At 41.3% G+C, this 71574-nt stretch overlaps 5 protein-coding genes across 7 annotated transcripts in view; 2 read left to right on the forward strand and 3 right to left on the reverse strand.

Annotated features, from left to right (window-relative positions):
* Positions 1–5319: 5319 nt before the first annotated feature.
* LOC138967121 (ran-binding protein 3-like) lies at positions 5320–34049 on the reverse strand. Of its 2 annotated transcripts, XM_070339602.1 has the most exons (19): positions 34011–34049; positions 33352–33410; positions 30570–30606; positions 26658–26789; positions 25489–25521; positions 24656–24742; positions 23182–23250; positions 22607–22657; positions 21064–21162; positions 19485–19550; positions 18860–19034; positions 18335–18413; positions 17801–17975; positions 15496–15626; positions 14994–15120; positions 14068–14207; positions 10726–10895; positions 10355–10431; positions 5320–9292 (listed from the first exon to the last, which is right to left on the reverse strand). In XM_070339602.1, the coding sequence occupies exons 1-19, from the start codon at positions 34024–34026 to the stop codon at positions 9240–9242; spliced, it is 1776 nt and encodes a 591-aa protein (XP_070195703.1). In that variant the 5' UTR covers positions 34027–34049; the 3' UTR covers positions 5320–9239. The 2 variants fall into 2 exon arrangements, with proteins under 2 accessions (XP_070195703.1, XP_070195704.1); XM_070339603.1 differs by lacking the exon at positions 22607–22657.
* A 2896-nt stretch (positions 34050–36945) lies between these two features.
* LOC138967111 (G-patch domain and KOW motifs-containing protein-like) lies at positions 36946–41034 on the reverse strand. Its single transcript, XM_070339591.1, has one exon. The coding sequence runs from the start codon at positions 41023–41025 to the stop codon at positions 39523–39525; it is 1503 nt and encodes a 500-aa protein (XP_070195692.1). The 5' UTR covers positions 41026–41034; the 3' UTR covers positions 36946–39522.
* Positions 41035–50332: 9298 nt separating this feature from the next.
* On the forward strand, positions 50333–57720 carry LOC138967112 (chromosome partition protein Smc-like). The gene is made up of 7 exons (XM_070339592.1): positions 50333–51039; positions 51747–51777; positions 53506–53688; positions 54089–54214; positions 54468–54665; positions 56160–56423; positions 57031–57720. The coding sequence occupies exons 2-7, from the start codon at positions 51754–51756 to the stop codon at positions 57244–57246; spliced, it is 1011 nt and encodes a 336-aa protein (XP_070195693.1). The 5' UTR covers positions 50333–51039; positions 51747–51753; the 3' UTR covers positions 57247–57720.
* A 2412-nt stretch (positions 57721–60132) lies between these two features.
* Positions 60133–66258, reverse strand: LOC138967113 (PAT complex subunit Asterix-like). The gene is made up of 4 exons (XM_070339594.1): positions 66101–66258; positions 65655–65754; positions 62241–62338; positions 60133–60695 (listed from the first exon to the last, which is right to left on the reverse strand). Exons 1-4 carry the CDS (start codon positions 66160–66162, stop codon positions 60629–60631), a joined length of 327 nt encoding a protein of 108 aa, XP_070195695.1. The 5' UTR covers positions 66163–66258; the 3' UTR covers positions 60133–60628.
* A 151-nt stretch (positions 66259–66409) lies between these two features.
* LOC138967119 (radial spoke head 10 homolog B-like) overlaps positions 66410–71574 on the forward strand; it is a 54514-nt gene continuing 49349 nt past the window's right edge. For both annotated transcript variants that reach the window (XM_070339599.1, XM_070339601.1), the window contains exons 1-5: positions 66410–66656; positions 68203–68278; positions 69005–69073; positions 69678–69736; positions 70714–70828. In XM_070339599.1, the coding sequence (XP_070195700.1) occupies positions 66448–66656; positions 68203–68278; positions 69005–69073; positions 69678–69736; positions 70714–70828 (528 nt within the window). In that variant the 5' untranslated portion in view covers positions 66410–66447. The remainder of the gene's footprint in view (positions 66657–68202; positions 68279–69004; positions 69074–69677; positions 69737–70713; positions 70829–71574) is intronic.

Here is a 71574-nt window from a genome sequence, read left to right on the forward strand (position 1 = left end):
GAGAGGGAAGAAGACGGGAGGAGGGGGGGTCTAGGGGAGGATAGGACAGGGGAGAAGGCAAAAAGGCCGCAAGAACGACAGCAAAGGGAAGCTTTGAAATTGACTCTCTTTTTCTTTTTGTCTCGCTCCTTCCGGCCAAAAAGCTATTGCAGGCTTCTTATTAGGGTGCCGATGAGGCCCTGTGGGCATAATGAGGGGCTGGTGATGAGGGCCGGAATGTAATATGTTCCCTGATATGCCCCCCAGTCACACTCTCCGCTCACAAGACAGAAGACCACCGGCCTTGGCCGCTATGAGCACCAGCAGCCTTGTGGTCGTTATCCTGCTGTTGCTTCCATATTGCGTCTTATAGGCTTCATTTTATTCTGCTAGGGTGATTTTTTGTGGGTTTTTTCTTCTTCTTTCTTTTCGTGATTGTTGTACCATTTGCTAAGCCAAAGAAATGTTTGATATTTTACCAAGAACAGAAGGTATATTTTACACAGTGCTTTCGTCTCTCTGTCTGTCTGCCTATCTGTCTGTCTGCCTATCTGTCTGTCTGCCTATCTGTCTGTCTGTGTCAGTGTCGGTCTGTCTTAGTATCTGTCTGCGTGTCCGCCTGTCTATCTATCTCTATGCCTGCCTGTTGCTCTTTTCACTTCATAATCATGTATACAAATTAAAGGATATTAAGACTTTTCAAGTTCTACAAGAGAAAACATTTTTTTGCTTTTGTTGTTTTCTTTCTCTTGTACTTCATTCCCTCTTGATCAAACGCCTCTTTGCTTTCTTCCTTTTTCTTTTATGTTTGTTTCGGTCTTTCTTATTTTCACGGAGATAAGTTAATGAACAAACGAATACTGACGTTATTACACAAGAACAGTATAAGACCAGAGCATCGACAGAAACAAGTCGCGTAAGGCGAAAATACAATATTTAGTCAAGTAGCTGTCGAACTCACAGAATGAAACTGAACGCAATGCCATTTTACTCGTAGCATCGTCAGGCCACCGCTCATGGCAAAGGCAGTGAAATTGACAAGAAGAGCGGGGTAGTAGTTGCGCTAAGAAGGATAGCACGCTTTTCTGTATCTCTCTTTGTTTTAACTTTCTGAGCGTGTTTTTAATCCAAACATATCATATCTATATGTTTTTGGAATCAGGAACCGACAAGGAATAAGATGAACGTGTTTTTAAATTGATTTGGACAATTTAATTTTGATAATAATTTTTATATATTTAATTTTCAGAGCTTGTTTTTAATCCGAATATAACATATTTATATGTTTTTGGAATCAGAAAATGATGGAGAATAAGATAAACGTAAATTTGGATCGTTTTATAAATTTTTAATTTTTTTTACAATTTTCAGATTTTTAATGACCAAAGTCATTAATTAATTTTTAAGCCACCACGCTGAAATGCAATACCGAAGTCCGGGCTTCGTCGAAGATTACTTGACCAAAATTTGAACCAATTTGGTTGAAAAATGAGGGCGTGACAGTGCCGCCTCAACTTTCACGAAAAGCCGGATATGACGTCATCAAAGACATTTATCAAAAAAATGAAAAAAACGTTCGGGGATTTCATACCCAGGAACTCTCATGTCAAATTTCATAAAGATCGGTCCAGTAGTTTAGTCTGAATCGCTCTACACACACACACACACGCACACACGCACACACGCACATACACCACGACCCTCGTTTCGATTCCCCCTCGATGTTAAAATATTTAGTCAAAACTTGACTAAATATAAACAAGTCGCGTAAGGCGAAAATACAATATTTAGTCAAGTAGCTGCCCTTTTTCAGCAAGACCGTATACTCGTAGCATCGTCAGTCCACCGCTCATGGCAAAGGCAGTGAAATTGACAAGAAGAGCGGGGTAGTAGTTGCGCTAAGAAGGATAGCACGCTTTTCTGTACCTCTCTTTGTTTTAACTTTCTGAGCGTGTTTTTAATCCAAACATATCATATCTATATGTTTTTGGAATCAGGAACCGACAAGGAATAAGATGAAAGTGTTTTTAAATTGATTTCGAAAAAAAAATTTTGATAATAATTTTTATATATTTAATTTTCAGAGCTTGTTTTTAATCCGAATATAACATATTTATATGTTTTTGGAATCAGCAAATGATGGAGAATAAGATAAACGTAAATTTGGATCGTTTTATAAATTTTTATTTTTTTTTACAATTTTCCGATTTTTAATGACCAAAGTCATAAATTAATTTTTAAGCCACCAAGCTGAAATGCAATACCGAACCCCGGGCTTCGTCGAAGATTACTTGACCAAAATTTCAACCAATTTGGTTGAAAAATGAGGGCGTGACAGTGCCGCCTCAACTTTCACGAAAAGCCGGATATGACGTCATCAAAGACATTTATCAAAAAAATGAAAAAAACGTTCGGGGATTTCATACCCAGGAACTCTCATGTCAAATTTCATAAAGATCGGTCCAGTAGTTTAGTCTGAATCGCTCTACACACACACACAGACACACACACAGACACACACACAGACACACGCACATACACCATACCCTCGTTTCGATTCCCCCTCGATGTTAAAATATTTAGTCAAAACTTGACTAAATATAAAAACGGGGGTGGAAGATTGTTCCCTCAACCGCCCACCCCCCTTCCAAGGAAAACAAAATAACTTCGATGGGGAGGGGGTAGTAGGGGGGAATGTTGTTGGGAGAAGGGGGGGGGGGGGGATTGGAGCACAATGTCATATGTTCCCTAGCTACTCTGCCCAAAAGGTAAAAAGCTTTGCCCGCAAAACCTTTGACGCATAATCTGGGGTGTTGCTTCCGTATTGCGTCTCACCGCTCGGTGTCAATAGCGACGGTCATATCGATGGATTACTCTCTGTCTGTCTCTGTCTCTGTCTCTGTCTCTCTCTCTGAGAACACTGAGTTCTGGCTGGCTGGCTGGCTGTCAGTCTGTCTGTCTTTCCGACTGTGCGTCTGTCCGTCTCTCTCAGTCTCTGTCTCTCTTACACACACACACACACACACACACACTTTTGCTATCTTTTGTTTCCATAACGTGATTTCTTGGTGTAGATACTTGGGGCCGGTGTGGGAAGGGGAGGACGGAGCAGGAGGAAGTTTCGGGAGCCAAACAGTTTGTAGAGTTAACAGTCTCTTTCTAAAGTGGCCCGGTGTAACACGAGAAAATTACTCCCACGAGATTTTTACTCCGGAGTAAAAATTTCGTACAAAAATGTTACTTACTCCCTTTACAAAAAAAAAGTACTCCCCCATAACACGAGAAAATTGCTCCCCACGACAGGTGTGTTCCGAGTCAACATTTCGAACGAAAATGTTACTCCCCTGACGAATAAAATTAATAAGGAATGAATTACTCCACCCTAACACGAGCAATTTACTGCCCACGCCAGGTGTACGTAACTTTTACTCCCTTGTCCCCTGTTAGTCCTGGTGGTAGAAGGGGCGGAGGGAGGGGTAGCGCGACATTCGTTTGTGCGAGATCACATACTATTGGCATTATGATTATGAGACCTGGGAACACCTGTTTGCACTTCACTTGGAGTATTCTCAAACAAACTTGGTGTATTTCCAGAAAAATTAGCGTACTCCACACAGCATTTGAACATCCATGATTTAAACACGCCGGTTCACACGCGCCTGTCGCACCGTTTATTAAGTTTACCAAAACATTTAAAACAAATGTTTCTTTCAATGTTTTCTGACAAAAAACTGTAATCATGTGTCAAAGTATTGGATCGGCTTCGGGATGCGCTTGTGAAGACAAGTAGTCTAGGAATTTTTCTCGTCGTATTTTTTTCTCCACTCGGACCGTACTGATCGTATTCTAGACAATCATGCGTACAAAATACGGCGAAATCGTATGGGTTCCCAGGTCTGGATTATCCCTTCGCTCGCATCTCAATTTCGCGTACGAGATTTTTACTGGAAGTACAAATTTGGGGAGTACAAATTTCGTGGAGGGAGTAATTTTTTCGTTCTTTGGGGAGTTCTTTTCTTGTACGATGTGTTATACCGGCGCGCATGGACAGGATGAAAACAGTCGGTACATGGTCCAAGGGACACAACTCCTGGCAACTGTACCTATTTCGAAGGGAAGCCACTGTTGGAGATAAAGTGACCAGTAATAACGTGGATTACTGCCCTTATACTTTCATAGCAGCGATAGTCATCAGTCGACACCGTTATCCTGACATTTGACTGTAAAAGCAACGTGTTCGAATAATAAATTGTTTAACGATAAATTTATATTTGAGATACCAGGAAAGGCCTACTTTTACCCTTAAAAGCCTGATTTTTTGTTTTCTTCCGGGTGGCCCCCTGGCAGGGCGTTGCCCCTGCACCCCACCAGGGCCTGAGTGGCCCCTGGACCCCAGCCTCATTTTCCTTATTTTCATTTCTGATCAGTTTCACCCATGTATATATTCATGTATATAAGAGCTACACTTGAATATGTACTCCAGACTAGCCGGGATTTAACACACTGGTACATGTACCCATATCACCATGAGGCATATTTAATATTTTTATACCTTTCAATTGGCAATTAAGTGTTCATGAGCAACAAGGAAGTGCAAGGTTCTGAGGTACAATATTTCGAACTTTCTCAAATATAAATTTATCGTTAAACAATTTCCGGTCACTGTGTGAGGGAAAATACGGATCGGATCGCCTGCGGGGGAAAAAAAAAAAAAAAAAAATTTCATTTGGCGGATTTCCGCCCTGAGGCGGAAAAGTTTCACCCATGTATATATAAAATATCAGAAGTTGTGAAAGAAACAATTGCAAGTCAGCAGATTATATATATACACACATAATATATATAAACACCTAAATTTAAAAACAAACAAATATATATGAAAATGTAATGATCCCAGAATTTAGTTGAGCAAGTGACTAAAGACTTTTTGAAAGAAAAGACATTTTGAAATACTGAAAAGTACAAGAAAAGAGTGAACAAAAAGAACTAATCAGAGGGAGGGATATGGAACAGCCAAAACTGAGACAAATACTTTTGTAATTTCTTTACAGTAAATACAAAATGTCCAGAGAATTAGCAATATATCTAACATTGACCGACTGTGTGATGATAACTTCTGCTATTGGTCTGTTTCGACAGTGATATCAAAATCTCGACCTCCTGTCTCAATTTTGATATCACTGTCTCAACAGACCATAGCAGAAGATAATTATCATCACACAGTCCATCAATATTGGGTAATATATACAGTATGTATAATATTCTGATCTATGAGAATCACTTGAATGAATCCTGTTCTGACACACACACACACATACACACACCAAAAAGAGACTGGCATTGTAATGATTTTTTTAAATTTTCTTCATTCATGAACACATCTCTCAATTTTCTTTCTAACCAAACTCGCTGTCATGAAACAAACCCAACACACTACACCCCCCCATCCCCACCCCCCACCCCCAACCTAGCAACAAACAGCCTCACTTCTAAACACACAGGATACAAAACTTCATGCACTCAATGCATCTTTCAGAACCCAAACAGTGTACATGAGGTTCAATGGACAGCCCCTTTCCCACCCCCTTTGTTCTTTGCCATTTGCATACAGGGATACTTGTCAAAGTCCTCAAAAGGCAGGAAACTTTGTTCTTAAATCACAATTTTTACCAATTACTGTGTATTCTTCTTCTTCGTTCATGGGCTAAAACTCCCACGTTCAATCATGTTTTTGCACAAGTTCTTTTTTTTTTTTAACCTGTCTGACCGTTTTAACTTTCAGCCATATGCCGCTTTTGGGGGAAGCATGCTGGGTATTTTCATGTTTCTGTAACCCAACAAACTCTGACATGGATAACAGGATCTTTTCTGTGCGCAATTGGTCTTATGCTTTAGTGTACACACGAAGGGGGATAAGGCACTAGCAGGTCTGCACACAAGTCGACCTGGGAGATCAGAAAAATCTCCACCCTTAACCCACCAGGCGGCGGCGGCAGGGATTTGAACTCACGACCTTCCGATTAAGAGGCTGATGTCTTATCCACTAGACCACTGCCCCCGACACAGTGTATTTAAAAACGTTGTAAAAATTGGTTGGTTTCATCTAAACTCAGTCCCACACATATCCCTGTATAAACAAAAGGTTTGGATTAAAAAAAATTTAAACAAAAAGTAAAGAGGCCATGCACAAAATGTAGGAAGAAACGGCCACCTTAAATGGCCAATCAACAATTATGACAAAATGACAATTTCAATGTACACAGAGAAATGATATGAAATGAACTGGAAATCAAAAAGAAATATGACAGCTCCCTACCTAATACGGAGTACACTGGAAAGGTGATGTATAGCCTATAGAGGATACCCCACAGGAGTTGAAAAGGCCAACACAACCCAACTACATGTACCAGAAAAACACAATAGAACCCTAACACACAAAAATACAGCCTTTCTCTAACTCACATCCTCACCCTATTACTGCAGCAACTCTGGACAAATTCTGTTCCAGAAGTGTTAAAGCCTATTTTTCCTCATGGACCACTCCTCTAGAAAGGTGTTGCTGTTTAACTTTACAGACTTACGGTTACCTATTCTCAGACTATGTACACCTGACTTTTGTTTGGCCGTTCGTCTCATAGGGTATGTTGCAGGGTTCAACTTGCCAGACAGATATTCTCCAGTGCTATCACGGGTTTCAACTCAGTAACAAAACCTAAGTAGTTCTAGTAGTTCCCTGGAATTGTTCTAAAACTGTACTGTTGAAGCTGACAAAAAATGATTTCACTTAGTTTACTTGCACCTTTGTGACCTTACTCGGGATAACCAAATCAGTCTGAACTAAAGCCACATTACGAAACCAACACAAATGCTCACTGCTTTCATTGCTTTTTCAATAGGGAGCAAAGTTTCTTTCTTTCTTTATTTGGTGTTTAACGTCGTTTTCAACCACGAAGGTTATATCGCGACGGGGAAAGGGGGGAGATGGGATAGAGCCACTTGTTAATTGGGAGGGGAGCAAAGGTGAAGGTTGCATTAGTGATGAGAACACTTAACAGTACTAACACACTTTTCAATACTGTATGAACAGGTGCCAACCCACAATACAGTTTCACGCAAATCGTTCATCCACAAAGCAAATTCACAATTTGATTTTCACCCTTGCAGTCACGTATTTCATCAACAAAGCCTACCACAATGTCATTGTTTTGCATACTCCAGACTCTCCACAACAACACTCACTGACACCCAAGCTTTCAGCAATAATTCTCACAAAACATAGAGAAATGTACAAATGTTCAGACAGTTGCTTTCCAAATCATGCTGTCCCTTGTTTGTAAACGCGAATGCACCTGGATTCTGTGTGCTGAATCCAGCTTGAAAAGTAGTAATATCATACACATGTACAAACAGTGCAGGCAAAATTAAAGAGGAGATATAACACGCACTGAACACAGTTTCCCCATGTTACCCATAGTACTGTCCTCCGTTCCACCCCTGTCAATGATCATGTAAACCAACACAGATCAATGTCCAGGCTATGATAGCATCTTTCAAACTGTACACATACCAAAAATCAACAGCCTGGCTGCTTCTTGTTCAGAAAGGGTGTTTCTTCCCCATTTTTTTTTTAGCAGACTGACAAAGGTGTCAGGTCAGAAATTCGTTCAGCAAAACATAAAACTCCCATTGTGCTCAGAAAGCAGTCCGACTGTAGATGTGTGGTACGAGTCTAAGTGCAAGTGTTGCTCCTATCCCAGGTAAAAGCCTAGACAGACCTATGATGCTGGACATGACCGTTCACATGAGAACGTAGGAACATCCGTTCTAGTAGCTATCCTACAACTAGAACTCTCAGCAACACTGTCAATCCTATATGTACAAGAGGTGCTGTGCAAGATGATGAATATGTTTTCAGCACCAATGGTTGCCATTTTGTTACATTAGTATTCTGACATAAACTGACTCTAGGATATCTTTCATAAAAGGGAACAAGTCGTCAAGGCGATGACATAGCATTTACTTTTTGAATCTGCCGGACTAAAAGATTGAAACTGAACATACTGGATACTATCATCCTAGGATACTATGTGACCGAGACTGGTTAGTATTAGACTGTCCGAAACCCTAGGACTGAAGCCAACTGAACCCAATTTGCATAAAACAGATTTTCTTAATTTCTGAGCACATTTTCCATTCAATCTCATTATAAATTGTGTGTATATTTTTGGGATGACAAAAAATGAAAATATCCCATGGCATCACTCTTGAATCATGTTTTACCCATTTCATTTGAAGCAGAATTGTAATTAACAAATAAGTTGATTAATTATTGAGCGTCCAAGCTAAAATGCAATTCCATAGTCTGGACCAGGGGCAAAGATTGTTTGACAAAAGTTTGATGATTTTGATTAGAAAATGAGGTAACCACAGTGCGGCCTCACCTTTATTTAAGGGGTAGATGTATAATCATCACAGACATTTATCAACAAAATTGGAAAAACGTCTGGGGATTTCTGGAAGAATTCATGAAGTTTCTTAAGCATATGTCCGGTAGTTTTGTGGGAATTGCCACACACACACACACACACACACACACACACACACACACACACGCGCGCGCACACACGCTCTGACCTCATCTTGATTCCAAGTCTACCGTAATACATTTAATCAAATACTGACTAAATGAGAAAAAAATTGGAGCTACGACATCCTTCCTGGAAAAGCAAAAGAATTAACTAATGGAAGGTGGGGGTTATTGGAAGATGGAAAGGGGGAAGGATACTCTTCAAATAATTCTATCGGAGTTCACAACTTGAAACTATCCCACAGCACAGCAGTAAGTGCAACCCGCTGGCTACTCTGAAACCAAAATGTGATGCACGGTATAATCAACGACAAGGCAAGGCATCAGTTGGTTTGAGATTACCGGAGAGTCAACCTACGTCAAGTTTGTCACACCTTCACGATGGCAGCTGGTGCCGAGCAGACAGACACTGGGAGGCTGTACACTAGAAGCATCACACAAGAAGTCTGACATTTTGCAACAGTAAGGCGACCTTCATTCCTCTGCACCAAGCACAAATGGAGGTGCTGATAGTGCAAACTCTACTGTTGGCATATTTGGCGTTCCTGTGTGAATGCAATATTGTTGACCTCAGTAAACTGTACAGCTTCATCCCAGCGTGGCCAGCAGTGGGTTCCTGTGATTGATGTGGGCAGGCTAGAGCATTATACTGTTGAACCACTTGTGTCCTCCCTCAGTCTGACTCGGACTTGACTGTCAGTGACGATGCTTGGCTCTCACACGATGCTGCAACACAAGAAACTCATCAAAAAACGCGGGTGTTAAAACCCAAAATCCCAAACCTTTCATCAGCAAAGCATAATATTCTAAAAGGACAAAAGAACGGGCTTTCTTTTGGTGTAATATTGCACGAGATGTTGAAGAAAAGAATTTGCTTCAAATACATTCATCAGTGATTATTTGGTTACAACTCTAAATTTTGTTTGAGTTGGTCATAAACAAACACACAAATACAGATAACTTTTCAACTAAATTAATATCTAGCCTGACAAATGTTTTGATTTGTTGTTGTTGTTTTTGTTGTTGTTATAAATAATAGTTGCATGTTCGAAAATGAGTTGCTCAAAGCACAAGGTTCTCTTTGTAATCAGAGTTGCGGGGAGGCATTTTGGGGTCTGGACAATAACCATGATAACAAGAAGGGCAAACGCTCGATCGAGTCACTTTCGCAGTTCTGAATATTATATGAGGCATCAGATGGACAGGAAGAAATTGCTATTCACAACACAATGAGTCACGTTCACATAAAATTTGAGCCCGGTCACTTTTATAGTTTCCGAGAAAAGCCCAACGTTAAGTTGTGTGTTGCCGAACAGAAAAGGCTAGTTATCTCCCTTGTTTTTCTGATAACGTTCGTAAAAGGCTACAGATGTAAATACTTTGATGTAAAGAATAATCCTACAAAAGTTTCAATCACATCCGATGAACTTTGTCAAAGATATAAAATGTCTAATTTTTCCTTTGACGCTGACCTGTGACCTTGAAAAAGGTCAAAGGTCAACGAAACCATCGTTAAAGTGTAGAGGTCATTGGAGGTCACGACTAAACAAAATATGAGCCCGATCGCTTTGATAGTTTCCGAGAAAAGTCCAACGTTAAGGTGGTGTCTACGGACGGCCGGCCGGACGGCCGGACGGCCGGCCGGACAGACTAACAGTGACCGATTACATAGAGTCACTTTTTCTCAAGTGACTCAAAACAGAAACACTAACAACATTCACATGGTACAGCCCTTGACAGTCAGACTACAGACAAAGCTTCTGAATGAACCATTTTTCAACCAAATACCTTCCGTTTCTGGGTCCTGCACGCTGCTGTCTGATTCCTCTTTACGTAGATTGCCAAGCACTCCAGCCTCCATTTTTCTGCAGAATAATTTGGATGGCTACAGTTTCAGCGAAAATTCAGATGACAGCCACAATGATGTCAAACTTATCAAGTTTTTGACTGGTATCAAGGTTACCTCTTTTTCACCTGCAGTAGTCTTCTGCATTGGTTTTATTTGCATCATTTAAACTATCAACACTCATTTTTCAATTGTTTCAGCTATTCAAATGAACATCAACAAAACATTTGCAAACAAAGAAGCAAGAAAAGGAAAGGCAAAATGTATTTCAGAAACAAAGTTAACAGAGACAATGAGAGAGATAGACACTAACTTGTGTTTGAAAGGGGCAGTAGGGGGTGGTGATTCAGCCTCCACGTCTGCCTTGCGCTTCTCGCCGTGTCGCAAGGGGTCGGGCACCTTCTCCCAGTCATCGTGGATCTTCAGCTGCTGGATGCGCCAGTCAATGGCTCGCAGCAAGTTCTCAAGGTCCTTGGGGTTAGTCTGTGTGGATCGAGAAAGAATCAAATACAGTGGGTCCTCTTGTTTTACGGCCTTGAAAAATCTGAAAAAATCAGGTCTTAACACTTTCGCGACGGGAGGTGACTAAATTAGTAACAGCGCTGACACGCCCATGGACGGGATGTGACTATTTGAGTAACAGACATACAAGGTACACGACTCGTGATTGCTTCCCGGTTTTTGAAGCTTGCAATAAATTGAGTTGTTTCCCTTGATACACGTGACTTTGCGTGGTTTTTTCGAACAAAAAAAATGAATCGAAGGCGAGCCTTGTCACGGGAGGAGATTCTCCGGATGTTGGATCTTGAGGATCCTGTAGATCATGATTCCGACGTGTTGTTTTCGCCTCAAGAAAGCGATAATAGCAGTGATATTGAGGAAGAAACAGTCCTGTTGTTGCTAGTATGAGTCGGCAAACTACACGTGGTAGGGTGGTACTGCATGGACCTTAGAATCGTGTAGTTTGCAAGGGGGTGTGGCAGCACTGATAACAATGGATGGCTGGAGCCTCCTAATCCTTTTGGAAATGTTCATAGGTGTACAGTTGGGACTTTGTTGTGAAAATGTGACTTATATTCAATATGGATTACCTAGACATCATTTGGTGAGTGTCACAGTTTTGTTTCATTTGAGTCAGGATGCTGTGAGTGAATGCGGGATTTGCTTGTTTTTTTCTTTGTACTGTCTCCTTATTTCTGTGTAGAATGTTAACAATATTTCAGCTAATTCATATGTTTTACACCTTGTTTGGTTATAACATTATTTATAATACTTTCTGTTAAAAAATAACTTTTAAACAAGAAGGGCAAAGCCCATACGACTCACATGCTTTACACATTTTTCCTACCAAAATACATGTGACCTTGACCCAAGGTCAAGGTCATCCAAGGTCATGCAACACAAAGCTGTTAATTCAAGACATAGGAAGTACAATGGTGCTTATTGGCTCTTTCTACCATGAGATATGGTCACTTTTAGTGGTTCACTACCTTATTTTGGTCACATTTCATAAGGGTCAAAGTGACCTTGACCTTGATCATATGTGACCGAATGTGTCTCATGATGAAAGCATAACATGTGCCCCACATAATTTTTAAGTTTGAAACAGTTATCTTCCATAGTTCAGGGTCAAGGTCACTTCAAAATATGTATACAATCCAACTTTGAAGAGCTCCTGTGACCTTGACCTTGAAGCAAGGTAAACCAAACTGGTATCAAAAGATGGGGCTTACTTTGCCCTATATATCATATATAGGTGAGGTATTGAATCTCAAAAACTTCAGAGAAAATGGGAAAAATATGAAAAATAGCTGTTTTTTAGGCAACATTTATGGCCCCTGCGACCTTGACCTTGAAGCAAGGTCAAGATGCTATGTATGTTTTTTGGGGCCTTGTCATCATACACCACCTTGCCAAATTTGGTACTGATAGACTGAATAGTGTCCAAGAAATATCCAACGTTAAAGTTTTCCGGACGGACGGACGGACGGACGACTCGGGTGAGTACATAGACTCACTTTTGCTTCGCATGTGAGTCAAAAAGCAGTGGAAAAGAAAACACACACAAAAAAACGTTAAAAAACACAAATTATCCCCCTTTCACCCCCCCTTTGCTAAAACAAATTGCGTGACAAACTTATAAATAGCACGACTGAACTGGGCATCCATTTTTTAATTAGTACACAAAATGTGGTGGTGATTGGACTTAATTCAAGCTTGCTAGACAGATTTCTTTACAGTTACTGTTTTTTGGGAAGTTTCTTGGTGGCAAGCTTGGGCAGGCAGGACGTTAACGCCGTGGCAATGCTAGTCACAATAGTGTTAAACAAGAATTGGCCTGAAATCTGAAATCTTCAAGGAACAAGAAGGGCAAAGCCCATACGACTCACATGCTTGACCTTGACCTTTACAAACAACTAAACCTAGCAATGACATACACTAAGAACTGCTTTACACATTTTTCCTACCAAAATACATGTGACCTTGACCCAAGGTCAAGGTCATCCAAGGTCATGCAACACAAAGCTGTTAATTCAAGACATAGGAAGTACAATGGTGCTTATTGGTTCTTTCTACCATGAGATATGGTCACTTTTAGTGGTTCACTACCTTATTTTGGTCACATTTCATAAGGGTCAAAGTGACCTTGACCTTGATCATATGTGACCAAATGTGTCTCATGATGAAAGCATAACATGTGCCCCACATAATTTTTAAGTTTGAAACAGTTATCTTCCATAGTTCAGGGTCAAGGTCACTTCAAAATATGTATACAATCCAACTTTGAAGAGCTCCTGTGACCTTGACCTTGAAGCAAAGTAAACCAAACTGGTATCAAAAGATGGGGCTTACTGTGCTCTATATATCATATATAGGTGAGGTATTCAATCTCAAAAACTTCAGAGAAAATGGGAAAAATGTGAAAAATAGCTGTTTTTTAGACAACATTTATGGCCCCTGCGACCTTGACCTTGAAGCAAGGTCAAGATGCTATGTATGTTTTTTGGGGCCTTGTCATCATACACCATCTTGCCAAATTTGGTACTGATAGACTGAATAGTGTCCAAGAAATATCCAACGTTAAAGTTTTCCGGACGGCCGGACGGACGGACGTCCGGACGGCCGGACGGACGGACGGACGACTCGGGTGAGTACATAGACTCACTTTTGCTTCGCATGTGAGTCAAAAATGAAATTGCACATGGTAGCTTAAACCAAACACCATCAAAAATCAATGAGTCAAATGCATCCATGTCAACATCATGCAAACATGAAGACTTGAAGGGCAAGCAGGCTAACTGGGATATGTAAAACAGTCTGAAACTGACCTATGAGAACAAAAAAACCAAAGAAATTCTGGATGAAGATGAAAGTTGCTTGTTCATTTCAATGCTTGTTATTCTCTCAGGTGCCAGGAGACTGGTTCCGAATAACTCTCACTTACTCTATTACACATGTTGTATGCATTTAGAGCGTTTACTTCTCTTTGTTTATCAGATTGATAAAAAAATTCTGGGCCTGAATCTCAAAATCTGCTCCATTAGCATACCCCCAAAATGTGATTTCAGCCAAAAGTGCGAGGGTTTTTATGTGTAAAATGCAATGGTTGTCATGTGTAAAATGCGAGGGTTGTCATGTGTAGAATAAAACTGACCATGATGAGGAAGACACGAACAGCCTGGTCAACGTCAGTGGCCGTGATGCGGATGGCCTTGGTGCTAGCTCGCTCTACGTTCATCCCAGGCCAGATCTTGGTGTTGAGGATCACACGCAGGCAGCCCTGTGTTCTCATCACTGCCAATGTCACAACACAACATATTCAAATACAAAACAAGCTTGGAGTCACTGCAGTTTAACATGTTTAGATCTAATTTGTTCTCATCACTGGCAATGTCACAACACAGCATATCAACATAAACAAGAAATTCCTTCGAGGTAGGAAAAACACCCCCGTTGGTCAAAGGGAAATAACCATTCTCACTGCACCCATTCTCACTGCCACCAACTGAGAAGGTTCTTTCCCTTTGACCATGAATATGTTTCTCTATAAGTCCTTGTAGAATCTTAATCCACCAATAACTCCCTAACCGTGTGTTTGACTGGTCCCAATTTTTGTAAGGACCGTCTCAGGAATGTATAGAACCTGTTCACAAAGTTTGGTGACGATCGGTCCGTTCATTCTTGAGATCTATATGCGAACACAAACACACAAACAAACACATCGACCGAAACCTATACACACCCCTATACCGGGGGTGTAAAAATAAGCTTGGAGTCACTGCAGCATGTTTAAATCTAATTTCCAAACACAAAAAAGGCTCCATTTGTATCCCTTTTTCCTAACAAAGTACATAGAGAAATACCAGCAGAGCCAACAGACATCCATTGCAGTGTCAGAAATTTCTATCAAACAAAATTACACTCATGCTTGACTTTCCATGCAGTATTCTGTTTTTGAAGTTGTAGATGAAGTCTTCAGACAACAAACATGTGTACATTGCGTCAGCTTCCAGCTCTCTGCATTTGTTTTTTTTGGTTTTTTTTCAAACTTTATTAATTTTAGATAAAAATGATACTGACCTAGTCTGGACTGGAAGGTGTTGGAGTTTGAGTTTTGTGGAGACATGTCATTGAGCCTGATGGTGCCACGCCCTCTCTCCGTCCATGTCTGTGTGTCACAATCAAACACAAACAGTTTCCCGTTGGCCTGCAACATACCACACTTACATTCATTGGACTACACAGCAAATCCCTTCATGATAATCATGAAGGTAACGTTACTAAATGGTAAAAACCTATGTAGCAGTTTCAACTCATCCAATCATCAAATATCACGTAGGGCATTGCTGTACAAGCATACGTATTTCATCAACCCCTACCCCTCTCTAATAACTTTGCACCTTCACTGAGCACAAAATCATCCTTTTTTTTCCAAAAGGGAATTCCCTGCTGTTCACACCTACAAGCTGTGGTGTACACAGCACACCCCATATTTTGTTTTTATGTGAAAGAGACAGGATCAGCTTTCACCAAGTGTTTCCACTTCCAGCTCTTAAATCTGTTGTCCTTTTCAAACACAAACCTGTAAAACATTGGACTCATCCTCCTCCCCTGTAATGACTTCTACTTCGTCCAGTTCCACCTTGTTGTCGTGTTTCGCTTGGTATTCTCTGGCGGACTCCTCCAGTGTCTGCCCCCCACGTGCTGCTGGCGCTGGAAATAAGTCTCAGAGTTCAATAATGTGCAATATGTTTATCTTTTTGACAGCATAAATCTTAAAGTGGCCTTAAACACCATGAAAAAACACTGACAACACACACACACCACTCCAACTCTAGTTTTCAGAAGTGCATTTCTCATTCAGCTAGGCCTTATTTGAGGGCCCTATATATGTCGCCAATGACCTGAATAGTTCATAATTTTCATGTTAACAAGAAGAGCAAACGCTCGATCGAGTCACTTTCGCAGTTCTGAATATTATATGAGGCATCAGATGGACAGGAAGAAATTGCTATTCACAACACAATGAGTCACGTTCACATAAAATTTGAGCCCGGTCACTTTTATAGTTTCCGAGAAAAGCCCAACGTTAAGTTGTGTGTTGCCGAACAGAAAAGGCTAGTTATCTCCCTTGTTTTTCTGATAACGTTCGTAAAAGGCTACAGATGTAAATACTTTGATGTAAAGAATAATCCTACAAAGTTTCAATCACATCCGATGAACTTTGTCAAAGATATAAAATGTCTAATTTTTCCTTTGACGCTGACCTGTGACCTTGAAAAAGGTCAAAGGTCAACGAAACCATCGTTAAAGTGTAGAGGTCATTGGAGGTCACGACTAAACAAAATATGAGCCCGATCGCTTTGATAGTTTCCGAGAAAAGTCCAACGTTAAGGTGGTGTCTACGGACGGCCGGCCGGCCGGACGGCCGGCCGGACAGACTAACACTGACCGATTACATAGAGTCACTTTTTCTCAAGTGACTCAAAAAGCCTTGCTCTAACTGTATCAGCCAATACAAGATAAGGTATGCTGTCTTATACTTCACAAGAGGAACCAGAGCTCAAATTTTTATTATAACTCTCAGAGCAACTTAAAATGTGATGGCAGAAGTAAACAAGTCGCGTAAGGCGAAAATACAATATTTAGTCAAGTAGCTGTCGAACTCACAGAATGAAACTGAACGCAATGCCATTTTACTCGTTGCATCGTCAGGCCACCGCTCATGGCAAAGGCAGTGAAATTGACAAGAAGAGCGGGGTAGTAGTTGCGCTAAGAAGGATAGCACGCTTTTCTGTACCTCTCTTTGTTTTAACTTTCTGAGCGTGTTTTTAATCCAAACATATCATATCTATATGTTTTTGGAATCAGGAACCGACAAGGAATAAGATGAAAGTGTTTTTAAATTGATTTGGACAATTTAATTTTGATAATAATTTTTATATATTTAATTTTCAGAGCTTGTTTTTAATCTGAATATAACATATTTATATGTTTTTGGAATCAGCAAATGATGGAGAATAAGATAAACGTAAATTTGGATCGTTTTATAAATGTTTTTTTTTTTTTTACAATTTTCCGATTTTTAATGACCAAAGTCATTAATTAATTTTTAAGCCACCAAGCTGAAATGCAATACCGAACCCCGGGCTTCGTCGAAGATTACTTGACCAAAATTTCAACCAATTTGGTTGAAAAATGAGGGCGTGACAGTGCCGCCTCAACTTTCACGAAAAGCCGGATATGACGTCATCAAAGACATTTATCAAAAAAATGAAAAAAACGTTCGGGGATTTCATACCCAGAAACTCTCATGTCAAATTTCATAAAGATCGGTCCAGTAGTTTAGTCTGAATCGCTCTACACACACACACACACACACACGCACGCACGCACACACGCACGCACATACACCACGACCCTCGTTTCGATTCCCCCTCGATGTTAAAATATTTAGTCAAAACTTGACTAAATATAAAAACCAGGCTACACAAACAGATCTCAAATGTCACACTGTCCTCAGGCATCGCATTAAAATCTCACATCAGGCAAGGAACAAAATGTTCCTAAGACCGATCTTTTTTTGCATACTGTCTTCAGCATGTCAGTACAACCTTGTGAAAAGGTTGCTTTCACTGCCAGGGATTCAATAATCAAAGAACAGCAGCCATGTAGTTGATATGCCTGAAAGCGAAGGGTATGCATTTTTCCATGCAGGATTTGCACTGGCAAAAAAAGAGGCATATTTTTCTTTGTGCGGATGCCATACAAATCGTGATGGAAAAATACAGCAATTCTGCAAGTTTTGTATCTGAGCTAAATACACAAAAAGCGTGCGTCTGAGGTTCTTTGAGGTGTTTCTAGAAGACCCAGTCACTGGAACTGACCTGCAGCCTGAGCCTCGTTATCTCCATTCTCCTCGTAACCATTGTCTGGCAGAGCGGCACTTGCACCATTGGTGAGCGCTGCTCGGCCTCCCAGGTTCTCTCCGAACACCAGGGGCTGGGATGTGGAGGATGCCTCTTCTGTTGCCCCCACTGAGGCCTCACCCTCTGCCACACCCTGTGACAGTGAGGTAACATTTTATTTATTTCATTTTGATAATCATTATTACTTTTTCTAAATAGGCGTAAGCACCGAAGCACATCATATAGAGCTATCAACAATCGGAGAAAAACGAGAAGCAAATGCCCTAAAAATGTGTACATCAAATGTTCATAAAAATCCGCTCGGTAGTCTTTGTGATATGCTTTGCACAAACAGACACAGACAAACCTCACCCACCGCCCTTGTTAAATCATTCAGTCAAGTATATTGACTGAATGTAAATAGGCATTTAGGCTTTACTAAGTCATAAAGACATTTCACAGTAAGAAAAGAACAGACCTGTTAATTCAAAATGTAAAGGTTATCAAACTTACTGTGACTCGCTGAGAGATATTCTGGCCAAAGACAAAACCAGAGGAACTGCTCACTGATGTTGTCACTGCTTCTTTCAACCTGGAACACAACCTAGGTTATTTCAAGACCATTATGTACAAGGCTATGCACCTGACACAGACTTCAAGACTAGCAAACAGTCATTTTTACACACAAACATTGACTCTCAGATTTTCCTGACATTACATCTGTGCCCACAAACTATAACCAGACGGTATAATATCTGATTCGTTTCGCCTGTTGAGAAAATGTTGAAAATGGTAACTATGACTAACCACTAGCCAAAATAATTAGTGATACCATCACAGAGTACATATATCACTGCGGACAATGCTTAGAAGTATGGTAAATCAATTATCCTGATCTCCTATCTGAGAATATTCCCAGTCTCATTTTTCAAAGTCCAAACCTTTCTTTAAATTGTTCTCAAATTTTCCAAAAACATTCTCATTGGAAAAAGATCCTGCTCACAGACCTCAAACAGGAAATGTACAGAAAATACTAACTGGTTGTTCTTGCTGAGTTCAGCAGCAAAATTCTCAGTGCCGCCACTGGCCCCAGCAGGGGGAGCAGACTCCGCGTCACGTTCTGTTGATGAAGTGACCTCCCCGGCCTCGGCTTGCGATGCAGCGCTAGAGCTGACCTTTGTGCTGTCCTTCTGCGAGGACTCTTTGGTGGGTTCTGCAACAAACCCAATCATCAACAGTGTCGTGTAACCTATTTTACTGCATACAAGGCGCACCCCACCCGGACTCCTGCAGCTTGTCTGCCACTAGCAGCTTATCCATGACAAAAAGGAAACATAACTCTCTCAAAACAACAGAAAGCACATGTACCGGTTAGGTGAACATATACTGTTGAAAAATGTCCGACAACAACTTACCCGTCATGTTTACCTGTTTATGTTAGAAGTAAAACAAGGTATGCTGACATTCACAAGTTTATTGTATAAAAGTCCAAAGAAAACTCTCTGTAATCACACCAGGAAAAGTTCATGCCATGTGTACTTTAACTTGAAGCATAACATCAGCAGTGATTTCAAACTTGGCCAATGGCAGTGATTCTTCACAACAAAAGCATTGTTCAGCTAACCATGAAAACAAAAACTTAAATCATAAAGAGAATACAAACCTTTCACATCTGCAGATGTGCGAGGATCTGGTAACTTTGCTGGACGCAATATTGATGACGACACAACTGAAACAGAGACAACCGACTATGAAAGACATATATATATATATATGTATAGGTTACAACACGAGTGGTTTTTTATATGGCTTGTATTTCAGTCAAGACCCAGCGGATGAATATCATCGGGAGACACGAGCCTCTGGCGAGTGGCTCTCGATTGATATTCCCGCTGGGTCTTGACTGAAATACAAGCCATATAAAAAACCACGAGTGTTGTAATCTGTATATCCCATTCTACCATCAAACACAAAGTGTAGACTACTAGCGGCACTGTTGCGATCTGTGCAGGGTAAAACTGTTGCCAGCGAGACTTAGCCCTTTTGCAACCTTAAACTAAGTGACCGTCGCTGAAAAAATAAAACGAATGAGTGCATCGATAAGTACGCGGTAACACTACTTTCAGACCATTTAAAAGCTTTAAGTAAAGGTTCATAAGTTGCAAGAAAGTGATGAAGTCGAATAGAAATTAATTTAGTTGAAGCGCACAATTCTTTTGTTTTGCGTTTCAGGTCGGCACGGCGAAACGGGTTTGGGCGGTACCCATTTGGCTTACTCGATTCAGAATCGATTCCACGTTGTTTTTCTCGAACGTGTGTAATTAGGCTTATTGACAGAGAAGCAAATTTTAGGGAACAAATATGTAGGTTTAGATTTAACCATTTGCTCCCTATTTGAAATGTATCTACGTGATAAACTGTTTTGCGAGTGTGTTTGCATGGATGAACTTAAACTGGTATGGGTGCGGTGAGGAAAACGCGACCGACACGTCTGTCACCGCCGATTGATTGCATTTTCAAGGAATATGACTGGATTACGGAAAAATATGTGGACTTACTGCAGAGCCAGGCAAAAGAGTAGACTTGCTCGCAAAACACGTGAAACAGCCGATGTTTGATAGCTGAAGGCGCACACCAAAACACACTACCGACAGATTCTCAAAAGTCGTCTGCTAACGATGCAAGGGGAGGGTACTCGTGTTTTTGTTTTGGTTCGCTAGCATCTGGTGATCTTGTAAGTTGAATGTTCGTTTTTTTCGACCTGCATTGCTTTCATAATGAAAGAAACTTTTGCTTATTGCATCTCATACATCAGATCAGTTCTGAGATTCATTTTTGCGTGCAACTGATATGGTTTTCTGAGCCGTGCAATACGATTTCATACAAATGTGTCACATTGTTCGGCGCGAGGTCAAAGGTCGGGAGGAAAGTAGTCCTTTGCCCAAATCGGAATCTGCACTATCATATATTTTTTGGAGTCCATGATGTATTTATTGAGCTATAAAAATACAACATATATACCCATACTGAAGTAACAGAGACAAAGAAGGGAGGTCATGGGATATATATATATATACAACATATAACAAAACTTAAGTGCACATTTAAAACTGTCTCTTGCTATCCTCTCCAAAACAATTCAATCATTTTCCAAACGTCAGCTACAGTAAAGTGCTTTTAAAAGACAAACCAGGTAAACTTTATGAACAGAATGTAAAAAACAACCTGCCCATTTTTTGTACCTGTGCTTCTGCTAGCACCAAAAGGAGAGCCGTCAGTGGGGCGCAAGGCTGAAGGTCTCATCTGAAACTTGGATGCAGACAGATCTTTGCCCCCAAAATCTGTAACAGAAGAATCTAGATTGTACTTTGCTGCTTGCATGCAGAGTTAGGGTAAGGTGAGGTCACCTTTTTACATTTAGTCAAGTTTTGACTAAATGTTTTAACATAGAGGGGGAATCGAGACGAGGGTCGTGGTGTGTGTGAGTGTGTGTGTGTGTGTGTGTGTGTGTGTGTGTGTGTGTGTGTGTGTGTGTGTGTGTGTGTGTGTGTGTGTGTGTGTGTGTGTGTGTGTGTGTGCATGCGTGCGTGCGTGCGTGCGTCCATGTGTGTGTGTGTCTGTTTGTCTGTCTGTGTGTGTGTAGAGCGATTCAGACTAAACTACTGGACCGATCTTTATGAAATTTGACATGAGAGTTCCTGGGAATGATATCCCCGGACATTTTTTTCATTTTATCGATAAATACCTTTGATGACGTCATATCCGGCTTTTTGTAAAAGTTGAGGCGGCACTGTCACACCCTCATTTTTCAAGTTGAGGCGGCACTGTCACACCCTCATTTTTCAATCAAATTGATTGAAATTTTGGCAAAGCAATCTTCAACGAAGGCCGGACTTTGGTATTGCATTTCAGCCTGGTGGCTTAAAAACTAATGAATGAGTTTGGTCATTAAAAATCAGAAACTTGTAATTAAAATTATCTTTTTTATTAAACGATCCAAAAACAATTTCATCTTATTCTTCGTCATTTTCTGATTCCAAAAACATATACATGTTATATTTGGATTACAAACAAGCTCTGAAAATTAAAAATATAAAAATTATGATTTTCCGAAATCGATTTAAAAACAATTTCATCTTATTCCTTGTCGGTTCCTGATTCAAAAAACATATAGATATGATATGTTTGGATTAAAAACAAACTCAGTAAGCTAAAAAGAATAGACATACAGAAAAGCGTGTTATCCTGCTCAGCGCGACCACTACCGCACTATTCTGCATGGCTTGTCGATTTCACTGCCTTTCACGTGATCTCTTTGGTTCAGCAAATCTGCTGAACTAGCCATACAAGTTTTGGCAATCTTCAGAAGTTTAAGACAGTTCTGGGCACTACCTTCAAAACCAAAACGCTGGGCATATTTGGCAATAGGAAAAAATGCTGGGCATATTTGGCAATTTGAAAATGTTGACGCTTGCCTACTGCCAATGCTTAATGATTGTGAACCGTGCTCCATTCTGTTGCTGTGACCGATAAAAAATAAAGAAAAAACTATTCCCGGAGCAGTTACGATCACATTGTAAGTGTTCAAGTTCTTTCTTTCTTCTTCATTTGATACATGTAATTGTAAAGGAAACTAAATGATCAATACTTTCTACAAATGTATGCTTTTTGAAAACTTTTGCAAATAAGGCGTTCTTCAAAGCAAAGGGGTCTGGGGGTAATGTCTGATATTTTATTTCCTGCAAGGTCACACCTGCAGATGCATAGTCTGGATAATATACTTACTAATTTTTGATGGAGCTAGAATTGACTTTTTAGATGCCTGTAGTTTGTCATCTGCAAAAGGTCAAAATTTAAGTTGTAAACACAGTTTGGGAGAATTTAGGGAGTGGACTGTACTTTTTGACATTCTAAAACAGACTTCAAACACACTGATGTTAAGATTAATATTAATAAGAATGCATGTTCTGACATTTCAAAAACAGATTACAAACTCACTGATGATCTGAAAGTCTTTCTCAAGCTCTTATAGTCAGAAATCCCCCCCAAAACTTGTCGACATTCAATCAGATACTGAGTAAGTGAGATGATCTGACATGAGGAAGAACTGCTCCAATCACTTGAAAACAGACCCCTTGCTTGTGAATAACTGTGATTTATTATGGCGAGTAACTCAAGCAGATTGCAAGTACATAGGATAACCTCAGTTTTGAATTCCTCATGACTTCTTAAAATGCACTCATACACTTACATTTGTGAAATCAAACAAAGAGTCAATTGACCAGCTCATAAAGGGTATCCACACATCTAAAGGCAAAGTGAACTCCTTAAAAATGTACTAAAGAGAAAAAACATCTCACCACCACTATCACATTCACTGTCACTGGACTTGGCTCCCAAAGGGTTAAGGCGGCTTGGGGCAATAATACCTGCAACAATACAACAAAGTTAAATACTAAGCACAGAAACTTTTGCAGCTGAACTCATTGTCTCCAAAGTACGGATATATCCGTATCCACTCATATGGCTCTATCTGACCAGGTACGGATATATCCACTCAGACTGTTAGCTTCAGTCGCTTCCTGTAACGTCCATCTAACGCCTGCATTCCAGCGTGTTGATACACAGTTACTACAATTCTGAGTGACCTGCTGCAGCACAGCTGGTCTGGGCTAAAAAAAAAACTTGGTCAAAATAGGTGGGGTAGAAAGTGTTAATCAATTCAAGTGCACTTGCCACATGGTCATAAAAAGTACAAAAATGCAAGACGTTTGGTTGTCTCATGAAGTGCTCAAAACAAACTACAGTGGAGTCCGGGTACAACGAATCTCAAGGGAGATACATTTTAGTTCGTTATATCAGTAATTCGCTGTAGAGTTTTCAACCCTAAATGGCCTTAAGACAAGTTTTCCCACTCACCTTCAAATGATCGTCCCATCGATCTTTCCTTGGAGAGTACAATCTCTGCATGTTTTCAACAGCTTCATAATATAATCCACAGAGGCGTAGTTCAAATGTTCACTTTACTGTCACAATTTTAGAAGTAAAATTTAAAAAGTCGTGTAAAAGCATGTACATTCTGATCAATCTCCGATTTCATGGTGTCCACCAGTTCTGGTGCATGTACTACCCTGGCCAAGTTTCCTCTCAAGACATCAAAGAGATCGCCCCATGAGTATCCATAGGTTATACTCTCACTGACCCAGGTGCAGGAAGTGTTTCCTCTCTCATATGAAAGGGGAACCACCTCTCATAGCTAAAACTGGGTCAATGACCCCTGGGAAGAAGGTCAGTGTCTATAAAGAAGGCCACCCAGCTATCACAATGGACCTGCCTTTGATCTCGCCTCACAGCAGATCGTTGTAGCCTTGTGACTTTTTAGAGCACAGTCATAGCTTAGCAGCTGATTGGAATAGTGAAAACACAGCGGCGGTGGCTGTTCCGTGCACCTCCCGCTGTTTGTTCAGAGTTCGCTCATCACGCGATGTGCACTTGTGTTTGTGTATTTTTGTCTTTGGAGACAATTATTGACATCAGTTCGTTGTAGCCTTGTGACTTTTAGAGACAAAACGGCTCTGGGGCGATGAAAACGTGTTTGTTATAAGAGGGGTTCGTTATGCAAATGAGTTCAAAAGGTTCGTTGTAGTCGGAAAGTAACAAGTAAGAAATAGAAGGCTGTCTGCCGGGAAATCAATGGCAGTTCGTTAAAAGCGGGATTTCGTTATACCCAGGTTCGTTATAACTGGACTCCACTGTACTTTAGGTACATAAAACTTAGATCAGATAAAGATGCGTGCACTGATGATGAGTTTTCGTGAAATCATGATTACTTACGATCTGATCTAGACTGAGTGTCTGCACTGGCAGTGGACACAACATCTGTTTTCAGAGGCATCCGCGGCAAGAATGGGTTGGAAAATGCTGGAAAACCACAAAAATTAAACAAGTTCAATTCATTTTCATCAACCTGTTCCATGTTCCGCTTTACAAGGACTTTGATATTTAAGTCTGAACTTGTTTGATTAATTTGATTACAGCTGATCTACTAGATTTAATCAAAATGTTGTGAAAGCTAGGTTCTAGAAGTAGAAGTAGCCATTTGTTGAAGAGACATGTAAAATAGAAATGACTAACTAAAATTTGACTCTCTCAACAACAAAGTAACTAAGTTAATAACAATAACTTAAATTTACTTTTAACAAATGTGAGCTGGCCTGTCTTCCCTCCCCAAAAGACAACAGATATGAAACAGGCATGGGAATTCCAAAACAGAAAAACATTCTGAAAATAGGCCAAGGTCCAGGGGCCGCCTGGGCCCCGGCGGAGTTCAGGTGCAGAGCCCCGTTGGGGGGACCAGGGGGGCTTTAGCCCCCCGGAAGGAAAACGAATTTTAGCATTTTAGACCAATATTTTGATAGTTCCTGTGTAAGCAAATAATGGATAGAGAGACAATAGTATACATATAATTTAATTGACCTTTTTTTTGCTGCGGACAATGTTTTTATTTTCGCTGAAACGTTATTTCCTTTTCGCGGAAATCCGCGATTTCGCGGATAATTCCCATGCCTGATGAATAAGACCCTTTCAGTCTTATTTACAGTAATGACTGTACTGTAGCATAAAAGCTGAGATTGTGAGGAGAAAAAACACATTAAAACACTACTTACTTGGTTGTGAGATGCCGCTTGCTCCTCCAAACACTGAAACAGACACAATATATATGTAACTAAAACACAGAGTTTGTGGAAAGTTCCACTAAAAGTATAACAGTTTAAGACTTTTGCTGTACTAAAACTACAACAACAAGAAGAGCAAACGCTCGATCGAGTCACTTTCGCAGTTCTGAATATTATATGAGGCATCAGATGGACAGGAAGAAATTGCTATTCACAACACAATGAGTCACGTTCACATAAAATTTGAGCCCGGTCACTTTTATAGTTTCCGAGAAAAGCCCAACGTTAAGTTGTGTGTTGCCGAACAGAAAAGGCTAGTTATCTCCCTTGTTTTTCTGATAACGTTCGTAAAAGGCTACAGATGTAAATACTTTGATGTAAAGAATAATCCTACAAAGTTTCAATCACATCCGATGAACTTTGTCAAAGATATAAAATGTCTAATTTTTCCTTTGACGCTGACCTGTGACCTTGAAAAAGGTCAAAGGTCAACGAAACCATCGTTAAAGTGTAGAGGTCATTGGAGGTCACGACTAAACAAAATATGAGCCCGATCGCTTTGATAGTTTCCGAGAAAAGTCCAACGTTAAGGTGGTGTCTACGGACGGCCGGCCGGACAGACTAACACTGACCGATTACATAGAGTCACTTTTTCTCAAGTGACTCAAAAAGGCAAACTGCCTGAAATACTTGCCTTCTCAATACACTTAGTAATTTACACCATTCAACAAGTTTGGCCCAAGTTAACTGTTTACAGCAGTAAGTGGGGATTTCACTGTAGCAGTGACCTTAAAATATGATAGAGAAGTCAGCCAAACTTTCTAAACAAAGAGGGATCATTAAAGGCTTCAAGTGAGCCCAGTCTGAGTGTTCTGGTTACAGATGCTCATGGGAAAAGTCAAAATGTTCAGCAAGAAAAGTCTGAACTGTCCATTTTCAAATGCAAAATGGCCCTGGTGAGACTTTGACACACTACAGAGGTCAATTTCATGTGTGAGGGTCATCAGAGGCTTAAAAGAAGTCAGTTTAATTCTCCAGCTACACAAACATCTTGTCAATGTCATCACAATCGTAACCAGCGCAAAACAGTAGTTGCCATGACGATTCACAAAAATCTGATCATACTCCCTCTTCAAGACGAAAAAAGAAATAACACCAACCTGCACCACCGCTGGAAATGAATCCACCGAGTTTTGGAGGATGCACCAATGGGGATGACCCATTTTTGTGAGGAGACATCGCGTCTGTTGTGCTGCTGGCAGGTTGTGACTGAGACACTTCATTTTTGTCACCTGCAATAATTGTAATTGGTCGGTGTTACGGGGCTGAATTAAACCAGAATTGCTTTCTATCGCGTTTGTTGCTACATGTATGTATTTGTGTGGATTCAAGGCCCAGATCAGGGGTGTGCAAATCCACTAACCCGTGACCCGGGGGGAGTTAAAAATTGGCCGGGTTAGCTGAGGTCTTTGAGTAGCATTCCCGTGGGTTAGCTAAACATTTCACAAACAAAACTCAAGATAGAGCTTCAAATGCCAACTCCTTACTAAAATGAATGGCCAAAATACATTTCCCCTTGTTTTTCACAATGAAAACAAAGCCCAAACCGAAGCCCAAACAGTAAGTACTGTTTCTAAGGCGCTTTTTCTGAAGTATTGATCGTGTTCGAAAATGTCGTCTGCTTCAACGATGTGAGTTACAGTAAAACCTGTCAAATAAGGACACCCTTGGGACCAGACAAAAGTGTCCTTATTCTGCAGGTGTCCTTATTAGACAGGTGCAAGTAAACGCGACAAAGTCAAGTTGAGAGAGAGAGAGAGAGAGTACTGCACATGTACATGTACATTTATAAGAAAAACAGAAGCTGTTTAGATTAAATAGAGAAACATTTAATATTGACTGTTGTAAAACAAGTTTAAAAGCTTTTTATCATATCAACTGTATAAATTTAAATTGTTAAAAAGTTACTGGATCTCATTCATACAACACATTCACATTCACTTCATTCTGCACTCATCAGCTTTTGAAAGAATTTGTCCAGCGTTGTCTGAGTGGACCATTGATGGCAATGTGATTCGCACGTTTGGTTGAAAACCACTCGAACACGGCGTCATTTAGCTCTTCGTATTCGGTTGTCTTCTTCGAAACCCATTTCTGGTCAGCACGTCCGTCTCCCGATTCCCACAACTTCATTATTTTTTCCCGATCGACGCTGATTTTCGAAATCTGCGTTCTCCCACACCCAAGCTCTTGTGCAATCGTTCGGCATGATTTCCCACTTTCCAGTTGTTTGACAACATTTATCCTTTGTTCTAAAGTCAGCGCATTTCTTCCTTTTCTTGAATTTGAATTTCTTGCTGCCATCTTGTTAAACACGAATCACTCTTTCGAAGAGAAGATACATTCACTCATACACTTTCACTTCCGTTCCGCCGAACACGTTCCACGCGTTGGATTGGCTGCCTTGGAACTCTAGCAGCCAATCAAATGCGTCGACTTAAAACACTCACCAAGAATAGACTCTATCGGTATTCCAAGCTCTCGTAATCTCTCGCAAACTTCAGAGCATAGCAAAGCATGCGGTACAGCGATCTCGTGCGAGCTGCACAAGCCAAGGTTCGAAGTTCTCGCGATGTTCAAAGCATAACAAATAGCGTGTCTCGCGAGAGCTGCTCAGATACCGAATAATATCAACTGATCGATTTATCGTCTTCTTCGTCGATCGAACTTCCCAGCTTGCTGTGGATGTCCGTATTTAGCAGGTATATGACTTATTATGGACCCAAAATACGTGTCCGCGTCCGTAATGCCGAGGTGGCCGTAACGTACAGGTGTTTTACAGTGTAAAGCAGTCCGTGCCGAGACTGACTGTCCGTATTCTGCGAGTGTCCGCTAAGTCCAGTGACCGTATTTGACAGTTTTCACTGTACATCCCTTAGTTTAGTTTTACATTTTGACCAATGAGAAAGCGCTCCCTAATTTGTTTCGGGCCACTGAAAAACAACCATGGCGTTGTTTAGTTCGGACAGACTGGTCTTCGGCAGATGCTACCTTTCAGTGACTTATAATCCAATGTTTCTGTGTGTGAAACTTCAAAGACAAAATAAGAAAAGTTGGAGTGGGTTACCTATTTTTTTCCCGGGTGAGCTGCAAATGAGATTCTACTAACCCGTGGGCGAGTTGTTTATTTTTAAATTTGCACACCCCTGCAGATATTACGGGAATTGTTTTGAATTTCACAGAGTCAATGTTCCCTGCAGACTAAAAGTGTCATGCTGTCGACATGTCAGGGTAAAAAGAGTGTGACATGCAAAACTTTGACCGTAAGGTGACCCTGACAGTAAAAAGCTGAGAAACTCAGTTCATTGATACCCACAGACAAATGGCAGTACCGTTATCTATCTGCCTTTAGCTTGTGACTACTACAAGAACACAGTCATAACCACTCTTAAACCTCACATCATGCAGGTGCAGAATGTCAAGCTAACTGTGATGGTTCTACAAACCATACTTGTCAGTAAAAACTGTTATTTTACAAATGATAATTGATATGTACCTTTTTTTTTACAGCAAACCCAAGTCAATTTTCAATGGCTCTATTCCGAGTGTTCACATTCTATAAAGATGAATTGATTTTGCTACAAAAGTCAGTAAACACCAAACACAGAAAGTTATAAATTCCCTTTAGTACCATGCAAATTGTTTGAGATCACAAATAAGCTTCTGGGCTAATATTTAACCAAACTCAAGTAGCTCAATTTTGTTCCCCCAATAGCCAAAATGCCTGCACACTTCTTCCTCAAGAGTAGCGCTTAGACTATAAACACCAGTAGAGGGCAGTATGTGTTTCCTCAGAAAAATGTGACCAAACGCCATTTGCAACTGAAACACAGTTCACTTAGTCCAGAAATGAGTGTCTCCTTGATTTGCCAAATTTTGCATAATCTGATATGAAAACCGCCTAAACACAAAGCATGATGTGGTGCCAGATTTGAACTTCAACTTCAAGACGGAACCCAAATTCAAAGAAACATACAGCCAGACTTTAATGTCAAAAGGTTCAATGCGTAAATTAAATTAATCATTACCCCTAGCCAAGGACTACTAAAGGGAAGGTCCCTTTAGTAGTCCTTGCCCCTAGCCAATCAGCGTTGACTGTGGAAAACGTAGCATTCTACTTCTAGTTCTAGTGTTCAAAGCAAAACTTTATGCAGCCACATACGCTGCCCACAGCCAATATTAAAGAACAGCTTTCAGCTCACCACCTTAACTGTTAGCAAGGAAACTGTCAGACATCAGAATGAAAAATGGACAAATAAGGAGAAAAAGGGTTTACAACTACAGTACAAGTTTCAAAACTAAAACACAAATGTCAAGGTTAGCTGAAACTTTCTTATCCCTGAATGAAGGGAAGTCAGGCAATGATTCATTGACGGACACATGACTAGAGTGGTGTTCACTGCTTCACGTTCACAAGGAACAAACTTGTCCAACAATTCATACCATGGCTGAGGTATATGAAATGGAACTGGGTGCCACCTACATGGGTTGTATGTATGCACACATCCGCAGATTAAAATTGGTTGAAACCGAGAATAGTTGTGATTTTAACCAATCACTGAATCAGACACAGCGGCTTGTTCCCCACTCACTTGGGTGGCATCCAGTTTCGCTTCGTGCACCTCAGCATAGGAGTTAAAAATGATGAATTCCTCCAAAAGGAGGAAGAATCTCATCTCTGAAGCTTGCATTTTGCCGCACAATCAATACTTCAATTTGGTGTAGTGAACTTACTTTTTTCGATGATAAACAAAGCATGCATTTTTTTGCCCACAAAAACATTAATCATGCATGCACACTCCAAAGGATACCCAATTGATTTTTTCATTTATGATGACAAACACATTTTCTGTTACTTCGAAGACTATTTCTGAATTGCTATGCAACTTCGATCATTTTTATGTTTGCAATATTGCCATTATTTTATAAGACAACAACAAAAACATGACAGCACACATTACCTAACTCACACACACACAAACTATAACTTCAGTAGGATCAATAAAATGTACCTTGTTCTGCCTCTTTTGTTGATGAGACAACTGGTGTCTGCAAAGGATTCAAAATAATTTCAGTAACACTCAACAAACAACAAGTATTCATCACTTTTACTACTAGTAGTATTACCCTCACTTCTGGCAAAGCAAATAATGTAGAATTATAAAGACCGCAAGTATGTATATTAACACACATTACTTTCATTCCCAGCCTTAATACTTATCTACTAAACAAATGATTAAAACGATATTAAAAAAAAAAGGGCTAGTTTCTTAAATTTTAATTCATTTAATATTTATGAAGATTTAAAAAGGATATTTGCTTCAGTGTCTTAGTTATGTCATGCCTTTGCGAAACATGCTACCAGTATCCTACAATTTGGTTAACCACACATCTGCTTCTAACTCAAAGCATGGACTTACGCCCTGCACAGATTAGGTTTTTATCATATTATTATTAAAGTGATGTCTCCTGTTTGAACCAGCCTATCAGTATCACACTTTTTTTGGTGCAATATAAAACTTGATTTATTTATAGTTAGTGAGGCTGCTCTTTCATTTTAATTTTCAGTGATTGCACCAAGCTATGACATCCTGAACTCAGGTAAAATAAGTTCCTTCCCTTCGAGTCTCATCTATCCCTGACTCTCCCTGTGGAGAATAAATCGACCTTTTTACCTATTCAGAGCTTTTCGTAATGTGTTATTGATATAAGCAGATTCGCGATCGTCGATAATGATTTTTTATGGTGTTGTGTAATTTTTAAATTATAAAGGAATTGTTATGTAAGACAGTTTCAAGCGAGCTATATTTCGCGGATGTATTTACTGTGCAAACAACTCTAAATATGGCAAAAATGTCACGTGATAATCAACTTTGTCACGTGATCATAACAAAATAGCTACGGAGCGGACACTGGTTAAAAAAGATGTGTCCTTTGTGACAATGAAAAGACTGAGTCCAGCCATAATTATACTGTTGTAGGCAAAGTTGGGTGGAAAAATGAACAGCTTGGTGAAATGGTTGAGTCTCCCAGTGGAGAATCTGTTCGTCGAGAGATGGAAGAATCGGCCATTCTGCAATCACTTTCGTCTTTTCTCAGAAACATTAGCAAAAATGGGAGATAACTCTGTACTCTTGTTTTGATAGATTTCGGCTTTTAGCTCATTTACTCCGCGTAGTAATGATCCATCCTGTCAGAGAGACACTGAGCGAGAGCGTGGACCGATGATTATCAGAATGCAAGCTATGAGCCATGCTCATGTCTATGACTCATCGAGTTGTAATGTAATGTCAGTATAACTATAAGTACAGTAAAACCTGTCTCTAACGGACACCCTTGGGGAATGGTAATAGTGTCCCTATTAGACAGGTGTCCCTTCTTCACAGGTGGAGGGGCCGGGGCAATATTTTACAAAGAGCACGTAAAATGAACAAGACACTTTTTGTCAGTCCTGTAGTATGTATTTATTGGATTGAACATGAGACTCACTGAAAATGTGAGTAAACAAATGATACATGTAGCAAACAACAAGAACAACAACAACATCCCCCCACCCCCCCCCCCCCCCCCCCCCCCCCCCACCTAACCCGTTCCCTACACACACTGTGCATCAAACTTACGCAAGTCGGACGTCACAAAGCTAAAAATAGCTGACTCTTCATCAGTCATTCAACGGGAAATTCCGCAGTGTGTCTCGACCAAATTGGGTCAGCTCTTGTTTCATTCAGTTTTTCTAGTCTCAGCATAAATGCATGGAACAAAAATTTAGCTGTGTTAACTATTGTTTCCTTCGAACGATTGCTTACAAAGAGAGAGAGATCATCACGTCTTCTTTTTCCGATTTGATCCTCGCGATCTGTGTTTTACCACATCCCATCTCCTTCGCCACATCTTGGCATGATTGACCGCTATCTAGTTTTTTCAAGGCAGCGACACGCTGCTCTAATGTCAACGCTTTTCTTTTTCCTGCTGGAGATTCCATTTTCAAACACAGTAGTCTACTGTTGCTTTTGATTGTGACTGTATTCACAATGCGGAAAAGCGAAAGTGAGTGAGCGAAAGTGGGTCTCCATCTAAACAAGCCACTGATTGGTCAGAAAAGGGACAGGACAACCAATCAACAACCATTTGTGCTACGGCTACGGCTGCCGAGCACTGTCTGCATAACAGTCGAGTTTTCGAAGTTGCGTTTTTATGTACGTTGTGTCCGTTTGTGACAGTGTTTACACTTCCTACGGTCCGAAAAATCGTGTCCGCGTCCGTAAGTGGCAGGTGTCCGCCCGTTAAAGGTTAGTTATTGTTGAAATCGTGTTCGTGCCATGATAAACTGTCCGTATGTAGCAGGTGGCCGTTACAACAAGGGTCCGCTAGACTCAGGTTTTACTGTATAACTATAAGTTCATATTCCAATTTCCACATTAAAAGTATGCATGAAGCACAACTCCAGCAGATATCTGTATTCATTCATGATTCATAGCAAACAGAGATCAGCTCAGCTACCATGATAACTGAACTTCTGAATGAACTTTCATTTGCACACTGCACTGGTGGTAAATCACTAAATGTTCTCTTTAATTTTCGTTAATTTTAAGACAGCTGGTTCAGTAGTCGGTCTGGTTGCCAGAAACATAATTTACCTGCTATCCATGTCTTTTAACATCTAGTACAGTGATCTAGTGAAAAACAACATTAAAAACCTTATTTACTTAATTACTGTCCGAGTATCTGACAATGTTTTAACAAAAGAAACATGTATGTAAACAAACAGAAAGTGGGAAACAGAACATAGTGAACCTTGGCTTCATCCTTGGCTTGTTCAGGATTGGTGTCTGCCTCGGCAGTCCTCGAAGAATCTAGGGAAAACAAATGAGATGAAAACACAATGTAAAAATTCCAAAATGTACGTAACCAAGCAGCGAACCGTGTCATATATTTCATTTTTTTGCTTGTAACTCTGACAAGCACATGTATGTCATGCCAAATTCGTGTTAAGGTCTTGGTCCTCGTGGTTGAAAAAGCCAGATCAGATGCAAACAACACTTCTAATTTCATTTCTATGTTCACTCATAATCGTATCGAGCCATTCTTTCAATCTTCAAACTTATGTTTCACTCAAGACCACATAACTTTCGATAACTGTATACAATGGTCATAGCACATGAAGAACTAACATAGCTTGTTCGGAATTCAAGCAATTTTAGCACAAAACAGTAGAAATGTCTTCGATGCTGCCCTAATAACCCAGTTCTGCCAGCAGTTGCAGATTCGACTACACTTCTACAGTGCCGGTTCAGACACCACGAGAGCGTATCGTGCCAATGAGTTATAAAATCAATACCAACAACAGTATAAGATAAGACCATTGTCTAACTAGGCGATCACCCAAAACTATTTCCGCAAACTCAGCGGTGCAGGCAAGTATTCTTTATTTCAATATTTCAACCCGCGCTCACCTGCAGTATCGGCCATGTTGTCTGTGTTGTGTTTTACGAAGTCACGTGACCACATAGAGGGCGCCCTGGAATGTTTTCATTATGGTCTCTGAACATGACTGGCCCGAAATCTGCTCCTTTACTTTCACTTTCTATGAGAGAAAGAGAGAGAGAGAGAGAGAGAGAGAGTGTGTGTGTGATCATGTGCGTTTGTAGGTCTGTCCAGTTTGCAAGTTTAGTTTAGTTTAGTCTTGTTTGTGGGGACATAATGGTGTAAGGCACATAATCGTCACATAATCGTCCCATCAATATTTGTTCAACATTTTACATTTAGTCAAGTTTTGATTTGTTTTCATTTGGTCTGCATTTACTTGTTCAGGATATTTAATTCATGTTCAATTTACATAAAGCAAGGGACACAAAACGTAAGCTGGCCCATGAGACAAGAGTTGCAACATGGTTTTAAATACTTGATTTTGTAGGCATAGTTACGCTTCTGTTCTGTGTGAAATCTGATGTTTTGTTTGAATGTTTTCCATAGTTACATGTATCCACATTGAACTTATACTCCAATTTGAGTCATATATCTACTGTGCAAACTGTTATTAATATATACTGAAAGGACCCTAAAAGAAATCATTAACTAAAACCACAAAAACATTTTTTTTCAAAAACAAAACCATGCACGGACAATGTAACTTTCATTCACAGTAGCAGAGCAAGGCTTTCAATTGCTTGTACTTTCTTATTTTCCGTCCATTTTTTTATCTCCAGTTACATTCACCCATAGGTACAATGTCACTGAAAGTAAATGATACTTTCCTTTCACTTTTATTTATTTAAATAAATCTAAATTTAGACATTACTCCTTGAAAGGGTATAGGTGAAAGAATAATAGAACACACACACACACACACACAAATGTCACACACAAGAAAGGTCTGTTCACACTTATTTTTATTCAATCAATTCGCATATATATATATACACACTCTGAACATATATATTATACATGTACAACTAACATTTCATAATTCTTACATAACCTTCACCGTGCTTCCTGGGTCGTAGACTACCCAGAGCCTCATGAAAGTGTCTGTATCTCTGAAAAGATTTTTTTTTTATCAAGACTTAATGTATTCATCAAGCACCATAGGACATCAACCTTTTTTCTGAAGGGCGACCCATATGGAATTGAAGAAGGACTTTTTTATGTTTATTCTTATTCAGATGGTGTGGGTCATAACGTCACGTTGATAGTCGTCGTCGGCTTCTGTGGCGCACCCGCCAACCACCAACCCAGGCAGGTTATCCAGATCCAGATCCAGACCCCTACTTTTTACGTTGAATCTTTCTTTGGAGGTATGGGTCGTACATGAACCACAGCTTTTGTTGTCCAAAGCGTGATCTTGTTTCCTGGTTCATCATGATCACCAAAACATGTTTCTCTGTACATATGTAAATCAATCTATACATCAAAGGTAATTAAAAAGAGAGCTACATCAACAGTGCATGTAATGTAGATGCACGTGTATGTGTTGTGTAGCACTCTGTGTGTGCACATGTGAGTTGAATCATTGTATGTGGTTGGGATGCATTTTGTGTGTGTGTGTGTGTGTGGCCGAGTGGTAACGCACTTGCGCTCGGAAGCGAGAGGTTGCGAGTTCGACCCTGGGTCAGGGCGTTAGCAATTTTCTCTCCCCTTTCCTAACCTAGGTGGTGGGTTCAAGTGCTAGTCTTTCGGATGAGACGAAAAACCGAGGTCCCTTCGTGTACACAACATTGGGGTGTGCACGTTAAAGATCCCACGATTGATAAAAGGGCCTTTCCTGGCAAAATTGTATAGGCATATAGAGATAAAAAATTCCACCAAAATACCCGTGTGACTTGGAATAATAGGCCGTGAAAAGTAGGATATGCGCCGAAATGGCTGCGATCTGCTGGCCGATGTGAATGCGTGATGTATTGTGTAAAAAATTCCATCTCACACGGCATAAATAAATCCCTGCGCCTTGAATATGTGCGCGATATAAATTGCATAAAATTAAAATAAAATAAATAAATCCCTGCGCTTAGAACTGTACCCACGGAATACGCGCAATATAAGCTTCATATTGATTGATTGATTGATTGATTGTGTGTGTGTGTGTGTAGGTTTGAACCAACCCGCACTCATGTACGCATTACTGAAATTATTTAAACAGTTGTCAAACGTTATTGTGACATGTCAAAGTGAAATCCGGCACAAGCTAATGCCTTCAAAATATATACAGACCTGGGAACCCTTGTTTCGCACTTGGAGTATTCTCAAACAAACTTGGAGTATTTTCAGAAAAATGAGCGTACTCCACACAGCATTATTTTGAACATCTGTGATCCAAACATGTTTCACACGCGTCCGTTGCACCGTCGATTAAGTTTACCAATACGTTTAAAACAATTGCTTCTTTCAATGTTTACTGACAAAAACTGTAATCATGTGTCAAAATACTGGAACGGCTTTGGGATGAGCTTATAAGGAAAAGTTGTCCAGGCATTTTTCTCGTCATATTTGTTTTACACTGACCGTACTGCTCGTATTCTAGACAATTATGCGTACAAAATACGGCGAAATCGTATGGGTTCCTAGGTCTGTATATATATCAATATTTATAAAAAATACATTGAGAATTTGTCACAAATGCTTTTCACACATTCCTACCGCGACACAGGTTCCATCTGCCCAAAAATGTAAGCAGTACTTGACTGAATGTATTGAAGACATTTGCATAATTATCATAGTACCAATTCTTTTTTTCTGACCCTTGCAGCTTATCTGAATTCATTATATTTAGTCAAGTTTTGACTAAATATTTTAACATCGAGGGGGAATCGAAACGAGGGTCGTGGTGTATGTGCGTGTATGTGCGTGTGTGTGTGTGTGTGTAGAGCGATTCAGACTAAACTACTGGACCGGGGTTCGGTATTGCATTTCAGCTTGGTGGCTTAAAAATTAATTAATGACTTTGGTCATTAAAAATCTGAAAATTGTAAAAAAAAAAAAAAATTTATAAAACGATCCAAATTTACGTTTATCTTATTCTCCATCATTTGCTGATTCCAAAAACATATAAATATGTTATATTCGGATTAAAAACAAGCTCTGAAAATTAAATATATAAAAAGTATTATCAAAATTTTTTTTTCGAAATCAATTCAAAAACACTTTCATCTTATTCCTTGTCGGTTCCTGATTCCAAAAATATATAGATATGATATGTTTGGATTAAAAACACGCTCAGAAAGTTAAAACGAAGAGAGGTACAGAAAAGCGTGCTATCCTTCTTAGCGCAACGAATACCCCGCTCTTCTTGTCAATTCCACGTGCACTGCCTTTGCCACGGGCGGTGGAGTGACGATGCTACGAGTATACGGTCTTGCTGCGTTGCGTTGCGTTCAGTTTCATTCTGTGAGTTCGACAGCTACTTGACTAAATATTGTATTTTCGCCTTACGCGACTTGTTGATACTAGGCTAACCAAAACAACAACTTCTTCTTCTTCTTCTGCGTTCGTGGGCTGAAACTCCCACGTACACTCGTGTTTTTTGCACGAGTGGAATTGTACGTGTATGACCGTTTTTTACCCCGCCATTTAGGCAGCCATACGCCGTTTTCGGAGGAAGCATGCTGGGTATTTTCGTGTTTCTATAACCCACCGAACTCTGACATGGATTACAGGATCTTTTTCGTGCGCACTTGGTCTTGTGCTTGCGTGTACACACGGGGGTGTTCGGACACCGAGGAGAGTCTGCACACAAAGTTGACTCTGAGAAATAAATCTCTCGCCGAACGTGGGGACGAACTCACGCTGACAGCGGCCAACTGGATACAAATCCAGCGCGCTACCGACTGAGCTACATCCCCGCCGCAAAAACAAAACACAACAAATGTGTACTAAGACACTTGAGTGACCTCATTTCTCACAGGTATGACATGACTTCATGACATTTCCAGTAGTCTAAGGGGAAACAACCCTAGATACTGGGCTGTGACTTCAAATCAAACACTGACATAATAACTTGATGAGATCAACTGACTAATTTGCATTATTTTTCTAAAAGGGTTTTTAGTACATGTAGTAATACTGACAAATCCTCTCCAGCAAACATTTGTATGCTGTGACTTTGAAATTCACAAGAGAGAATAAAACTTTAACCCTTGCGTCATCAAAACCTACCAGCATGTATAATTGTTACTGTTAGGCACTAGCTTGAGAAGTTAACTTTTACAACTGCCCATACTATTATTAGTTTAAAGAGATCTTCACATGGGTGAAACTGTGTTCTATTTTGAACTCATGTCTTGGGAACAAAAGTCTGAGAACAAGAAGCCCTTAGTTAGTCAGTCAATCTTCTGGGTGAAATCAGATTCTTTTTAACAGAAACCAATGCTAAGACTAGCAAGACTAAGAGTAATAGTATACTAATACAATATAGTTAGTTCTCATACTAAGCAAGTTACATAACGATTCAATCTCAATCGATTCACAGTAGATTATGCAAAGAATATTTTCAAACAAGAATACTGCCCTACACACATAATTTTCTACAGTAAATTATACAACAAAAGCAGAGAATGATCATCAATATAAAACAAGATGGTTTGAAGATCGATAACATTAACAACATCTTCCTCTCCATTAAAAATAGTTCACATTTAAAAGCTCACAATAAGAATTCAACATGTAATACTTGTGTATGCATGCTCAATCCTTCAAATATATGCAACCGCAAATACCCACAGCATCCAAACACTTTATAATTTCTCTCTCGCTCTTTCCCTCTCTCTTTCAGTGAGTTTCACACACACATTTAAACAAAACCATCACACACACATCATGTCCATCATACAGAGCTTGTTAACCTTCACCGTGCTTCCTGGGTCGTGGATGACCCAGAGCCTCACAAAAGTTTCTGTATAGATCTCTGAAACTATTGGGAGTTTCTGATTTACACCTTTGACCACTTTGTCTTTCTGAAGGATTATCTTTGTTAACCCTTAGGCTGGTTGTCGTGACGTATACTGTCACCTAGTTGTCACAAAATATGTCACGCTACTGGCTCAGTCTGTTTGGTCAGTTCCGATTACCTCCCATGGATGCGAAAACCTATCGGGTTTTTTTTTTTTCTCTGTTAATTCACCAGTGGCTATGTAACGTGTTACAGAATTGCACCAGTGTAACTGTAAGGGTTAACAAAAATAAACAATGGCGTAATTTGAACTAGGCAGTCCAGATGATGTGGGTCGTGGGCGACCCATAAAGAATTAAAGAAGGAATTTACTATGTTTATCCATATTGGGATGGTGTGGTTCGTGTACGAGACTACGACCCATACTCTACAGTACAAAGAGGCGGAAAAGAGTTTATCCCTATTCAGATAGCGTAGGTCGAGTACGACCAATACTTTTTACGTTGAATCCTTCTTTTAAAGTATGGGTCGTACACGACCCACATTACCCGGACTGTGTAGTCCAAGGCATGATCTGATGAAGGTTAATAGTCAAATTCATCTTCAATGCTGCCAACATAGTCACAGATCTCGTCAAAGTCCATTTTGACCAAAACATCTCTGTCAGAGAGGAGCTGGATCAGGGCTCTGCACGCATCTTTGTCTTTCTTCACAATCTTTCCTATCTGCCCCTTATACTCCCCTCTGCATAGCATCACATGTGCTGAGTCACTTTTAGGAATCACAGTCTCTACTTGTGAGTGTGACAAGTCTTCCAAGACCTTGCCATCATCTGTCTTGCACACAGCACAATCCACACTGATAACGTCCATGACAACCACTTTGTCTTTGTAATACCTGCCTTTCTTGTAATGCTTATCAACAATTCTCACCCTAAGGTTTGGACGAAGCCATGTCAGAGTACTGTTTGACTGTTTGGAATATGACAATGACTTTGAGCCTGACTTTTGATGTTTTGAATCAGAACTGTCTTTCGAGTCTTGTTTCCTCTTCCTGCTACTTTCTCCGTCCTTCCTCCTGTGTTTGTCATCTCCGTGCGACCGATGATCGTCCCTGTCTTTGCCGTTTTGACCACTATCATGTTCATGTTCATTTTGCTTCATTTCCTCCTCCTTGTACCTGTCTGATTTTCCTTTGTTTAAGTACTTGGAGTATTTGTCATACTCCTTCTTTCCAACCACTTTGACATTATATTGTGTCATTGTCACACTCTGACCACTCAATGCCAGCTTCAAGAAAACTCTGGCATTGTCCTCATCAATACCTTCTACCACACCATACAGATCCTTTTGTTTTCCATTCAAAATGACACAGTAGGACCCCTTCTTCATCTCCAACTTTTCTTCCTCTTTCCCCTCCAGCTTTTGGTCCTTCTTCTTGTCCTTGTCACCAGGAGCTTGACTTCTATCCGCACCCAAACCTAGACCTTTTGGGCGCAGGTGAGCTTCAACGGGTGTGATAAGTTTGCCATTCTTGCCAATTCCCTGCCCCTCTTTCCAGCCCATCCCTCGAAGCATAGCAAATCCAAACTGTTCAATCGGAATCTGTTCGTAGTCAGCATCATCGGGTTCCTCTGGGCGCAAGCCGACGTCAAGTTTATCGTCCGTTTCAAAGCCTTCAGGAACTTTGTTTTGCATTAACAAAGGGATCGCTAAATTAGGATCTGGTTTGTCACGATCCTCCCATGATTCATTATACTTGGCTGACTCTGCAAGGACTTCTTTAGCGGCCAGCTGGTCCAAGTCATTCGGGTCAGTTTCATTCGGATCAGCTTCTTTCTTGACGTCGGAGAGACGTTTCTCTGCTTCACTTCTCCATCGATTTTTCTTGATGAGTGGGATCACGTATGGCTCCTTTTCCTTTTGTTTTGGTACAGTACTGTTTACCGTGTTACCTTCCAGAGACAAGACGAAATCAGTCTCTGCTTTCGCATCGTCTGTACCTTCACCGACAGAAGATTTACTCAACTTTTTCGTTTCAACTTTTTTGGAAAAGCCGAACGAAAACGCTGGTTTGTTTTCCGCCATGATGCTTGGTTGAAGGGTCTACTTTGTTTTCCAATGCAAGAGATTGAGTTAAATCCGGTGACTTCCCCTTACTTGCTAATTTTGGTCAAGTAATCTTCGACGAAGCTAAATTGACTAAATATTTTAACATCGAGGGGGAATCGAAACGAGGGTATGGTGTATGTGCGTGTGTCTGTGTGTGTGTCTGTGTGTGTGTCTGTGTGTGTGTGTAGAGCGATTCAGACTAAACTACTGGACCGATCTTTATGAAATTTGACATGAGAGTTCCTGGGTATGAAATCCCCGAACGTTTTTTTCATTTTTTTGATAAATGTCTTTGATGACGTCATATCCGGCTTTTCGTGAAAGTTGAGGCGGCACTGTCACGCCCTCATTTTTCAACCAAATTGGTTGAAATTTTGGTCAAGTAATCTTCGACGAAGCCCGGGGTTCGGTATTGCATTTCAGCTTGGTGGCTTAAAAATTAATTTATGACTTTGGTCATTAAAAATCTGAAAATTGTAAAAAAAAATAAAAATTTATAAAACGATCCAAATTTACGTTTATCTTATTCTCCATCATTTGCTGATTCCAAAAACATATAAATATGTTATATTCGGATTAAAAACAAGCTCTGAAAATTAAATATATAAAAATTATTATCAAAATTTTTTTTTCGAAATCAATTTAAAAACACTTTCATCTTATTCCTTGTCGGTTCCTGATTCCAAAAACATATAGATATGATATGTTTGGATTAAAAACACGCTCAGAAAGTTAAAACAAAGAGAGGTACAGAAAAGCGTGCTATCCTTCTTAGCGCAACTACTACCCCGCTCTTCTTGTCAATTTCACTGCCTTTGCCATGAGCGGTGGACTGACGATGCTACGAGTATACGGTCTTGCTGAAAAAGGGCAGCTACTTGACTAAATATTGTATTTTCGCCTTACGCGACTTGTTGTTTTTTGTTGTCGGGATCCACTACCAGTAACTCTTCCTTATCTTCTGGGCCAGTGTTTTCAGCCGCGATTATCTCCCTTCCTCCGTGTGGCGTCAATCCATATTCCCGTTACTACGTTACTATTTTTAGAAGGTCACTGCACGTTACTATTTTTAGAACGTCTCCAGTGTTTTGCGCGTTTATCTCCTTTCCTTCGTGCGCACCCGGCAGAGCCGGGTCCCAGGCGCAGCCTGGTATTCGGCTCTACTTCTTCCCGGCGAAGCCGGTACCCGGCGAAGCGGGTAATCATCTAGTTTTCATATATCATTTGTTTGTTTTTAAATTTAGGTGTTTTTGTTTTTGAAGTGGGGAAGCAATAAAGAGGTCGTCGATATCAAAACTGATATCGACGGGAAATGTCGTCGATATCACTTTTGCACTGAGCTCAGTTTTGCCCAATTGACCAATGGAAATCCACGTAACATATGAAATAGCAATATTGTGCTTTACAGGCAGTGCTCAGTTATTGATATCTTTAGCTCTGCTTTAACAGATTGCTATTCAACCTGTGTTAGGCCACTTCAAGTTAATGCAACTCCAGGGGCGGAACACATCATTTTTAAGGGGGGTTTTCAAATTTCATTTATGGACAGATCGACAATGCGAAGCGTTCAGTAGAGGGTGCGAAGCCCCCCCCCCCCCCCCCCCCCCCCCGGAAAATGTTGATAAAAACAAATTTCTTTTAGGGACAGATCGACAACGCGAAGCGTTCACAGTGGAGGGCGCGAAGCGCCCGAACCTCCTGGGGGGGGGGGGGGGGGGAGTCATGCCCCCCCCCCTCCCCCCGGAAATGTATGTGTATGTGTATGTGGGTGAATGAAAAGGTCGATCACCGTTCGCACCTTTAGTTTAAATTTAATACTACCTTCGGCTTTAACAAAAAATTAAAAAATAAAAATATAAAAAGGTTAAATGCTGTTATTGATAATTTTCATGTGGTCATTTTAACCGACTTCATCAGCAATCCAGTGTTTTCCGTATAGCGCGTAGGCTATACTAGTCAAGAAAACAAGAACAGGGTTGTACATGCCTTTTGTTTTCTTTTTCTTGTATAAAGCAGCCATAGGTTGTGTCAGCGGTCCTTCAGATTGTACCAGCAGGAACTTGGCGGAAGGCCAGTACTGACTGACTATTAGGGTTTAACGTCCTCTTAGACCAACTGGTCTATATTGGGACAGGTATTGGAAATACGTTGAAAATATGGTGTGATACTTTGATTCGAACAAGCCCGCGCTGTGGCTGTCTTCTTCGACACACCAGCATTGGGTTTGTCTCGTCAAAGTATCGAAATACGATCATGATGATAATCGGAGACGAAAGATGATGCATGCGTGTCTTCGTGTTTTCCAAGCCCTGAGACTTTCGCTGTGAACGTGGGATCTTTTTCGTGCGCATGTGTGCACACGGGGGTGTTCGGACACCGAAGAGAGTCTGCACAAAGTTGACTCCGAGAAATAAATCTCTCGCCGAACGTGGGGATCCGAACCCACGCTGGTAGCGACCAACTGGCTACAAAGCCAGCGCGCTACCAACTGAGCTACGTCCCCGCCCCGAAGGCCAGTACCCGGTATGTGATGACTGCGCAATGTTTGTCAAGTGCTCATCAGCAGTCAGCGCCAATTTCACGTGCAGCCCAGGGCTACATTATGACGTCAGATTTGGAGTTTGCAACTCATTCATCAAAGATGTGGAATGCGGGTATGAGTGACACCAAAACATAATAATCATACCAATGTAAAAGGTTTTTTTAAGCTCACGACTGACTCGGTTCATTCATGGCAATTCGGCAAAAACAGAATTAGCCTGGTCAAAGCATGTTTTCTCCTTTTTCTAGTCAGTCTCGCTGCCTTTCGGAAAGCCGCGGTCCTTAGCTGTTTTCCCCCCGTTCGTTGTTTGTTTGTGTGTTTGTTTGTGTGTTTGTTTGTATTAATACCTTCAAAATTCGACAAAAACTAAGTGTAAGAAGTAAGAGAAGGAGCTCCGGAGATATAATTTACAAAGTAGCAAATCTGCTTAAGCCGGATTTTTGTCTTTGGGATGCGATAGAGTCGGTGCACGACTGTCTGAGGGGTCCTTAGTTTACAGGAAGTTGCCACTTGGCTGATGTACAAAGGCTTCATGTCATATCGTGCAGAGCTAGAGTAGAAGTAACTATCTTACACGATGATCAAGACTGCATACATTACTGCATAATTGAATTGGTACGCAATATCAAATCATTGACTGGTTACGCGAGATACGCGGCCTGTCTAAATAATACATCTTGCATATCTGCACTGCTCGGTTACACCAAAGATTAAGGTCAAGATGCCTAAAATACTGGAAATGTATGATGTGCGAGAAGGCGAACTTTTGACAAAATTTAATGTAAATGGGTTAAGAATTCTTGTATTTTGTATGTTGTATCTCTTGCTTTTGCTGTTTCTTTTTCAAAACATTTGGTGATGCAGGAGACGCGGCGGACACTGTGACAGCTCCATGAAATGAGTGAAATTAATTGAAGTGTTGACAAGTGACAATGTCGTGTTTACTTGTGCGTTTTTTTTAATAAAATAAAATATTTTCTTTTTCTTTTATTGATTGCAAGACTGTGCGTGTGTGTGTGTGTGTGTGAACGTGTGTGTGTGTGTGTGTGTGTGTGTGTGTGTGTCACGGTGTGTGTGTGTGTGCCACGGTGTGTGTGTGTAAATGGTTTAAGAATTCTTGTATTTTGTATGTTGTATCTCTTGCTTTTGCTGTTTCTTTTTCAGAACATTTGGTGAAGCAGGAGACGCGGCGGACACGGTGACAGCTCCATGAAATGAGTGAAATTAATTGAAGTGTTGACAAGTGACAATGTCGTGTTTACTTGTGCGTTTTTTTTAATAAAATAAAATATTTTCTTTTTCTTTTATTGATTGCAAGACTGTGCGTGTGTGTGTGTGTGTGTGTGTGTGTGTGTGTGTGTGTGTGTGTGTGTGTGTGTGTCACGGTGTGTGTGTGTGTGCGGTCACGGTGTGCGTTTGCGTTGGAATAAGTGTCTTACATGTAGGTGAATGTGCGGCGTGCTGTGCATATTTGTGTGTATATTTTCATCCTGCTTCAGTGTGTGAAGCGTGTATGTTTGTCACTACACAAGGTCTGCCTGCATCTTATCACTCTCAAGGTTTGGGGGCACAAAATGTCCTCAGGCCAATGGGTCACCAACGAAAATATTTACTCTGGAGCTGCAATCAGAAATCACTGCCTCAGGTAAAATTGCCAATCTGCTTTCGGAGGGGGTAAAAAGTAAATTTTAAGGGGCTTATTGTCCGTCAGGTCTTAATTGCCTATTTATTGGACATGAATTGGTTTATACGATTCGAGTTTTTACGCCCTCACGGCTTTTGGTGTATGCGTGTTTAGGTGGTATCAGCCATCTGCACTTATGGTAGAATGACCAAGATCTTTAACGTGCCATTGTGGTGATACGGGGGTGGGAGATGGATACCGTCTCTGGGTCTGCGCATAAAGTTGACCCGTGTCCGTCCCGGCCCGGATTCGAACCAGCGACCTTTCGATCACAAGTCCAGTGCTCTACCACCTGAGCTACCCGGGCCGCGAATTTGCGATTCCTAAACGCCCCACTGAACGACTGACGTCACATGTCGCTTCGGTCTTTTCCGGAGGAACACCGCGTGTACATAATCACTTCGATCGCGTAGCACTGCCATTGCACATTTTCGCAACGAAAAACTGTTTCATTGATCTTGGTGTGTTAAATCTGAAAGCAATATAAGTGAACGAACAATTGAAAACATATCACGTTACTAAACGGTAGCCAGTGTTTCAGTGTGACGTGGAAGTGTTCAAATATCTGCGTATCAGGCAAGCCGATGTGGTTTCACCTGAACGACTGCGAGAGGCGAGCGCAAACCGTTGTGTTGTTCAGAAATGGTGTTCCCTTTGATATTTTAGTGGACATTTAACTTCAAATGCAACCTTTCTTAGCCGTTGAGTTGGTAACAGAACCTTCATGCGCGACAAACGCCACATACGACGGAGTAACCCTGAAGTGCCTTCACTTTTGTAGCCCTGTCTGTCAGTTGCTGTCGTAGCCTAGTGGTTTGTGCTCCACTGAGCTTGAAGGTCAGCTGACTCGGGTTCGACTCCCTTCCTGGTTACAGTTTTTTTTCTTGTTTGCTTTATTTTTGTCATCTATTTTGTGTCCTTAACTCCACCCTTCAATCATTTCAACCCGGATGCATTCCGTTTAATTTTTATTTTTTATTAATATTTTTTTTAAACCATTTCCCCCAAAGCGGTTTAGGACGGTGGTATGTTATGATGAAAACGCGATTACACAAAGCTCACATGTGCACGGTCTGCAAACTAAACGGCGTGGGCTCACCGTATTAGCCAATAACAAGCACACATATTAAACCGCAGCGCAAAGCGTAAACATTAGTACAACTTGAAGAAATCAATATAGTTACCAGAAACAAAACCGTGCTTCGCACCGAACAGTTCGACAGTGACTGACCAACTGACCGAACCGCACCTCTCGCTTGTGACTGTCGCTCATGATACAACCATTACGAATACGAATACGAATACTTTATTATCTCATACAGAGAAATTTCAGTGTGGTGCACATTAAAGGCACAGTAAGCCTCCCGTAAACCATCACAGAGCTCCCCGAGCGTCTAAATACAGTACAAGCATACTTCCATTTGAACGCTCACCGAACGGGAACATCCTGGCTGCTTTCTGTTGAGCGTGAGACATTTTCCAAGAATTTATTTTCGTAGACTTGTTCCGTTAACAACAACGGCGCCTCGTTTTTGCGCTGGACCTAACTTTTAAAATCTAAATAATAAATTGACAGCTTGTTACACAAACATTCTTTAATCATAAAAGAATTCGTTTTTCATCAAGACAAGATCAGAACAATTCGAAGTTTGAAAGTTTAAAAAAAGAAAAGCCCGGAAGCAGGGTCACGCAAGGGTCGTAGCAGACGACGGCCGGTTTATCAGTGCAAATCGCCGTTCCTCTCAACAGTCAAAAGCCATCGCTAGAGTTCTTGTGAACCACAGCCGTTGTTTCGTGCATAAAAAAAACGTGCTATTGTAGATAAGCTCACGTCGAGTCGCATTCAAATGACTAACTATGACGACTGCATTGTGAAAAGGGAAAACTGGATCACACGGGTTCACGATGGCTCAGGGGTAAGATAAACCACGCAAAAATAAATTCTTTGAAAATTGTTCGCTCTTTACGGAGGGCACCTAGGATGTTCTCAATTGGTGAGTGTTTAAATGAAAGGGTGTTTGTACTGTGTGTAAAAGCCTGACCGTATCTGTGATGGTTTACGGGAGGCTTACTGTGCCTTTAAAAGACAAAACAAATAATAAGACAACAGATAAAAATACCATACGAAGCATACTACACTCGCGCACGCATATGTACACTAACAGGAATAGTAACATGATTCCAAATAGGTAAATTGCCGTCAGCTTTAGCTAAAAGTTTACCGCTAAAAACTATCATTATCACAGGACTAGATATGTCATTGAACAATATTTATCACAGGACTAGTCATTCGAGGGTTATCACACTCAGCATAAGGGTGCACATCAAAGAATATAAAAAATATTCATCACAGAAATCAGTGCATATGTTCACCGGCACACATACTAGTTTTAATTAACTTAGGTATTTAAAAAGCCAATTGACTTTGGAATAAAACTGTTCTTAGTTCTGAGCGTGCGGAATCTGGGAGTGCGGAGGCGACGTCCTGAGGGCAGGACCTCAAAGTGGTGAGCGAGCACATGACTACTATCCTGGATGATGCAGCGGGCCTTTCGCACCACACGTCGTTCATACAGCACAGTCAGTCCTTCCTGTCTCACCCCCACAATCTTACCACATGTGTTCACCACCCGCCCAAGCACATTCTTACTCTTCACACACAGACCTCCATACCAGCAGATGAAAGAGAAAGTGAGAATGGATTCAATGAATGAAGTATAGAATGTTTGGAGGATGCGGCTGTTGATGTTCAGACTTCTGAGCTTTTGTAAGCAGTAGATTCTTGACTGACACTTCTTGTGGATAGCTTTAGTGTTTGAGGAGAAATTTAGTTTGTTGTCAATGACTGTACCGAGATATTTGTATTCAGTCACTCGCTCAACTTTCACACCATCTATGTACAAATCTGAAACTGTAGCTGGGTTTTTGCGAAAGTCAATAACTAGCTCTTTTGTTTTTGTCACATTTAGGGCTAAATAGTTATCTTTACACCAGGAGCTGAAATTTTGAACTTCAGAAAAATAAACAGAATCGGAGTCAGACAGGTCTTCAATGGCAGAATCGTCAGAATATTTCACAAGAGGGGTCGTAACAGTGCCTTGACAATCGTTAGTGTATAATGTGAACAGAACTGGAGACAATACTGTGCCCTGAGGGGCTCCAGTAGAAGTACTAACTATGGATGAAAGTGCGCTATGGAAACGGACGGACTGGGTTCTGTTCACTAGAAACTGTGTGATCCAAAGGACGAGTCTGGGAGTGACGTTGTAAGAAAGCAGTTTTTGAACAAGCAGGTGAGGTTGTATTGTGTTGAAAGCAGATGAAAAGTCTATAAATAGAATACGGACGAAGGAACCAGGTTTTTCTAAGTGACTATATTCTTTTGCAGAGTCTGAAATTGATCTTCATAAAACTATGTGTAAGTGTAACAAAAGAAAAAACTAATTTCTTTCATATTGCCTGAATAATAACTTTATTAACTGATAATCAAGGTGGCATCGCCGAATGACTGCAAGTGCAACGCGATCGAAGTGGCACGCGGTGTTCCTCCGGAAAAGGCCGAAGCGGCTGTGACGTCAGTCGATCAGTGGGGCGTTTAGGAATCGCAAATTCGCACCCGGGCCCCTTCGGAGGGGGTGAAGATCAGACCATGATGTTACTCAGTTGCAGCTCAGTTAATCACCTGCCCGGGTGTCCTAGCCGGGTCATGGGCGGGCATGTCAGCCGGCGACAACATTAAACAAACGGTTGCTGTAATTTACTTGTTTCAAGCATCTACTTTAAAAAAAATAAAGTGAAGTGATAATGGTGTGTCTATCATGGCCGAGCTGGTAGTGCTTCTATGATTTATTTCTGCATTCATTTCATTTAAAATAAGTGTCGAAGGTTCGGGAAACAAGATCTTTTGTTCTGTGATGTGTTGCAGACTCTCTCTGCACTTTCACTCACGGACACTGCATATAACATTGTGACAACAGCAGAATACTGGCATGGCAAACTTTATGCCTGTGTTTAACATCTTCTTCTCTCCTCCACTTCGCCTACCGACCGTAAGCCGGTGGCTACACAAAGTTGACTACATCTTGTCAGTTAGTGGAGCACACTACAACACCCGTCCACATTCTTCCGAAGTTCTCTTTCACACCCTAGCATGTACATACATAATCAAACTTTAGCTAGAGTCACAAACAATCAATCAACATCTTAGTAACCACCCGTAACCACGATACTCTAGGCAGGTTCCGTGTTTTATTGGTTAAACTAAAGACAAGAGGAAAGGGGGAGGGGGGGGGGGGGGGTAAAAACCAAAACATTCGAGCTTGCAACGTCTATCATCTACCCGGATCAAATTCAAAGGAATCAACACCTACTTAAAAACCACTGCTACATGCCGCTAGCCGAGGAATACAGAGACAGACAGGCCGCCATATTACATAACAACACCTGCAGGCTCCCGGTGCCTGTCACGTCACTCCATCCTCCGGGAAGCTACCCCCGGTTAGGCCATAAAAGTTATGCAACTGACCACCAGTCCTGCAGGCAAGTGACCGTCACTCCATAGGAGAGCGGCTTGAGTTCAAAGGATCAAAGACTAGTCAGAACACTGATGGACACAGACGGCTAAGCGCGCTTAGGATCTACCGGTGACTGGACATGTGCATCTCAAAATTTAACTTAGAACAGATAATGGCATTACACAAAACATAAAGCGATCGGCAACATGAACTACAAACACTAGACTGGACAATGACAAAAACTTTACTCCATGGCTGAATTGGTGACAGTATGTTCACCCTGTCACATAAGAAAACACGAACTCAGACAGGGACTCAGGCAGACATTATACAGACCGACCGACACAGACAGAGATAGGCGGACTCTCTCCCTCTCTCCCCCTCCCCCTCTCTCTACTCCCTCCCTCTCTCTCCCTCCTCTATCTCCTCTCTCTCAGTCTCTCCCCTCTCTCTCTCTCCTTTTCTCTCTCTCCCCCCCCCTCTCTCTCTCTCTCAGGCTCTCTCTGTTTCTAGTTTTAAAGCCGTTGACAACATTTCACCCGGTATACCAGAGAAAGAAAGAACATATCGACAGTGTTAAAGTCACACGCTGTCAAGAATTCCTTGCAGCAACACGATCAGTCAGATCCCAAAACTGCAACAAACCTGTACTTTGTTCTACCCTGATAAGCCTGTAAAGCTCAAGCGCCTATGACCCGGGAGCTCAAGATTTCACAGTCGACGGGGTAGGAAATGAAAGAAAAGCAGGGTGGGAGGCCAAAAAGGAAGGAAAGGAGGGAACGGGTAGGGGGGATAATGTTGACACTGGGACTTGATCGATCTCGGAATCAATACACTCACCCTAAACTAGACTACGCCTGACCTGGGAAGTACACCTATGATACAGCGTCACAGTATTCACCTGTAGGTGGTGTACAGTATTATAGCGTGCAGTTCGGTTCCGAAACGAACAAGTCTTGTTTTAGCCTTGTGACCTGACATACTGACAATGACGGGTTTGGGTGTTCTTTGTGTGGAAGATACCTCAGTGAAGCGTGTGATTGTGTACCAGTGTTGTACTCTGCTAAGCTTCATTAGAAGGGGGGAGTTTTCAAGTCTAATGAATAATTCTGTGTGCATTAGCTGTGCGTTTTTCCAGTTGGTAATATGACGAGTGAACTTGGTGGATATATGTTTGTCATTCTGAAGACTTTGGACTGTTGTGCTTACAATTGGTAATCCTAGCAGGAAGAAAAAATCTGGAAACAAAGGTAGGTATTTTACTGATTCAAATAAAGCTGATTGGTTAATTAATCGAGGAACTCAGTTTGTGATTGTTTGATGCGTGCGTACGCGTGTGCATGCGTGTACGTATGCGTGTACGTATGCGTGTGATGTCTGCGTGTCTGTAAAAGTACGATTCAATACGCTCGTCTAGAGATCTGTGTAAATGTGTGTTAATGTCATTGATGAGAGAGAGAGAGAGAGAGAGAGAGAGAGAGAGAGAGAGAGAGAGAGAGAGAGAGAGAGAGAGTATGTGTCAGTGTGTCAGTGTGTGTGAGATAGTGTGTGTGTGTGTGTGTGTGTGTGTGTGTGTGAGAGAGAGAGAGATAGACTGAGAGAGAGAGAGAGAGAGAATAGGTGCGACTGTTAAATTTTTACTTCAACTTGAATCAGTACTTCTGTTTGAGAATCTCAGAAACACATTCTCATCGCTGACGGGTAGAGGCAGCTCACACTGATCGTATGTTGTTGTTGCTGTTGTTGTTTGTTTTGTTTTTGTGTGGAAAGGGGACGGGGGATGGGTTCCGAGTCCAGGTATTGCACACACCGCCATGAATTTCTTCACTGAAACAATGTGCAAACACTGCATGCTCCTCTAACTTCTCATAACACATTTTCCGTGTAAGGATTGACACAAATGCATAGCAGTGGCCGTTAGTAATTATATACGGTGTGTATTTTGTTTTTGTTTCAGCTCAGTAATGGCTCAGAAAGGCAAAGCGACGGTGAGTGTATGGGTTTGTCTTGCATTGATCTTGTGTCTCTCAGTCTCAATTGATGTCTTTCTTGTGTTTGTTTCCTTTTACAAAGAGACGAGAGGTTGGATATTTTTTTTAATTGAAATCACCGCATTATTTTCTTTTAATTTAATTGAGCTGATAAGTAGTGTTAGTAGTGAACACACTACAAAGTAAAACACAAAAAGAAAAGACAATAAAAGCACCCAAAGCACCGTAGTTGTCGTTTTTACATTTAGTCAAGTTTTGACTAAATGTTTTAACATAGAGGGGGAATCGAGACGAGGGTCATGGTGTATGTGTGTGTGTGTGTGTGTGTGTGTGTGTGTGTGTGTGTAAGTGTGTGTGTGTAGAGCGATTCAGAGTAAACTACTGGACCGATCTTTATGAAATTTGACATGAGAGTTCCTGGGTATGATATCCCCGGACGTTTCTTGCTTTTTTTCGATAAATGTCTTTGATGACGTCATATCCGGCTTTTTGTAAAAGTTGAGGCGGCACTGTCACACCCTCATTTTTCAATCAAATTGATTGAAATTTTGGCCAAGCAATCTTCGACGAAGGCCGGACTTCGGTATTGCATTTCAGCTTGGTGGCCTAAAAATTAATTAATGACTTTGGTCATTAAAAATCTGAAAATTGTAACAAATATATTCTTTTTATAAAACGATCCAAATTTACGTTCATCTTATTCTTCATCATTTTCTGATTCCAAAAACATACAAATATGTTATATTTGGATTAAAAACAAGCTCTGAAAATTAAACAAATTAAAAATTATGATCAAAATTAAATTTTCGAAATCAATTTAAAAACACTTTTATCTTATTCCTTGTCGGTTTCTGATTCCAAAAACATATAGATATGATATGTTTGGATTAAAAACACGCTCAGAAAGTTAAAACGAAGAGAGGTACAGTAAAGCGTGCTATGAAGCACAGCGCTACCGCGCCAAACAGGCTCGTCACTTTCACTGCCTTTTGCACTAGCGGCGGACTACGTTCAATTTCATTCTGTGAGTTCCACAGCTTGACTAAATGTAGTAATTTTGCCTTACGCGACTTGTTTTTTTTGTTTGGTCGCTATTTTTGTTTCGTACCCTCGGAATGCAAGATAGTTGGAAACATTTTTATCTGAATCCATCTAAACTAAGAAGAAACAAACATATTTAGTGGAATGCCAATGCGTACAGAAAAGTATAAAAATTCACCTGATCCAGACAATTAATTCGATCAATAGTCAAAATATGTCCAGAAAATAATGTCATGCTCAAACTATTTTTTTGAAATTTAGTGACATTTAACTTCTTTTTTCATTTCCGTGAGGATGAAATGTTCACCAGATGATGTCGAGAAAAAAACCCACCCCACTCAGCTCATGTTCTTTTTCTCTCAGTCTTCTAAAAGTGGATTCAACGTGGTGGGTCAGAGTTTGAAATTTATTGACATTTATTGATTTAACTTTTTTTTTAAATTCATTTCCGTGAGGATGAAATGTTCACCTGATGATATAGAGAAAGGAAGAAGAAAGAAAAAACACTCAGGTGATGTTCTTATTTTTTCAGTCTCCTAAGAGTGGATTCAACGTGGTGGGTCAGTGTTGGCAATTTAGTGACATTTAACATTTTATTTTAATTCATTTCCGTGATGTTCACCTGATAATGTAAAAAAAAAAATCAAAAAAAAATCCACTCAGCTAATGTTCTTTCTTTTTCAGCCTCCAAAGAGTGGATTCAACGTGGTGGGTCAGTGTTTGCAGGGGACTTCAAGTCGAGAAGATGGCGGCGAGCAAGCAGCAGGGGGAGACAACATGATGTCCATTCCTGCAGCCTCTGGTGGGGTGGCTATTGCCTGGTCCAGCCAGCCCAACTCACCAAAGGACTTTTCAATGGTAGATCAGGTATGGTTTTAAAAGATATACACTGTATCACATTGCATTCAGTCGTATAAGATAAGATAAGCTGTATGATACAATAAGATAATATAAGTTAAGATAACTTTTAATGCCCATTTTCGTTATGCAAAAACATGGATTTTTTTCTTTCGGCACCCCATCGCGTCACTGCTCGAGGGGAAAAATCCCACAAGAAACTATCATGTATGAATACATCAATCTATTACATAAAAATATTTTTTTTAAATTAGCTAAATATCCAATTTCAATTAACCCAGCAACAAAACTAAGTACGTCCGTAATTTAAAAAAAAAGTTTATCTTGTACACTTTGTCTGGTTCTCGTAACTTCTGCTCCATACCATACCTCACTACTTTACCTCATCACGTGTACTCATCTACAACAGGTGATGGCAGTCAACAGAAGTCTGGTGCAGCAGATCGACGCCCTCAGACTGCGCGTTCAGGTGGACACGCGTCATCATGACAACACACGTGCAGAACTGGAGCGAGAATCCGACCAGAAACTCAAGGTGAAGAAATCCGAACCCGATAGACCCCTAGTGTTTCCAATTCAAGACCCAAAAACAAAAGAATTTTGACATTAATTCATCATAGTCATTCTGTTCTGCAATTCTCTGGAAAACCAGACACATAATTATGTAGCTAGCTAAGTTTGACCCGTTTCATTCGGGGTTTTTGGCTGTTTTTTTCCATAGGGGTAGGGGGAGGCACTGTATTTTGAAATAAACGTTTCATAACTTGAATGATCCTTTCTTGTTCAAGTTGAAAGACTCTAAAATCGGGGAGCTGAAAAACGAGCTACGGACGAGAGAGCAAGCGGTCAAGTCGCTGACGGACGAGAACCACAAAAAGCGATCAGAGATCCAGAGTCTCCAGCACACCATCAACGCCCTCAAGCAGGACGTGGAAGCCTCCAAGACCTACGTGGATGACATCCAACACAATCTCGACGTCTTGCACGTAAGATAGCGAGTACTGACATGATACCGTAGTTCTTCTGGTCTAAGACTTCTCTCGATCAGTCTAAGAATAGAAAGGACAGTGTTGAAAATGTTTGAGACTTATGAAGAGAGCATGAGAACCAAGGCATATAATTATTACCACTCTCCTGCAAGCAAGTACGTTCTGCCATAAATCCCTGTTGCCTCGCGGTCATGCACTGAGGTGAAAGCAAACGGCTTTATAAGATCGTGCACAGAAGGCGCAAAATTCCAGTTCAGTCTGGCATTTAGCTTTCTGTACATCAGAGAGGTAATTAGCTGCCCTCTTTGATGTAAAACTAATGAAGATGACTAAGATTATGGGAGAAGCGTAATAAAACAAAACACTTTTTTTTGTTAAAAGAACAAGAGACTTACTGTTTAAAAAAAACAAAAACAAAAACAAACAAGTCGCGTAAGGCGAAATTACTACATTTCGTCAAGCTATCGAAATTCACAGAATAAAACTGAACGCACTGCATTTTTTCACCAAGACCGCATACTCGTAGTTTCGTCAGTCCACCGCTCGTGTCAAAGGCAGTGAAATCGACAAGCCAGAATAGTGCGGTAATGGTCGCGCTGAGCGGGATAGCACGCTTTTCTGTACCTCTTCGTTTTAACTTTCTGAGCGTGTTTTTAATCCAAACATATCATACCTATATGTTTTTGGAATCAGTAACCAACAAGGAATAAGATGAAATTTTTATTTTTAAATCGATTTCGGAAATTTTATTTTAATCATAATTTTTATATTTTTTAATTTTCAGAGCTTGTTTTTAATCCGAATATAACATATTTATATGTTTTTGGAATGGGCGGGGATGTAGCTCAGTCGGTAGCGCGCTGGATTTGTATCCAGTTGGCCGCTGTCAGCGTGAGTTCGTCCCCACGTTCGGCGAGAGATAGTATTTCTCAGAGTCAACTTTGTGTGCAGACTCTCCTCGGTGTCCGAACACCCCCGTGTGTACACGCAAGCACAAGACCAAGTGCGCACGAAAAAGATCCTGTAATCCATGTCAGAGTTCGGTGGGTTATAGAAACACGAAAATACCCAGCATGCTTCCTCCGAAAACGGCGTATGGCTGCCTAAATGGCGGGGTAAAAAACGGTCATACACGTAAAATTCCACTCGTGAAAAAAAAACCACGAGTGTACGTGGGAGTTTCAGCCCACGAACGCAGAAGAAGAAGACGTTTTTGGAATCAGCAAATGAGAATAAGATGAACGTAATTTTGGATCGTTTTATAAAAAAAATAATTTTAATTATAATTTTCAGATTTTTAATGACCAAAGTCATTAATTAGTTTTTAAGCCTCCAATCTGAAATGCAATACCAAAGTCCGGCCTTCGTCGAAGATTGCTTGGCCAACATTTCAATCAATTTATTGAAACTTGAAATGAGGGTGTGACAGTGCCGCCTTCAACTTTTACATTTGAACTTAACCAGAGAAGAAATTCCCCCTTTCCACCACAGGAAGAGAAAGAGAAGCTGGAGTCAGGAGAAGCCTACAAAGAGAAAGAGGAACTCATCCGCCGCCTGAGCAAAGAAGTGTCTGAGCTGCACTCGAACCTGAGCAAGCTTGAGCGCGAGCTGAACAAGGCCAAAGAGGTCATCTCCACCCAGGGCAGCAAGCTGAGGCTGCTGGACCACGACAAGCACAACATGCACATCAAGTTCAAGGATAACCTGGCACGTGCTACACAGACGATGAGACACGAGGTGGAGAAAATGCGTGAGGTGAGCATTGACCGCCTTTTTCTTTTGTTTGAAGATGGCCGAAGGATGTTGGTGCACACTCTGATGATGATTTGAAACTAATGATATAACTGTGTTTACCTTGAATATCGCAAACCAGCAATTTTCAATGTTACATCAGATGAAATCTGAACATGTCAGAAACGAAACTGGCAACTGTGCATACAGGCCTACACATAGGAAGATTTGTGTTTTATTTACAATAAAGTATGTAAGCAGTGAAGCCAGGATTCCGTGGGGATTTTTGTTTTCTCTCCAGGAAATACTTATAGTAAAATTGCTCGCATTGTCCTTAAAATGTAATGACAGCACCAAATCTTAGTGATAATTTTTTTGGCAAATCTTATATGTCTACCCTAGTATTTTCGCATGTATTGAAAATGTATCACACACACATACACATCTATCTTTTGACTACCATTTGTTACAGGATTACCTTGGTTAAGTTATGTTCTGAAGATTATGATCATGCAAGGTTTTGAAGACGTTTTACATAAACCACAGACACCATTTGGCCTCTCTTGATAACCTCAAGGTAAGCTTACCTATATAAACCTTTTCTACAATATCCGATATATATATTTGTCAGGTGATGCGAGGACAGTGGGAGGAGATGCGAGTGCTGCGACAGCAGAACGAAGGCATGTGTACAGACATCAAGGAGATCAAAGACTTGTTGCTAGGAGACGTGACCAAAGAACACCAAGGGCCTATGTACAACATGGGAGCGCTCAAACCTTCCTTGCCAGCTCTCAGCAAAAACAATAGGCGTTTCATTCCTGGAAAGAAGAAACCGCTGGGATGACGTATCTTTTGTTATTCTGCTGTGTGAATATCTATGAATAACAAGACGATGACAAACTCCGGAGCACTTGGATACAAGTAATTTCTGTGTTTTGAAACTCTTGAGTCAACCAGTTGAATGCAGTGCCTGTTCTTCCAAGTCAGGATGAAACTTTTACTTCGCTTTGAAAAGTTGTTCCCCTTTTGTTATTTACCAGGGATTGTCAGTTGTGATCTTGGAACTATTTTCCAACAAAATATCGTTTATTCTATGTGAAATGACTGCGAGTGTGATCATGTTATTGTGTGCGACATGTTTAAAGTGCCTTTTTAAACACTCCCTTCGCAGTGACCTGTGTAAATAGGAAGTTGGTTTTGTGTTTGTTTGTCATGTGTACTGATGGCATGATGTGCATCTTTAAATCTGTTGTAATGTTTGTATATTGTGTGAGGAGTATGCATATTATGTCCCCCCCCCCCCCCCACACACACACACACACCACAGAAGCAGTAATACTTAAAGACGGTTAGAGTGAGAAGAGTGAATTCACAGATGTGCAAGTTACTTGACTTGAACTGTCCACGTGCAAAGACACTTGCAGAAACAGAATATGAGGCGGCAAAAGAAAAGATGACTATGCCAGGCAAAACAATTTTTGGTTACCAGCACCCACACCAAACCGCTTTCCTATTCAAAAAGGCTGTTAAATGTAATTAAGAAAGAAAAACTCACGAATCAATTGAAAAACAAGAGAACATGAAACTGTTGCTGGAAAGATTTGCATTCAAGTGTATGGACCTGCTAAAAAGGAGTGGGTTGATCAAAGAAAATCCTCAATCCACTTTTTCACTAAAAGATGTGGGCTGGCTTTTTAATGATGAAAGGTTAAGTTGAACATAACATGTCTCAAAATCCCGATCAGTCTGATTCTTTTTAGTTCGTGTTGTTCTGTCCAATAATGTTTTTCATTGTAGCTTGAAAAAAAGGTTTGGCTCAACCATAGACCAAATAGCCTGGACCGCCAACTCGTCACGTGACCCTTCGAGGTTACGACTCTCGACTTTCAGGGGCGCGTCACGTCCGGTTTGAAAGGCCAGCGATTCGAAGACAGTGAAAAGAAAGCACGCTCCAGTTATTTGTGACAATGGGAGGTGACAATGAACTGGATTTTCCAAAACTCCAAACTAAACTTAACAAAACTCATCGAAAAACATGTTCCATATGCACTTTTGCTGAGTTTATTTTAGCATTTTCAGAACTTACCTCGGCAACTTCGTCCATGTTTACAATCGACACCGGATATGACGTCCCCCTGATTTCTGAAAGGCCATGTAAGCGTAGGTTCCTAAATGCGAGAGGCACAACCTCGTAATAGAGAGAAAGAGCGGAGAGAGACCTAGTTGGCGGTTCAGGATAAATGGTCTATGACTCAACATTCAAATTCTTGCCTAAATCTGGTATACTGCTGAACTCAGCATTCCTAATCTTCTTCTTCTTTTCGATCGCCGATCACACTTGGAGTCCAGATCTTGAGATATAATTAGTGGTCCTCTGCAGCGCAGCCACTGGCCCATACAGCTTGTTGTGCAGGGACTCCGGCAATGGCCAGATTTCCTCTCTCAGCACCTGGTGGTTCCTGCAGTCTCGTAGGATGTGGGCCGTGTCCTGCTCTGCTTCTCCACAAGAACACATGGGGGAGGGCACAACATGCAGCTTCCCGTGGAGATGCTGGTTAAGTCTGTTGTGTCCCGTTCTCAGGCGGAAGATGACCACCTGCTGTGGTCTGGATAGCAGGTGGTAGCTGTCCTGTGGCTGGGGCGTCCTGTGCAGAGACTTAATGATGGTCTTCATCTCTGTCAGGCTCACAGGGTTGTTCTCTTGCTCATCTTCTGCACCCAGCTTTGCCATCCTGTCCGCCTCTTCGTTTCCTTGTACACCACAGTGGGAGGGGGTCCATTGCAGTACTGTCCTCAGGCTCTTGATGTTGTGTAGAGCGTGTTCCAGCTGAGGCAGTTTGCTACTGGTCATTGCTTGGAGTACAGTAGTACCTGCCATATCCGGTCACCCATTAGTCATTGCAAAGGTGACCGCAAATATCAGGTGGCCGTTCATTACAGGCCCCCTCCTCCTCCAAAAAAACCCCCAAAACACGATCAAGTTTTCATGAAGAAAAGAAAGCGATCATCCACGAGCCGCCGATTCATTGTCTCTGTTAGTTTTGCTTTTGTTTATACATCTTAATTATTTGCGTGTTTAACTCGATCGTCCTGGCTAAGCTATTGTTTCGTATGTTTCTATGTGTGTTGTTTGGATTATTATATATATGTATTTGAGTGTCAGATAAACAAGTGTTTCAAACTCACATCAGCTGTGATCGATCCGGAAGTGACTGCCGTAAATGTACATGTATGCGCATGTCTGTATTTACAGTTTGCGCATGCGTAAGTATTCATGTCGTCTGCTTGTGCTGTGCCGTCTGTGCACACAACACACACACACACCACAGGCGCTCGCCCGCGAAAGTGACAAGTGGCCGTTAAGTGGCCGCTCCTGTCGAGTAAGAGGGGCACCTTAGGGCAAAAATCAGTGACCGTTGACCGCGTCAGACAGGTTAACGGCCATTAAGAGTCAATTATAGAAGGAAAACTCATTAGTCATGGGAAAGCTGGCCGCTCCGGGCAGGTTCACGCCCACGAAAGGGCCGGAAATGGAAGGGACTACTGTACTGACAGAGCGTCAGTCAGGAGGACCACCTGGTTGTTATGGTTGACTCTGTCGTCGTTATGACACTTGGAGCATTCCTAATTATATGATCAGATTATGTTGCCAAGAACACATTAAAATGGGAACGCACTGAAAACATTACAATAACAAAAGAAAGCGACACAAGGAAACTGTACTGAAACTACACAGAAGAAGGACATGAACAATTCTTGTATTCTTCTCTCATTTTTATTTCTTTCACTCAAACTCAAAGCATTTTAGTTCTTACACATGCATACACTTCATACTGCCAACACAAACTGTCATTTTCACCTTCATAAAAGCATAATGTAAGCAAAGACCATCAGACCCCTTTACTGTTAGTGTTAACATAGAGACTGTCCTATGCTTACAGGTGAAACTGGACAATCTACATGACACTTTATTGACACAATAATGAGGGGGAAATGTTCCAAAAAATGTCCCGCAGTAGAGTTCAACACAAACATGTGTATTCTAAATTTCTTATGAAAAGATACAAGACAAATAAATATGACTGATTATGATAATCAAATGACCCTTATACATATGGTGAAACATTAGCGTAAATGCCAGATCGACGAACATCCTTTACAGTCAAATGTTGACATGAAAAAGAGGACAGAGGTGAAGGTCTATTGCACTGCAGGTTTAATTCTGTTCACCAAGGAGGCATCATAGGCTGAGGACTTTGAAGGTATGACATCACAACAGCTGAGATTGACAACCTGCAACAATGGCAAACAAAAGAGAGATTAACACTTTGTTGTAATAATGTTAACAAGTGTGCAATTACAGCCTCATTCAATGATCCATTGAAGTATAGATAGTGGCAGCTTTCACAGTAACACTAAAAGTAACAGCACAACCCATCTCACATTTTTACAAAAAATATCTTAAATGACAGTTTTGTTTTAATGCTATCATGGAGGAATACAAAGAAGTCGTGTTTTGTTGTTGTAATTTTTTTAGAGGCAGTCAACCGGCCAGGGGTCAGACCATTGTGTTAGATCAAAAAAGTGTGTGTCAATGTCTGAAGACCGAGGCCTTGGAACAAGACTGCTTAGACATACGGAAATGTGTACTGACACATGCATTCACACAGAGCTGAGAGCTGCTTTTCTTAAATTTCTATCATAATTTTTGTGTGAAGAAACAATTACAGTCGAACTCGCTTAAGACGAATCACCGGGGATCGGGAAATAAGTTTGTCTTAACCGAAATTCGCATTAAGAGAATTGATTGATTTTTTTTAAGTCTTGTATATTTTATGGTGTTTCAATTCTTTAAAAATGATTTGTATGAAAAGTGTTGAAAAGAAGAGATAAAATAAATCCTCAAGGCAGTGAACACACTCACCATGCACTGACATACGAAAGCAGCCACACAAACACAGCACACAGGAGCTGTGCAGATGCTTTGCAAGAATAAGCTTGAAAACCAGTTTGAATAAATAGCAGCAGATAGAGCTGCATGTCATAATCATGTAATTTATTTTTTCCTTGTCTGACTTTATTGACTGCATGTCGATCATGTGGCATGGCAGTGACTTTTCACTCCTCAGTCGGAAATACACTGTACATAACACAGCTCCCACTCTCCCTCACTAATGCCTACCCCAAGCCGTGACAACTGATGCTTGGAAATTGTGTGGAAGAGTACACCTCTCTATTTCTCTCCAATGCTCTTCCTGCTGACATAGAGTGACACGGACACCCCACAGAGTTTAGCCAGCTAACCCTCCACCCCACCCCCCCCCCTCCCTTCCTCTCTCTCACTCCCTCCAGCTATGTACTGTTTGGGGCTGTGGCCAGAGAGGCCAGCTGCACTGTTCACTTCTTGTTCTCTGCCATCGTTGTAGGCGATCTGTCTGACTGTAGATCTGTCTGACTGTAGATCTGTCTGACTGTAGTCGCGATCAAAGCTCGATCTCGGGACGAGTTTAAAGATTTCGTCATAAGCGTGAGTAAATTACAGACATTATGCATGCTTGGGAATCCAAAAAGTGCTCATTATAAGCATAAATTCGTTACAAAGAATTCGTTTCAAGCATTTTTTTTAAGCATGAAGAAAGAGGTATTCAGTTGGGAACTTAAAACTAATACGTTATAAGTCAAAATTCGTAACTAGCGTGTTCGTTTTAGGTGGGTTCGACTGTACTGAATCAGGCCAGAAGGAACATAGAGAGAAAGTAATGCCTTTACTGGCTTTAGTTGGACAAAATGTATAGATTATATGTGATGCTGAACCCAGCATAAAAACTAATCACTTACATAAAACTGCTGAGCATCTGTTTTGTGTCCTCTGACGTCCTGGAGTTGGCAAAGCTGATGAAGGAGCAGTACACTGCTACCCATGCAGACCATTTGAGCTGCAAACCAATACAAATGAAATAATGATATGGAAACACTCCTCTGAACTCGTCAGAGAGGAAAGAAAGAGAGGAGAGAGAGAGAGAGAGAGAGAGAGAGAGAGAGAGAGAGAGAGAGTAGCATTGCCACATCGCCCAGCGTCAACTGAGGACACAGTGAAAAGGCACGTTTTTTTCACTTTGAGTGACAAATAATTGGCATAATTGATGTTTGTGAGTCACATATTATGTATCAAATGAAAAAGGAATGAATAAAAAAATGATTCAAAAACAAAGTTTACTGTGTGAAATTTATAAAAGATGTGTTTTGGAACATTTTGAGTGTGAAAGTGCGTGTTCGTCTTCACTGCCTCTCGCGGCCATTTTCGCGTCACTCTTAGCAGACGACCAGTTCATTTCAAACTGCTCGGAATACCGTAATTTTCATTGGAGGGCTGTGATATTTTGCAACCAATCAGAGAAAGCTTTACATCTTTCCCATACAAAAAACCCGCGACCCACCGGAAGCTATACTGTTCAAAAAAAGAAACGCATAGTTGCTACTTGCCAAATTTGTTTTATTTTTCGAAAAAATTAACAGAAAATCCAATATTTAGATTATTTGTTTGAAATTTGATATGGACACAGTTGAATGCACACACAGTTCATTTGCATCTTCAAATCAATCAGTCAATCAATACGATTGGGTGCCGAGGCTGTCAAGTCAGTAGGGGGTGTGACTGCCTTGAGCAGCAACAACTGCCCGGCACCTTCTGGGCATGGACTGGATCAGATGCCGGATATCTTGCTGTGGGATGGTGTCACACTCCTCCTGAAGTGCCTGCAATAGATCGCGGTGATTTGCCGGCGCTTCTTCTCGCCTGCGCACACGTCTGTCCAATTCATCCCAGAGGTGTTCTATCGGGTTCATGTCTGGCGACATGGATGGCCAGGGAAGCACCTGGACATGGTGGTCGGTGAGGAACTGGGTGGTGAGTCGTGCTGTGTGCGGGCGAGCGTTGTCCTGCTGGAATATGGCATCATGGTCAGCCAGAAGAGGAAGGGCGTGTGGGCGCAGAATTTCCTCCACGTATCGCTGGGCAGTTACGCGCCCTTGGACGTGCACCAGGGTGCTCCTTCCAGCGGTATTGATCGCCCCCCACACCATGACGCCTCCACCACCATGAACGGGTGCCTCATCCACACAGTTGGGCGCGTAACGTTCGTTTACTCTCCGGTAGACCCTCCTCCGACCATCATGTCGCTGGAGCAGGAAGTAGGACTCGTCGCTGAACCACACGTGTCTCCAGTGATTCCGGACGGTCCAGCGAAGGTGCTGGTTGCCCCACTGCACTCGGTTCTGGCGATGGCGGCGGGTGAGGACAGCTCCTCTGTGAGGTCTGCGAGCTCTCAAACCAGTTTCATGCAGGCGGTTCCGCACGGTCTGGTCCGATAATCGGTGTGGCCCGGGGAGAGCCTGGACAGAAGATGAGGCCGACAGGAAACGATTCCGGAGGTGGCGGAGCCGTATGAAGCGGTCGTGAGCAGCAGTTGTCGCCCTTGGTCTTCCCGCTCGTGGCAAGTCAGCAACGGAGCCAGTGGCTTGAAACCTGACCCACAGTCTACTGATGGTGCTCTGGGACACGTGGAAGTGCCTGGCGATTGCACTTTGACTTTGGCCTGCTTGTAAACGACCCAATGCAATTTGGCGGTCTTCTCTGCTCAATCGGGCCATCTTTCGTCGCTGAATTGTCGTCTGATTTCTTTGTGGCGAACAATCCGCTTTTATGGGTTTTGGAAGACATGGTGAGAGCTCAATATTCCCCGAGGTTCACGAGATTACACTGAAGCATGACGAGTGGTCATGCCAAATGAGCAATTTTGACATTGTAGCCACTGATAACGCATGCGTCACGTGCAGAGCTCACTTGTGGCAATGGACGAAAGGTCGACGACCAGATAAACATTTTCTGCAGTTTGGTGGATATCCTTGTAGCCATATAACTAAATTAACCAAATATTACAAGCTATGCGTTTCTTTTTTTGAACAGTATACATCTCCGTCAGCATGACGGTGAATATTACTCGTGTGAGTTTCACTAAAATTTGGTCTGAAAACTTCCATCGGCATACACGGTTCAAATGCAGTTTATAAAACATTAACTTCTGTTTCATTTAACCCCTTCACTGCCACAGTATAACAGCATTTTGGTATTGCTGTGCGCCAGGGCAAATTTCGCTTTCTTCCGTAGGTTCACTTATCTGTTCACTGCTCAATCATTTATTGAGATATCTCTTAGATCTTTGGCATGTGGTTTGCTTACACCCTTGGCTATTATGTGATAACATGATCATTGGACTTTGTCTGTGATTGTTATAGTAAAAATCGATATAATGACCATTTTTGTTAAAAATTACAGTTTCCAAACTTTCACACACACACTGCAGCACGTAAAACCGCAGAAAACACAGCTAAAACTGGTGTCAAATATCAGGTACTCACATTACAGCCCATAAAAGTATTCTTCTGTGTGGTAATCCATAAATCACTTCTTGTAGAGCTTCCAGAACACTGTATCATTTGAAAACAGGTCTACAAGTTGATGTCCGACTTTCGGCCGCCATTTTGAATCTTATAGATCGGAAAAAACTTCTAAAAAAGTTTTTACCACGTGGTACTAACTTATCTGAACGGTCAATGGGAAAGAACTGTGTTAAAACCCTTTCAAGAAGTTGGACAGTGGTTACCTCCCATTTAGTTTTCACAAATGTCCTGAAAAGTGCTGATGTAAATGCAATACGTGTATGGGCGTATGACAAACCAAACATGACCACGTACTAGGCAGTGAAGGGGTTAAGCCAAAAATCAAAAGAATCGAGCGAGAAATGACTTATTCCCAACGATTATGCTGCGCAAAAGTGGACCCGAAAAATGCAAAACTCGGCCGATCAAAAGCCTGAAGAGGTTGCGATCTTGGCTCGCTCAAAGCAAAGTGATTTTGAACTACTGCACCGATTTAAATAAAACAAATTGCTATGTGCTCAGAATTTTGATCTCTTTAAAATGGTGTGTTTCTTGTCATTCAACCATTAATTTTAAAATGTCATGTGTCATTGCTAGAGAGAGAGAGAGAGAGAGAGAGAGAGAGAGAGAGAGAGAGAGAGAGAGAGAGAGAGAGAGAGAGAGAGAGAGAGAGAGAGGGTAGAGAGGCAGGGGGGGGGGGGGGGTAGAGAGGCAGGAACAGACTTCATAATCCAGATAATCAATTGTAAAGAAATTGAACACAAGAATTTCGCAACAATACAAAACAACAGAATAAATAGGAAATGTCAATACCTTCATCATGAGGCCACACATACTGAAGACCATGCCAAGGAGATTCATGTATTCAGGAGTAGGATCATCCAGTGGTCCTCCAGTACTTTGGGCTTTATACCTGGGGTGAAAAATCAATAAATGATTGATCAGTAAAATAATCCCCACGTAGATATAAATTGAGCATGGTATGTATGTGCTACGTCGTCAAACAGCGACCACTCCCAAATGGACTCAGCTCCGTGGGACAGAAGCTTCATCCATCCAAACAGCGAGCATTCCGTCCAGCGACGGATCAGTCACAGGCATGGAACACAGTAAGCTTATTATGAGTGTACTTATACATTTTGAGATCAAGGACTGTAGGACTAGGAGTAGGAGGCTCGAAGTCCCCAGGCTAGGGTAGCTAAAAGTAAAACCTTTGAAAACGATTTGACACTTCACTCAAAAGTAAAAGCACAGATTACCTTGTGATTTTATTCGGTCGACGAACATCATTATTGTTGACGGGGGCGGGTACAGTACTCATATTTATTGATTAAAACAAGCACACATTCAATATGCCTTCCAATTCGGGTGATTATGCCGGAAGTTGCCGGATATGATCCTATATGGTAGTGACGCACAAAATACTAGCACTGTCTGTGTAAGCTAAATAATAAAGCCAAAAGCCACCATTTAAAAAAAAATGATTACCTAACTGAAAAAAACTTTGATAATTTAAAAGATGCTCTGTTATTATTTTGTTCATAACTTAGTGTTCCACAAACCCGTAAGTGCGAGCCTAGGATTGTTGTCGGCGTCAGAGGCGATCATGGCAACTAAGGAGAAGAAGAAGGGGAAAGAGTCGAAGAGCGCCAAAAAGGCGGAGGAGGCGAATGATGAGAAAAAGACAGAAACCCCAGGCAGTGAGCTTGAGGATAGCACTTCGGTGGAGCAAAATGTCGAGGAGCAGCCGACGAAAGAGCCAACGCCGGAACCTGTCTACGATGAGCCAGTGCTACCAGAACTAATAATAGAACTGTAAGTGTTTACTGTATCAAGTATTGTGCTGAAATTGACAAGTCTGTTTTCAAACACACACGCACGCGCACACACACACACACACACACACACACACACACACACACACACACACACACACACACACACACACACACACACACACACACACACACACTCTGTAACAGCATGTATCTCTCTGTATCTGTATCTGTCTGTTACGCTGCACTTGTAGAACAAGTCATCCAGATGTCTGGCATTGTTGCAGCGGAGTGGGGGGTGCGCAGCTAGTTCTTTATCGTTGTCTGGCTACTGCCAGCGCCGACTTGAAGCTCTCGGTCGATGCCGAGGTTACAGTTTCTTCATCTAATTGGTTCCAGGCCACTACAGTCTTTGGGAAAAACGAATGTCTGTATTGCTTAGTGTTACAGCGTGGCACAGTGAAGCATCTGCTATTGTTCCTGATGTAGTTGTCTACTGGATTCGAGGTGCTAAAGTCTCTGGAAGATTGACGTGGACGAATGAGGCGTCCTGGTTTTTGAGGGATTAGGAACTTGTCAGGCGGGATTGCCGGCACCAGCCCCTCAACCACTTTGTAGAAGGAGGTTAGACGCAGGTGTTCGCGACGTTCCTGGAGGGTTGGTAGTTGGAGCTTGTGTAGGAGCCCAGTGACGAAGCCAGGAGTCGTGGTTCTGTAGTCACCAGAGATGAAGCGGGATGCGTTCCGCTGTATGCGCTCCAATCTCTCAACGTCCTGCTTAAGGTATGGGTCCCAGATGGTGGCACCATACTCAAGAAGAGGGCGGATGAGGGCAAGGTAGGCGTTGTGCCTGCAGTTTGATGGGCAGTGGCGCAGGTTGCGGCGGAGGAATCCGAGGGTGCTGTTAGCTTTCTTAGTGATGTAGTTGATGTGGGTGGACCACTTCAGGTAATGAAAACACACCCAAGTAACCTTCCCACATGGATCCCATGTGGGCCCCAAGTGGGATCCCACACGGTGACGTTGTGGGAAGTCCCACATGGGCGCCATGTGGGATTTGATTACGACTTCCAGTGGGAGCCCACAGTGGGAAGTAAATGGGACACGAGTGGGAAACAGGTGGGAAACGGGTGGGGCACGAGTGGGATCAGGGTGGGAAACGAGTGGGATTCACTGGTGGAAAACGAGTGGGATTCAGGGAGGAAGCGAGTGGGATTCAGGTGGGAAGCAAGTGGGATTCAGGTGGGAAACAAGTGGGGTTTAAATCGAAAACGTGTGGGACTTCATCTTAATTCTTCTTCTTCAGACTTCCGTAGAGGACTTGGTTCTTGCGAACGTCTCAGAGTCCTGCAAATTTAAAAATCATCAATGTATAAAGGAAAAAAAATAAGAACAACTGATACACACAGATACATATATTCAAGCACACACACACTAGTTTGTAATCACTCAAATCAACTTGACACCACACGCACGCACACTATGACAGCACGTAATATATAATGAAGTTATAGCGTCATTTGCCTTTGGTTTACATTTTAGAGATGTACACGTATATATAGCATTGATTTTCTGTCTTTTTTTCAGCTATGAGGGTGAAAAGGTACGAGGGCAGTATGAAGGAGATGCTGTTACCTTTTTCAAGGGTGGACATATCTACAAGGTGAACGAACAATGACCATTTACCATTAGAGGAAGAAAAATCATCTTCTTGACAAAATGTTCTTGACATCATCCAACCACTTCTCTCCCCTTTCATTCATTTTCGTTCCTAGAGTTCCTTCCCCTTTTTGCGTGTTTCCCCTCCATTTTCTTTCAAACCCTGTTCGTTCCGTGTTGCGTCTGCTTTTTGTTGTCTTTTGTGTTCTTTTCCTGATGAAGCTTCCAGAAGTGAAAATTCGTAATCGTCTTGTGTCGTCTTTGTATTGGTGAGTACAGTAATCCTTTGTTTTTTAAATTAGAGGAAGAAAAAAACGTAATTTATGTGAAGAACCAACTGAAAGAAAATTGCTCATTGATAGCTAGGGCGACATATTTTTAATATCATTGTAATAGAATGTGAAACTGAAAAGGAGGGGGATGATCTGAGCATATTCTTGGGAATGATAACACACTGGAGTAAATGCTGCATAAAGGTCACAGAGTGTGTGTACTATGTACACTAAACGATTGCAGATGAACAGGAAGAGAAAGACAAAAGTTTTTTTCTGGCCAAGGTTGTGAGGCAAGGTGTATCAAATCGAGGTGTGTTTGAAAGAATGGATTAAAGGAAACAATTATTATAGCAGTTTTCAAAAAAATTATTAAAGTGGGCGTATCTGATGGCATTAATCACGTGATTTGTAATGCTAAGCAATGTGGAGATTATCAATCATTGTTGTTGTTTCAGGGCATGTATGCAGAAGGTTACATGCACGGCAAGGGCAAGTACATTTGGGCAGATGGTGTGGAGTATGAGGTAATACACAGTTTGTTAATTTGTTCTGGTGCTCTGAACTTTTAGTAATGCTATTTGTTTAGTAGAACAGAATGAGAAGAAGAGAGTTATGTTAGTGATAAGATTAAAACAAATCTGAAAAAGTTTGAACAAGGATGATGGTGTAAGCAAACAGGAGAGAGATAGATAGAGAGAGAGAGATTGATTGATTGATTGATTAAACTTTATTACAGAAGGATGGAGATTTTAGAGAGACAGAGAGAGAGAGAGAGAGAGAGAGAGAGAGAGAGAAAGAGCGAGAGAGAGAGTCAGAGAGAGAGAGAGAGAGAGAGAGAGAGAGAGAGAGAGAGAGAGAGAGAGAGAGAGAGAGAGAGAGAGAGAGAACTTGTAAATTACAATTGCCAGATACAGTGCTAAATTGAGAAAGTCCACAACTTTGTAAAAACTGTACAGTAAAATGGGAGTCAACCAGAAAAATAGACTAATGAAACTCCAAGGAAAAGCATGAGTGTGCATAGACAATGTCTGACTCACAATTGGTTGCAACAGAAGAATTTTGTCCATGGTTGAAATATAAGAGGGATCATTCTTGGAATGACTTTCAACTGATTTTATTGTTTTGCAGGGTGAATTTTTCAAGAATGCAGTGACAGGAAAGGGGATCTACAGATGGAATGATGGGAGGTGAGTTCAAGGTGTCAAGTCATTAAGTCTGCACTTTTGTTTTTTGAGTCACTTGAGAAAAAGTGACTCTATGTAATCGGTCAGTGTTAGTCTGTCCGGCCGGCCGTCCGGCCAGCCGGCCGTCCGGCCAGCCGGCCGTCCGGCCGTCCGTCCGTAGACACCACCTTAACGTTGGACTTTTCTCGGAAACTATCAAAGCGATCGGGCTCATATTTTGTTTAGTCGTGACCTCCAATGACCTCTACACTTTAACGATGGTTTCGTTGACCTTTGACCTTTTTCAAGGTCACAGGTCAGCGTCAAAGGAAAAATTAGACATTTTATATCTTTGACAAAGTTCATCGGATGTGATTGAAACTTTGTAGGATTATTCTTTACATCAAAGTATTTACATCTGTAGCCTTTTACGAACGTTATCAGAAAAACAAGGGAGATAACTAGCCTTTTCTGTTCGGCAACACACAACTTAACGTTGGGCTTTTCTCGGAAACTATAAAAGTGACCGGGCTCAAATTTTATGTGAACGTGACTCATTGTGTTGTGAATAGCAATTTCTTCCTGTCCATCTGATGCCTCATATAATATTCAGAACTGCGAAAGTGACTCGATCGAGCGTTTGCTCTTCTTGTGTTTCATGCGTGTGGTAGATGGATAAAGGAGTGTTTAAAAAGGGGTTAGTACTGAATCCTATGTCACTATGTATATATATTATCTTCATTTTACTGAAGTATGATTGCACTCGGGCCCCTTTCCTCCCAGACCCATAAACCCACTCGCTTGTTTCGTTATTATCTTTTTAAGATCAGGCTACAGTTCACCTTTTTTCTGTTTCTGTGTGTGTGTGTGTATGTGTGTGTGTGTTTGTTTGTGTGTGTGTGTGTGTGTGTGTGTGTGTGTGTGTGTGTGTGTGTGTGTGTGTGTGTGTGTGTGTGTGTGAAACCTAAAGAGACATTTCTTGGATTGGTGGTGATGTGCAGCACTTACGACGGTGATGTGGTGGATGGCAAGCGTCATGGTCAGGGAACTTTTCGCTGGGGGAACAACGGCATGTCTTACGCTGGTGACTGGAACCAGGGAGTGCGCTCTGGAAAGGTACAGTGTATTATTGTGTGTGTGGGTCTGTCTCACTGTCTGTGTCTGTTTTGCTTTCGTGCACAAAAAAGGTTACACAGCAGCTCCTATTGTTTTCTTTATGTTGGCTCAACCAAGCACAAAGCACACACAAAATGTTATGCACATGATAAGCTTCAAGTGTACCGTATTTGATGGATTACAAGACGCACCGTTTTATAAGCCGCACCCCCGACTTTTAACAAAAAAATCAGATCGTGTCAATCAATCAAAACAACCAGGCAAACGAAAGTACGGTATTTGGCGAAATCGGCTCCGAAAATAAACAAGTGAAACAAAGAAGAAAAGTGAAAAAGTTTGAAGAAAAATATCACACACACACAATTTGTAACCAACACACACATGTAGTCCCGCCCGGAATAAGCTTTTTTGGGATGATTTACGACTTTGCGCACATTTCGAGCAGACGAAAACACAACATGGCGGCTCTCGCTCCCCCAACTATCGCGAGACACAGAAAAACGAAATCTCGCGCACGCGAGATCCTGATACATCCGGTGTTTCTCTGTACGCTATCTTGTCACGACGACTTGTTGACAAACGAAGATTCGCGAAAGAAAGAGAAAAGCGCCGAGTCTTGAGTAGAGAGCTAATAAAGTACCGGTAATCGCTAATCGAGCGAAAGGAAAATCCGCGGCGACTTACATTAGGTGAATGCTATTCAAGTTTAGGTAACGTTTTAGCCGCATCTTTTTATAAGCCGCAAT

Source organism: Littorina saxatilis, linkage group LG5 (genome assembly GCF_037325665.1).
Source record: "Littorina saxatilis isolate snail1 linkage group LG5, US_GU_Lsax_2.0, whole genome shotgun sequence".
NCBI lineage: Eukaryota > Metazoa > Mollusca > Gastropoda > Littorinimorpha > Littorinidae > Littorina > Littorina saxatilis.

Excerpts from the sequence above, each read along its gene's own strand:
- LOC138967112 (XM_070339592.1), top strand. The coding sequence starts at position 51,754 with ATGGCTCAGAAAGGCAAAGCGACG. Across the intron at positions 53,689-54,088 it reads ACTTTTCAATGGTAGATCAG|GTGATGGCAGTCAACAGAAG; the intron begins GTATGGTTTTAA and ends CATCTACAACAG. Across the intron at positions 56,424-57,030 it reads AGGTGGAGAAAATGCGTGAG|GTGATGCGAGGACAGTGGGA; the intron begins GTGAGCATTGAC and ends TATATTTGTCAG.
- LOC138967113 (XM_070339594.1), bottom strand. The coding sequence starts at position 66,162 with ATGAGTACTGTACCCGCCCCCGTCAACAATAATGATGTTCGTCGACCG. Across the intron at positions 65,755-66,100 it reads CGACCGAATAAAATCACAAG|GTATAAAGCCCAAAGTACTG; the intron begins GTAATCTGTGCT and ends TTTTCACCCCAG. Across the intron at positions 60,696-62,240 it reads CAGATGCTCAGCAGTTTTAT|GTTGTCAATCTCAGCTGTTG; the intron begins GTAAGTGATTAG and ends CCATTGTTGCAG.
- LOC138967111 (XM_070339591.1), bottom strand. The coding sequence starts at position 41,025 with ATGGCGGAAAACAAACCAGCGTTTTCGTTCGGCTTTTCCAAAAAAGTT.
- LOC138967121 (XM_070339602.1), bottom strand. Across the intron at positions 30,607-33,351 it reads AAGCCAAGGATGAAGCCAAG|ACACCAGTTGTCTCATCAAC; the intron begins GTTCACTATGTT and ends AATCCTTTGCAG. Across the intron at positions 10,432-10,725 it reads ACTGCCCCTTTCAAACACAA|AAAAATGGAGGCTGGAGTGC; the intron begins GTTAGTGTCTAT and ends ATTATTCTGCAG.